The sequence below is a fragment of the Equus przewalskii genome, chromosome 21 (genome assembly GCF_037783145.1).
Source record: "Equus przewalskii isolate Varuska chromosome 21, EquPr2, whole genome shotgun sequence".
Lineage (NCBI taxonomy): Eukaryota > Metazoa > Chordata > Mammalia > Perissodactyla > Equidae > Equus > Equus przewalskii.
This window is the reverse complement of record NC_091851.1, coordinates 23,935,131-24,005,233: the sequence shown is the minus strand read 5'-3', so window position 1 is coordinate 24,005,233 and position 70,103 is coordinate 23,935,131. Positions and strand designations below refer to the sequence as shown.

At 52.3% G+C, this 70,103-nt stretch overlaps 2 protein-coding genes across 3 annotated transcripts in view; both read left to right on the top strand.

Annotated features, from left to right (window-relative positions):
• LOC103541374 (BPI fold-containing family A member 1-like) overlaps window positions 1-1,253 on the top strand; it is a 3,466-nt gene extending 2,213 nt beyond the window's left edge. Inside the window, exons 4-5 of the mRNA XM_070589631.1 lie at window positions 126-275; window positions 1,169-1,253. Of these exons, the coding sequence (XP_070445732.1) occupies window positions 126-275; window positions 1,169-1,253 (235 nt within the window). The remainder of the gene's footprint in view (window positions 1-125; window positions 276-1,168) is intronic.
• Window positions 1,254-15,347: 14,094 nt separating this feature from the next.
• On the top strand, window positions 15,348-55,376 carry LOC103545211 (BPI fold-containing family B member 1). 2 transcript variants are annotated; one of them, XM_070589125.1, is made up of 16 exons: window positions 15,348-15,475; window positions 36,159-36,310; window positions 38,833-38,974; window positions 39,663-39,770; window positions 40,622-40,768; window positions 41,532-41,613; window positions 44,533-44,596; window positions 46,281-46,366; window positions 47,363-47,542; window positions 48,481-48,534; window positions 49,019-49,177; window positions 50,510-50,577; window positions 51,456-51,501; window positions 51,958-52,021; window positions 52,985-53,061; window positions 55,211-55,376. In XM_070589125.1, exons 1-16 carry the CDS (start codon window positions 15,447-15,449, stop codon window positions 55,241-55,243), a joined length of 1,491 nt encoding a protein of 496 aa, XP_070445226.1. In that variant the 5' UTR covers window positions 15,348-15,446; the 3' UTR covers window positions 55,244-55,376. The 2 variants fall into 2 exon arrangements, with proteins under 2 accessions (XP_070445226.1, XP_070445227.1); XM_070589126.1 differs by lacking the exon at window positions 15,348-15,475 and adding an exon at window positions 33,686-33,809.
• Window positions 55,377-70,103: the final 14,727 nt, after the last annotated feature.

The following is a 70,103-nucleotide window of genomic DNA, read 5'->3' as shown; positions in this document are numbered from 1 at the left end:
TCCCTACTGGGAAATGAGAGGAGTACAGATGTGGGCTATGTGGAGTGAGGTGAGGGTGGCATTCTTAGCAAGAAGAAAAAGCCTCCTCTGCCTTGGAACGTGGTAGCAGACTGTCTCCTCTGCAGGCCCCTGGTTGGAAGTCTGTTAAAGCTGGTTGCAAAGCTAAATGTCACCGCACAACTCTTACCTTTGAAAGATGACGAGTACAACTTCTACGTGGTCCTTGGCAGCTGCACTCACTCCCCTGGCAGCCTGCACATCATCTTGCTTGAAAGGTGAGGCCAGAGAGGTGGCTTCTGCTGCCCAGAGACAATAGGATGGGATGATGGATGGATGGCTGAGAAGATGGAACAATGGGAAAATGGATGAGTGAGAGGATGGAAGAGTGGGAAGATGGATAGGAGGGAGGGAAGATGGATGGATGGGAGGATAGAGGGGTAGATGAGAAGGTAAGTGGATGGGTAAATAGTCACTTATCCCTTCTGAGGCTGGATTGACTAATTTTATGCTGGTTTAGGCAACAAGAAATCTGAGTTCAAGTTCCAGCTACCAGAGGGGCATGGAGAGAGGTGGAGGGCTTCCTGTGTGAACTTGGACACTGCTTCTCAACTTGAGTCTCAGCTTCCTCAGATAACAGTAATATGGAGCTACATCGGGGTTGCTGACAGAATGCACTAAGATAATTGGTGTGAATGTGCTTTGTCCCAGTAAGGGGTAAAATAGCTCTGGAGCTTAACTGGGTTACGGATTTCAGTAATTGTCACAAGGGACACTGAGTCTGGCACAATATGGAGGAGTCGTTCTCATCATGGCTCACATTTATTGGACACATATACTGTGCTTCACATGTATCATCTCGTTGAATCCTCATGACAACTGCATACTATTCACTGTTCAACCATCTATAGATTCTACAAAGTCTCATTGCACACCTACTGTGTACTGGAGCTATGTGTTTATTCTACACACACCTACTGTGCACACTGCTGTGTAGGGTGTCACTCCCTTTGGATAGGCCCCTTGGTGTTTGCTGGCATGTGGGTGTGGATGGACACGACCCATTCTCAGTTTCTTGGTGCTGAGACTGCCATGGGCACAGTGGCCCTTCTGAAGGCTTCTCCATACCAACCCCACGCCTCTGCATCACCCCATGGCTTTTTCCTTTCAGATGGGTCCCCGTCCCCTTTCGTTGCCTCTCCGAAAGACTCAGCAAGATCCTTCCTGGGCTGGTGCAGGACAAGGTAAGTGGGTAGAAGTGGGGGCTCCTGATCCTTGGCTCTGAGAGCTTATCAGGCTGAAAGAGGCCCCTGGGGTGAGCTTTTTGAGTCCCTCAGCTTGATAAGTAAATTCCTTCCACCAGTCTATCTCTCTATTCACCCATCTGTGCGTGTTTCTTCTTCCCATCTTTCAAAATACATTGGTTTGTGCCTGCTCTGGACCAGGCCCTGTGCTGGTCCAACTACAAGTCAACAGGACTGGCCTCTGCCCTGAGAAGCTCCCAGCGCAGCCCGCTATGGCACAGACGAGCACTCTTCCAGCCCATACTTGGGTGCCTCCTATAAGCAGAAACTCACCCCTCCCAGAGCAGTCCACCCTGTTTAGAAACAGATGTCATGTCACAGAGTGAACAATGGCTCCTTGTGTGATGGCACTTCACACACAAGCCTTCAGTCTCTCCTCTGCCCAGTGTGGATGTGGGATTGCTGAGAATCAAACACTCTCAGACACAGAGAAATGATAGAAAATCTCCCCAGATAATCCATCCTTGGGATGCTGCTGCTTCCAGGATCCACCTACAGTGCCACTTTGCCTAACTCCCCTCTCTTCCCCTGGGTCAGCTGTGCCTTAGGCTCACAGGGGCTCTCAGCAGCATGGAACTCACCCTGGTCGAGGCCACTGTGGGTAAGCCCCGGCTCCCCCTCCGCAGGAGCAATGATTTCCCCTGAGGAGATCTGTCCCTGCACACCATAGGATGCTAGCTCCCTCCAGCCTCAACTCTCCCCAGTTTGAGTTATTTTGTGCCTTGATTTATCCATATGTGTTGAGGTATAGACCCTGTCTCCCCCATCATCCCTGACACTGAGAACAGCTGGGCTGGTTGGTGGAGGAGGCGAGGCCCCCCTGCGTGGGCTTGGACGGATCGCCAGAGTCCCCATTTCCTGGCCCCAGGCCTCAGGGGCATGTGAGGTAACCCAGGACTCCTTCACACTGAGATCATCACTCTGGTCTATGGTGGTGGTGGTTTTTTAATTTTCCAGACTTGATTATCTATGGGCAGGATTTTGCCTTGAATGCCTAGGCTTCCAGAAAGGGACTGGCCTCTGCTGACCTGGTGAGTGTTGTACCCCACTCCCCAGGATTTGGGAGCTGGCTCCCAGTAGGGGGCAGCAGGGACTTTGGGACAGTGACATCCAAAGAAAGAGACAAAGAGCCACATAGAGAGAGACAGAGATGCACAGAGACCTCCACAGAAATGCTGACAGAGATGGAGAGACACAGGTGGCACTGCATCATAGCTACAAAGAGAAACACAGATGGTCGTGGATACTCACAGACACATACACACATGCCTAAACACGTGGTCACTCAGACCTATAGAAATCTATGCAGACATATAGAGGCACACTCTCACACCAGCATGCTCACACACATGTGCACACATTTGCAGACTCATGATGTGCAAGTACTCATGGATACACAGACAAACACTGAATCAAATACATGCACAAGAAGCCCTCTACTCCAGGCCTGGACTACCCTTGTGACTGAGACAAGATCTCTATCCCCAGGGTCTTAGCCTCCTCCCCTGCATCTGGAGGGTGGGTTTGATGATGGGCCAATGCCGAGAAAAGCCAGTGACCTTGAGTTTCCAATCTGATTGGGGTCTTCTCCCAACAGAACCATTTCCTGCTGTTCAATCCACTCCCTGCCCAGCTTCTGAGGGCTCACAAAAGGATGTCCCATGTTCTGGACAATGACATGGCCGCTGTTTGAACACCAGGCAGCATTCTCTCTGAGAGAACTGCTCCCCATCCTTTCCCATTAGGCATTTGTTATATTCCATATTCCTCACCAAATAAAATTGCTCTTCCCATGCACAGGGAGCCTTGTTATTCTTAAGCATAACTTGAGGCTTCATAGGTTGGAAAGAGCCCAGGCCTTGGCAGTTTGTGCCATAGAACAGAGTTCGGGCCTTACATTGGAGATCTTAATGGTCTTAAGCATGTCAGGGACATGTCCAGATGAGTGTGGATTTCTGCTGTCCTTAGGAAGTGTGGACATGGGGTTGAGGGCAGATGTAACACTCTAGGCAGAGATGAGGACACATGGGTTACTACACAAGAAGTGAAAATGACAGATTTGAGAGGTGTTCAGGAGGTGAACCTGGAATGGTGAGGGAGCAGGTGAGGCTCCTATCCATGTCTCAGGTTGGGGAGCCTGAAGGTAACTGGAAATGTGGGAGGATGAATTGATTCCAGCAGGAAGGTTATGCCTTTAGCTGTGGCCACTCTGTGTGGAATTGCCTGGGAGACCCCGAGGAAGACGTCCAGGAAGCTGATGGATACACAAGTCATCTACTGCTCTGCTTTTGCTTACAAGCATCCAGTTGTACTGACCTCTTTTCTGTTCCCAGCAAGACAATGAGAAAGATAGCAACAAGAAAGTGTAAGAGGAAGGACAAAGGGGTCCAAAGTGTTCATTACTAAAGTCTTGAGAAAGATAGGCATAGAGAGGTGTCTTTGGAATTGTAAATAAAAAGATTATCGATGTTCTGGATGAGACTCATATTTTTGGAGGAAGAAGTCTGATTTTAAGTAAGTGGGAAGAGGTAGGGATGTAAGGAAGTTGACACTGAATGCAGATAAGATTCATGAAAAATTGGAGGCAAGAAAGAAGAAGAACAGGGCTGCTCGGGCTAGGGAAGGTTGTCCCCTCAAAGAAAAAATAAATACACTGTCATTGTTTAAGGTCCTCAGAGGACCAGCCCAACCCTTTCACCCCACGGATGAGGAGACTGAGGCCTCGGTGTGTGTGAATGACTTGCACAAGGTCACAGAGTGACAAAAAGGCAAATCAAGGCCTGAAACATCCAAGACTTCACAGAAAACCATGTCAGTTTCTCTTTGGGAGACCCCACTGACCTTGTGAGAATGAGCAGATTCAGGTTGGTGATTCTCAACCCCTGCCAAACATCTGTCATCAGGCCCAGAGCCATCACTTTCCACCTACTCTTGCCAGAAACCGACATGGCATCGTAGGGAGACAGTCCCATAGTTCAGAACTGCCGGAAGGCTTATCGTAGGAAACCAGCTTGTGTCTTCTGGTGAGGATATAAGGGAGGAAGCATCATCCAGGCCCACAGAAGCACGAGATCTTTGAGCTGAGGATGAGTAGTTAAATCCCCTAAGCAGATGAATGATCATTGTGAATGTCACCTCAGCAGTGACCTGAAGGACAGAAGGAATTTGCAGACTGGAAACCAGCAGTCAACACTGATTGGGCTTAGGGAGAATTCAGGCATTAGTTACTGTCATGTCCTTTCTGGGCAGGCATTACTTCAGGACTGAGACACCCCCATGGCTGAGGCCCCAAGACGCAAAATGCTTAGGACAGGCACACACACCTGGGACCATCAGCACTGGTCCTGCTGCCCTGTGACTGTGGCACCAAACTGTATTCCTGCCTGGACACACAGCCACTGCCGACCTCTGGATACTATTTTCCCACTGTTCCCTGGACTTCTTCCTACAGCCCACAGATGGATCTTTCCCTCCCCTAACAATTTCAATTCCTAACTAACTAGTCTAAGACCCCCCTCGATACAAAAGAGTCTGGCAGGGGGCCAGGTTTATCAGAACACATTTATGACTCTTAAATAGTGACAATATTTTCACATTTTAAAATCTCTCTAGTGGGATATCAGTGACAATAGCATATTAAAGACCTTGGAAATTCTCTCCTCCATAAAAGCAGTGAGAAAACTGGCAAAAAAAAAAAAATGTCAGAGCAAACATTTTCAGAACTTGTGAAATTAACCAAAGCTTACAGCAATCTAGGGGGTGTTTATTCAATAAAAATTGCTGAATCTTGGTGAGAACAGTGAGCTTTGTGGTGTTTAGCTTTGCTTAGTCCCATCTCCCACTCTGCAGCTCCACAGTAGACTTGAAAACGAAACACCCACAATCTTGGTGAAAATCATTCTCCTGGCAGCCACTGGAGGGAGGCTGAAGGGGGTCAGGACAAATTCAAAGCCACGTTCCCAGAGAATGGTCATTATTTGACCTGCCTGATAGTTCCCTGGAAGACCCCATTCTCAAGGCTGTCTTTGCCTGATCTGACTCAGAGCTCGCCCAGTCAGTATGAATAGCCTTTCCCCAAGGATTTCTGACAAAATGGTAGACAGACCTTAAGACTGGGTCCCCAGGAGTTTTTAACTCTCTAGCTAGTCCACATTCAGTTTTCAGCAATTTGACATAACGACCTTTGAAGGGTCCCTCTTGGTTACTGGCTTCAGCAGCCTCACCTTCAGGTAAGCTGATCTTGCCTGTAATTCTATGTGTTCACCTATCTCTCCAGATTTCAGGATGGCAGCTTGCCCTAGGACCACACTTCTCTGACAAAACTGAGAGAGTTGTTGATTTTCAGTTTGTTGAGCTCTTTTCTTGCTGTGAGGATAGGAGTGACAGCTTCCAGGCTCTTTACATGTCAAAGCTGAAAGTGGAAGTCTGGAGTTTTTATAATTTTCACCAGTTACATTTGTTTCACTGGTGAATTGGCCCCCAGAGCCCCTCATACTGCCATCCTGAAAGTGAGACTTCTTTGGAGGTTGTCACCATTATTTCTTCAAATTTATTTTCTACACCACCCTTTTCTTCCTCTTGTTTCAGGACTCTGATGATATGAATGTAGACCTTTTGTCATAGTCCCACAAACTCTGAGGCTATGTTCATTTCTTTCAGCTTTTTTATCTTCGTCTTATTCAGATTAGATAATGTCTACTGATTTATCTTCAGGTTAGTTGACCACTTCCTCTTCCATTTCCATTGTGCTGTTGTGCTTATCCACTGATTTTATTTTTGCTTTTACATTCCAAAATTTCCACGTAGTTCCTTTTTAAGGTTCCATTTCTCTTCTGAGACTTTTATGTTTCGGTTTATTTAAAAAATGTTAGTACTTAGTTCTTGGAGCATGATGATACTAGCTGCTTTCAAGTCACAATCTGTTATTTTCATTATCTAGATCATCTCAGAGTTAGTACCTATGGGTTGTCTTTTCACCCGAGAATTTGCCAGACTTTCCTACCTAATTGTATTTCAAGTAATTTTGGACTGTATGCTAGACATTTTTAATATTATGTTATGGGAATCTGGATCTTGTATAAATCCTATGGAGAACATTGAGGGGGCTGGGTGTTTGTTTTATCATGGAATTGACCCTGTTAGAGTCAGGATAACCCATTAGATTCAAGTTCCAACCCACATTCTGTGGGCTGTGTTTTTCAAAGGAGATTTCTTCCACTGTCTTTACTCATGGTGGTCCCTCATTCCTACCTTTTGGATCAGAAAGAGAGGACTTCTTTTGAAGCTCTTTGTGTTCATACCTGTGTGTAGTTCCATGATTCATGCTGCCATTGAGTCCAGGATGAAAGATACAGGGGACATAAAAACCCAGGAAACTCACCTATGGATCATTCATTCTTTAGGTTATGATTTCCTTCCCCATTCACCTGCCATCAGTTATTTTTCAGAATCCTCAGAGAGCTACCTCATTCACTGTGTCCCAGGTTTTAGTTTCATTCAGTAGGAAAGAAAGAATGGATTATGCTTACTCCATCTATTTCAAGTCTCCAATCTGCCAAACCAGATGGCTTATGGCAGATGAGTATGGATTACCAGAAATTTAACCAAGTGCCCTCACAGTTGTGGTATACTTACTAGAACAGTTGACTGCAGCCCCTGGTGCTTGGTATGTAGCTATTGATCTGGAAAATGTGTTCTTTTCAATACACATCAGATGATGAGTTCAGAAGCAAATTGCATTCACTTGTGATGGACAATGGCATGCATTCAGTCTCGCCCCTGCTCTCTGTCACAAAATAGTGTGCAGGAGTCCTCCCTATTTGTGTTCTAGTTACTATTTCTGTATAATATATCATCCCAAAATTGAGTGACTTAAACAACAACACTCATTTCATGATATTCTATGGTGTCTGTGAGTCAGAAATTTAGGAAGGCTCAGGGGAAGTTGTGGTTCCTAGTCCTGCATGTGACTGCAGCTTTACTTGTAATCACTTACTTAACCCTCCACACAGCCCTTTGAGGTAGGTACTGTTATTAATCGCCTCCCTCTGCAGAGACACAGAGAGGTTGAGTAAAATCCCTAAAATCACCCAGCTGGGCCAGAGTGGGGCTGGAGCAGGAGCTAGGCAGCCAGACCCGCAGGAGGGAGATCAGAGGAGCTGTCGCTCATCCTCTGTCAACCTCCGCATACCACACCCACTCTGCTTTCCAAGGTGATCCCACACCCCCCACAGGAGTTCCAAGGAGACTTCAGACTCATTATTGAGCCCCAATTTTGTGCCAGGCTCTGCTCCAAGCATTCTTTGAGATTAATTTGACTAATCCTCCAAATAACCCTTGAAGGTTGAGTCATTATTGCCCCATTTCACAGACGGAAAGTCTGAGACAGAGAGATGGAGTCACTCGCCCAGGACACACAGCTAGTAAGTGTGGAGCCAGGATTTGAACCCAGGCTGTCTGACTCTGTAGGCTCTGTCTTGTCTCTGGATAAATTTGCTCATAGCCCTTGTCCTTCATCCCAGGCTCTGCAAGCCTACTTTTTCCAGTGGCATTGCCTCTCGTATTCTACAGAGGCCACTGAAGACTCTGACAGACAAACATGGCAAATCTCAAAGATGTGCCATGAGCTGGAGTTGATCCACTAGGGGGACTGAGGACTGCAGGGCTCATCTTAGCCAAGAACACTCTGGACCACTAGAGGGCAGGCGCTGGCCCCTCAAGCCCAGAGTCAGACCCAGCAGAGGTGTTCTCAGGAGGAAAGGAGGAAGGCAGTTCACTCACAGTGACCAGCCATTCAGAGCCACCCCTGCCTCCAGCGTCAGCCATTAGGAGGAGGGACTGTCCTTGGGATCTTGCCCTTACAACATGCTTCATGTCTCTGGTCATTAATTTCAAACTTCAACAACTTGACTTGATTTCTCTCTCTCACCCCCACCACCTTACTCCCAACAGCCTGGGTCCACTGTCACTCAGAATCCTGCTTCTTTCCCAAGTCTCACCAGAAAACCTCATCTGTTTCTGTGGCACCTGTTTCATTCTCTTTTATATTCCAAACTCCCTATTTCCTTCTTTTACTAATTATCATCAATAGTGATGTCTCCAAATTTGCTCACTTTTTAAAAATTGGAATCTAAATTTTCATGGTAATAGTTAGAACAGAGCAAGTCTGTGCTGCAGTAACAGTGGAGCCCTGAAACCTCAGTGGCCTAATGCAATAAAGTGTGATTCCTCACTCACACACTCACTGCATGTTCCATTTTCGAGTTACACCATCTGGAATGCAGATCTCCGTGGTCACCAGCTCAGGCCACTGAGGACTGGCAGATGCGTAAGAAGTCAGTAAGGGCCAGGCAGAAAGTGATGTATAATTACTTCCTCCAAACTCCACTGATCGGACATTCTGAGCCCAATTCCTCATCACTGTGATAGTGACTGACACATAGTGCCTGACACATAGTCAGGGCTCAAGAAATGTAAGCCAGTTATCATTCATGCCAGTTATTTCCCATAATAGCATCTCAAACAAATCATTTGAGCCTCATTTCATCATTGGAAAGGAAAGGGAGCATAATAGTGGCACATACAGCATGATTATGAACACAAAATAGTGTGTAGAAGCCCCAGCACATGGCAGGTGCTGAAGAAATGCTGTTGTCCTGAGTTAGCTTCCAAATCTTTCCAGAAGGAATCATTGGTTCCCATGCAGACCAACCAGAATCCAGGAGTGGGACACAAGAGAGAATCAGTATCAGTGTCAGTCAGGGTTCCATCAGTACAGAGCACCAGGAGTGATGTCTACAACAAGGGATTTCTTGAGCTGTGGGAGTTGGTTACATGGGCTCAGTTAGTCTCTTGTCTTTGCATCTGGTGTTGGAGCCTGAAGTCAGCAGGGCAGGCAGACAGGAAGGGAAGATGGATGTGAAGTGAGGGAAGAACAAAGACAAACTGGGACCTGCATCAGTGTCTCCCCACCTCCAAGCCTCCAAGTAGAAGATGGAGGGATGCAGGTGAGGGTCCCTGCTCCTCTGGTGGATGCACTTGAGAGCCTGGGCACTTGATAAGACAGTGGAGCAGGAGCCAGAGACTGGGTCTGGTCCAGACCTGCTCCTACTCCCGTGTGACCCTGAATGCAAAGGAGCCAAGACCAGTCACAGTCCCACAGCCGTCCTGAGCATTAACAGCAACGTGGCACAGAACCCACTGCATGGCATCCTCCTCTTTGGGACTCAGTCCTATAAGCTATGAAATGGTAGACATTCAGCAGTTGAGTCCTGGTTTCAGATGAAAACCCTCTCCACAGGAAGGGCATCATTTTGCTTATGCTCAAGCAACATTTATTATCTCATAGTTTCTGTGGTCAGGAATATAGGAACGAGTTAGCTGGGTGGTTCTGGCTGAGGGTCTCTCATGAAGCTGCAGTCAAGATGTTTTCAGGGCTGCATCTTCCAAACGCTTGACCGGGGCTGGAGAATCCCCTTCCAAGATGATTCACACCCATGGCCGTTGCCTGGAGGCCTTGGTTCCTTGCCACTGGATGTCTCCCTTGGGCTGCTTGACTGTCCTCCCAACATGGCAGCTGGCCTCCCCAGAGCAAGGGATCCCAGACAGAGACAGAGGGAAGCTGCAGAGACTTTAGGACCTAGTTTTGAAGGTCCCCCGCCATCACTGTCTGCCGTATTCTCCTCACTGAAGTGAATCACTAAACCCACCCCTCACCCAAGGCGGGAAGAATTCCCCCTCCTCCTGCCCCTTGAAGGAGCACCAAGGAATTTGTGGGCATGTTTCTAACTCTCTACCCCTCTCCATTCCAGATATTGCCCTGGGCATTGCCCACAAGGGCCAAAGGCCCAGGGGCACGTTTTCCTAAGCAAAGGAGACATTTCTCCCCAGGCCAATTCTTCAGCCTCCCTAGAAAGTGGAAGTGGCTGCAGTCCAGGGTTCGGGTTTTGTGTTGTTGCTGAGATTGTTTAATAGCAATTTTCCCTTCCCGCTATGTTCAAACCAGGAAAAAGCAGAAATGCTCTAATTGAAGTGGAGCTGAGGGGCACGGTTTCAACTTCCCTGCCCTCTGTCAGGGTCTCCTGCAGTGTTGACAGGTACTTCCCCTGCTGTGTGAGACGACTTTAGACAAATAACTTTGAATCATGAAAGCGAAATGCTTTCCTTCTCTCTTAAATTCTTTTCCCTTCTTCTGATCGCAGCGAGAAGAAAGTCTCTTTAATACCTTGGGTGATGCTACTGTAACCTCGCTTTAGAGAGAGAGAACAAAGAACAGAAAGAGAGACGCTCCAATTCTTTTTCTGACCACATTATCCAGGAAAACTTAACATTTTTCTGTTTCACTTGCATCTACTTTGTTGTTTCCTTCTGTTTCTGAAAGTTGATGCTGGGACTTTTAACAGAAAATTATGAGGTTTCCTATTTTAACAGATTTCTTTGAAAGGGACGATTTAAAGGAGATATGTCCTGTGACCACTAGAGGGAGCTGTTGCAAGGCAACCTTGCCCTTGTCTTGAAGATTAACGTGTTTAGCAGTAACTCTAAACCCTTCAAATGCAGGATCTTATTTAATCCTCACAGAGATGAGGACTCTAAGGCCCAAGGGCATACAGTTTGTGAGCAGTGGATCCAGGTTCTGAATCCCAGCACTGAAACTCTAGAGCACAAGCTTTTTCCCCGGGGTTGCAAACTCATGAGCCTCCAGCAAATCTTGCGCATTATCTTTCCTTTTTTCTTTAAATTACTTTGAATGCTGATTATTCTCCAATTGGATGCTGATTGTAAATGCATTCACATTTCCCCCAGTCCTCATCACACCAACTTGTCTTATGCTACCAAAAGCTTGGCTCACAAAGGAAGAGTAGCCTGATTTACCAATAAAAATACGGGACATCCAGTTAAATTTTAATTTCAGATAAATGGCAAATAATTTTTCATGTAAATATGTCCCAAATATTGCATGGGACATACTTAAACTGAAAAATTATTCCTCTTTTATCTGAAACTCAAATTTAACTGGGCTTCCTGTTTTTATCTGACAACCTCAGCCCACAGGCACTTGTATTCGTAATTCATTCTGCTCTGCACTGCATCCCCCACAGAGGGGAATGTTTGTTGAGCATCTACTCTGTGCTAGTTTTGAGTGGGGCCCAGAGCCGTGATGGGCTCTGCAGCAGCTCCAGGCTGGAGTTCAAGCAGCGCTGTTGCTTCAGCCATGTGACCAGGCCGCCTTCATGGTACTAGAAGCATCTGTGATAGAAAAAGATGCCATGTGGAGTTTCTGACAAACCCCAGTAAAGGAGTCTCAGAGAGAAGAACAGCAGAGTTCTGCCATCTTCAGCAGAGAACTACGCTGTTAGAAAAACAGCTCCTGACGTGCTCCTGGGCCCTGGTAGAGAAGGGGCACCCGACCATAGGGCATCAAGTAACCAGAACTGCCCGTCATACACTAGGCACTGTTATCCACCAAGTCATAGGTCATCAGGACCAACAGCAATCCATCATCAATCAAAAGTGGTACATTTGGCTTGGGTGCAAGATGGTCCAGGAAGCATAAGTAAAACTGCATGGTGGTCCAGACCTCCCAGGTCACCTCTGTCACCTGGTGGTGTTGTACTAACACTTCCCTCAGTTCACACCTAAGGCCACGTGAGACATTCCCCATGACCAGCTGATGGAGGAGGAAAAACCTGAGCTTGGTTCATGAATGGGTCCACTCAGTGTGTTGGTATAAGCTGAAATGGTGGCAGTTTCACTACAGCCTCACTCAGGGGTGACCCTGAAGGACAGCAATGGGGGGAAATCCTCCCAGGGAGAAAAGCTATAGGCTGCGTGCTTTGTCAACCACTTTGAGAAAAGAGAGAAATGGCCAAATATTTATAGTCTCATGGGCTGAGGCAAATGGCTTAACAGTTTAGTCAGGGACCTGGAGGGAACCAGATTTAAAGATTGGGGCTGCCAAGGCTGATCTAGTAACTGCCACTGAACGTATGACCTGTCAACACCAGGGACCAACACTGAGTTCCTTACACGGTACCATCCATTCAGATGACCAGCCAGCTGCTTGGACCAGTGGAAGTGCTGAGGATTAGGGCAATTTAGGATGGATGGTAGAGGGAGATTAGGAGACTAGGAGATGATGAGTTAAGGTCTCATGATGACCTGAAACGTCAGGGACTAAGTCTTGTAAGTTTCCCACAAATCATGACTGTCAGTCTGCTGGGGCTGCCATGACAAAGTACCACAGACTGCGTGGCTCAACAACAGAAACTGATTTTCTTACAGTCCTGGAGGCTGGAAGCCCAAGATCAAGGTGCCAGCAGGGTTGGTTTCCTCTGTGGCCTCTCATGGATGTCTGCCCTCTTGCAGCCTCTTCACATGGTCATCTTCCTGTGCACATGACTCCAGGGTCTCTCTGTACCCTAGTCACCTCTTCTTAAAAGTACGTTAGTCAGATTGGACTAGGGTCCACCCTAAGGACCTCATTTTCACCTACTCACTTATCCAAAGGCCCTATCTCCAATGCAGTCACATTCTGAGGTGCTAGGGGTTGGGGCTTCAACACAGGAATTTGGGGGGAACACAGTTCAGTCATAGCAATGATCAACCAGAATCCTGCAGCAGCTGTGCCCAGATAGAGCGAACTTCCTATGAAAAGCCAGGTGCACTGAGCAGTGCGAGGGCTGGAGTGTAGACACTGGTGCTCCCTGCCCAGATGCCCTCTGCATGGCCCTAACCCCCGGCCATAGTCAGTGTTGGCCACTAGCAACTCACAGCCTCCCCCTTCTCTTGAGAACTGCCTCACCTGACAGGAGCCGCCTCACCCTCCTGAGGGACAGCCCACAGCAGTGACTGACCCATAGGAGGGTGAAAGAGGCCAGCCCTTGTGCCTCGAGGTGGAACGTCTGTGGTGTGCTCTTATGCTCCCTTTCATTACAGGGTCATCAGAGCTGCAGAAGAAACAGCTGGAAGGCACCATCAGGGCACTGAGGAGGGAGCGATTCATGTGGGTGAGATGCCCGTTATTGGAGACGAGGGGAAAAGTTATGGCATAATTCATCCTGTGGAATGAAATATTAAAATTATATATGCTGATTTGGAAAAATCTCCAAGACATGTTAACAAGGGTTGGGGAACAAGGTGCAAAACACAGTGTAGTCTGATCCTTCTGGGATTGTTGTAAAAGGACAAGCCCTTCTGGAGGGACAGATAAGGACGTGTTCACAGAGATTAAAATTGCAGGAATAGAGTGGATTGGGGTGAAAATACTGTATGTCTGGGCTTCACTCCATATCCTGCTGTACTGGTGGAATTTTTATCCTGCACCTGTGTGACTTCCTCTCTACATTTGATTGTAAAAATGTTCTTACATACAGGAATTGTGAAATAATTGTGTAGTGAGCACCCACACACCCGCCACCTAGATTCTGTAATTAACGGTTTGCTCTGCTTGACCTCTCAGGTACCTACCTGTCTGTCCATCCTTCCATCATCCAACCATCTTCATTTTGGACACTTTTCAAAGTAAATTGTAGATCACAGTTCGCTTTATACAACTCAATGCTTTTCACTGACTAAAGTTCAATATTTGTTTGTTTTTTAACTCTAAGATAAAGTTTGTATAGAACAAAATGCAAATCTTTGTATCTACTTATCTATGTATCATTTTTATCCCTGTTTCTTAAACATTTTTTAAAACCATGTGCTACTGATGTACACCGGTCCACTTTAAGCCAGTGCTTATTGAGTCCTGACTGTGTGCCACACAGTGTGGCCATGTCCTGGGGCGACGTGGTGGACTTGACAAGTTCCAGTTCTCAAGACCTCACTGTGTGTGGGCGGGGACAGATGATAGGCACATAAACAATAAGTAAATAAGACCACTGCAGGCTGTTTGGGGGCTATGAAGGCCTGAAAGTGGGCAGGTGTAACGGAGAGAGATTGTGGGGCTGTGGATGGGGAGTGGGGGAAGAAAATGCAAGACGGATTCTGGAAGGAGGGAACATTTGAGCAGATGCCCAAATGGTAGGAAGATGTCTGGACACATCCCGGCCGTTTCCTGGGGCAGCGTCTTTACCTCTCGGAGCCTCAGTTTCCCCGTCTGTGTTATAGGGATGGTAATGTCTCTGCCTCATAGGGTTGTGCTGAGGATTAAATGAGGGAGTTGCTGTGCTTCACACAGGGCCCAGCACACACGAGCACGTGGCAGCTGTCAGTGACTATTCCGGTTGTCACTGCTGCTGCTGTCGAGGCTGTGAAATGCATCCTGAGATCCCACTATGTGCCGACCTGCCCTGGGTGCTGGGGACACAGGGGTGAGTCAGATGGGGGTCTTCCCTCCTGGAATTCACAGTCCAGAGGGTGAGGCAATTACAAACAGGGTGATCAGAGCTGCAGGAGAAATATCTGGAAAGTACCCTCATGGCACTAAGGAGGGAATGACTTCATCTGAGTGAGATGTCCAGGAAGGCTTCTGGAGGAGGTGACAGCTTAGGTGAGTGTGAAAGGACAATTGGGATGTCATCAGATGAGTGAGGGCAGGAACACATTCCAGGCTGGAAAACCAGCCCATGTAAAAGCAGCAAAAAATCCACTGACCCCATGCATGTGGGAAAAACACACTCACGTGAATACAGTAGAAAAGTTTAAAGGCAGGCAGAGAAGGTGAGGCTGGACAGAGAAGGGCTGGATCTTGGAGGGCTCAGAGCTAAGGCTAAGAGTTGGACTTTCTCCTGAGAGCCATGAGGTGCCAGGGACAAGCTTTATAAAAAGATGGCACTTGTACACCCAGGAGAAAACCTAAAATTAAAATTACCAACAACACCACGTGTTGGTGCAGGAGTGGAGCATCCAGAACTCTCATACGCTGCAGGTAGAAGTGTGTGAAATGGTCCAACTACTTTGGACAGAGTTTTGGCAGTTTCACATAAAAGTAATCACAGCCCTACCCTATGACTCAGGAATTCCACTCCAAGAGAAATGAAAACATTTTTTCACAAAAAGCTTTGTCTAGAAATGTTGAGTAGAAACTATATTCATAATATTCCCAAACTGGAAACAGCTCAAGCTTCCATCAACAGGAGGGAGAGTGAATGAACGCACTGAGAGGTATTCATACAATGAAATACTGTGTGTCCATGAAAGGGAATGACCCACCAACAGCCGCAACGACGTGGGTGAGTATCAACAGCCCCAGGCTGAGTGGAAGAAGCCAGCACAGTAGAGAACATATCGTGTGTTCCATTTACAGGACACCAAGAACAGGCAAAGCTGATCTATGGGGGAAAAAGAAAATCAGAACTGACTTCCACCCACCCCGTGGGAGCTCGGGGGCATTGGTTTGAAGGAGGCATAAGGGAACTTTCTGGGTTGGTGGAGAAATTCTGTGACTTGTTAGGGGTTTGGGTTACACAGGCGTATGTATTTGTCAAATCTCAGCAAACGGACACTTAATATCTGTGCTTTTCATTGTGTATCGAAATGTTGGCATTGCAGCCCACAGACTGGGCAGTCCCCAGGATCGCTTTAATCGTTCCACAAGTTCTCTGGCTAAAGATGGGTACCATATCTGTTGAGCAATGTTCACAGTCTTATCCGAAGGGGTATTCCCACTGTGCTTAATGTTTTTCTGCTTCTTTCAACCGTTGAGGGCTGTGATGGTCAGGGCAGAGGCAGAAGGTTCCCCTCAGTCTGGGCCTGTCAGTGCCGAATGGTCAGGTCCACGGTAATCCTCAGGCCCTTCCAGTCCCCAGTTACCTTGGTGATGTCATTACCAAACAGTTTTGGAAACAGACCCAGAAAGCCAATCTTGGGACCAGGGCAGATGTGACACCCACTTTCCCACCAGCACACGACTTTGATCTCGTTGGGTTGAACTTGGGCGTCATGGAAAGAGTAGCTAGTGTTGGATGGACCCAAAGCTGGATGACAAAAGAAAGGTGCACCTTGGCCTCCTCTGAGCCAAAAGCCCAGCTGCAAACTGATGCTGGACTCTAGGTGATGATGCATGTGCTGAAGTTCTGTGGGTCCTGGCACTCCCAACTTTGTTTGAATTGCATTAAACAGATAAGATGATGGGCGATATATGGGTGGTAGATAGACAGTGTTATTGGGAAAGCTAACCTTGCTCTGTGCTTGATGACTTTCATAAGAAAATATTAGGGGGAGGGAAGATAGCTCTGGCTACAGTGTGGACAGGAAATTTGATGGGGCCAGGCCAGACTCAGGGAGGCCAGTGAGGAGGCTGTGGCCACTGCCTCAGGCAGGAGATGATGAGGCCTGAAGCGAGGTCACACAGTGGGGGTGGAGAGGAGGGAAGCCAGAGACACCATTTGCGGGGAGAGTCAGGAGGTGAGAGGGGGAGGTGAGGAATGAGTGGAAACAGGTCAGAAGTCAGGGCTGCTGTTTGAGGAAACCCTGGAAAGACTTCTCTCAGGAGCAGCAGATGCTGAAAGTGCAGAGAAGCAAAGCTGGACGGAAGGCAGGGGAAGTCCTGAATGTCCCTTTCCAGGGGTGAAGGAAGTCATTGAAGAGAGTTCCTGCAATGCCCCAACTTCAGGCAGGTCTTGTGTTTCACCCCTGATTACCTCTTCTCTCCTGGAGGACTGAGTGACTAAGTGAGTGAATGTTAGCACAGGAACCTAATCTAGTGTGGGTGACTTTGAGGGAGGGGCCCAATGGGTCCCCTGCTCCCCTCCTGGCCCCCAGGAAGTTGAGATAAACAGAAAGCAAGACATTCACAGTCCAGGGAGGTCTCGAGTCCAGAAAATGTGCAAAGAGTTTCGAGAACTCACTTCGTTTGGGTTTCGGAGCCTTTGCTGATGACAGTGGATGAAGCCACCCATGTTCCTGCTAAAAGGGATCTTCCACTCACTACAAAGACAAGGCAACAGTCAAGTGGCAAGGTGGTAGGAGAGACAGGGTTTTTTATTACAGCTTGCTAGCAAGGGGGAAGATGGCAGACTACTGTCCCAAAGAACCATCTTAAAACTACAGTTTTGAAGCAGTTGTATAGGGTAAATGGGCTGAAAAGAGGCATCTCAGAATGTTGACCATCTGGTGTGGTGAACCTTGAGCCACCAGATCATCTCTTTCTCCTGTCACGGTGATTGATCCCAGCATAGGGCTCTTTCCTGGAAGTCGTTACACTCCTGACAAAACTTCAAGAACAAAGTTATCACCTTTTAATGATAGGGAGGTTTATGTCTAAGCCAGGGCTATGAAAATAGCAGAGCATGCATATTTCTCACAAGCAGGTGCTCACTTATCTAGGCTATGTGCAAACTAAAGCATTACTGACAAATCAGGGGGGTGTCTGGTGGATCAGGGTCATTTACAGTTCCAACATGGCCTCCTTCTACAAGATGGTTTCCCTTATGCTGACCTATGTCAACCATGGGCTGTATTTATCTCAGCTACTTAGATGGTGCTAACAATTTACCTCCTGTCAGATTATTACACCCAGCATAATCCTATGCTGGTGTTGGGAATAGAGCCGGCGTGTCCAATCTGGCTACTTCCAACTGAAGTTGGGTGATGTGAGGGAACCAAGGCATGGAAGAGATTTACTCTCTTCTTAAAACGAGCCGGGGAGTACCTAAGGGGAAACTGTCTTGCTGTTGACTTCGACCTTGGTGGTTAAGGTGGATATACATTTTATTCCAATTTTAATGGCTAGGTATATTAGTGAGCCTAAGGCCACCTTTTATGATACCCGCAAGAATGGATTGAATTCCAGCTGGCATCCAGGAGAAAAGGTTAGTAAACCAATCACCCGTTCCTAACAGGAAAGGAGTTTGATGACTTAAGCTTATCTTATCCAGGTGGCTTGTTCTCCTATTTTGTTAGTGCTGGTTTCTACTTGGGGAGAAGTGTTGACAAGCGCAGCAGGTGGAGTTAGCCACCACGCCTACACCACCTTGTTCCGCAAGGATGTAATCCAGAGCTTTTCTGTTACCCAAGACTACTTTGATTAAAAGGTCAAGAGAAGTTTGTAAATTAGCAAGAGAGTTAGCAGTTTCATTTGCTATAATTTCAAGAGTACAAGATAAGTTTCAAAGAACATGTTGGTGGGCTGCAACTCCCCACCAAGGTGGCAGAGTTTATCCAAAGAAATAAGCGTCCCCCTCAGGAATTCCACCAGATAAATCTCGGCTGACTCTACTGAGTAGTTTTAGGGAATGTGTCCAATGTTTAGTTTCTTCATTAGAATATGAGTTAAAAGGCATTATTAGGGTGCCCAACAGACATTGGCCTGAGTCTGCAGGACTCCACAGACAGTTGTGTGCCCAGGGTATTCCATTATGACTGCATATGAATATATATCCTCCAGGGGGACAGTACATATGATCAATGTCTATACTGATAGCCAGTGCAGCCTTTCCACCCAATTGCGACCTGGAAAACTTGAGTCAGTAGGTTCTCCAGGGGCGATTTGGATTACAGACGAGGATGGTTTGGTCTTTATAATAAGTTGTGCACTTGTGCCAGCTTTAATCATGATGTCTGGGTTGCCCTTTTGAAACTTGGTGCAGAAATAAAATCCAGCATCCAGGGAAGTGACGTGTTAATACAGATTGAAAGTCTAAATTATTTCTTCTAGTGGTATGTGCAACATTTGTGACCCGAGGGAAATGGCGCCCAGCAAAAAGGAAAAACAGTTCTGGGCCCATTTAAGTTTCTCTAAGGCATATCATGGGGCCCAGGGGGGAGGCAGAAGTTAAGGCACAGTGTAGGGTGACAGTGTTGTCAGGTGTTACATTGAGCTCCTTTTTTTGCTGAATTATCTGGGATCCCAAGTGTCTGGTACTTGAGTCCATGGGGGAGAGCTCTCGTTTGAAAATAACAGCAAGGAATTTCTTAATTCTTGCTGACCAAATCCTTATGCGGGGATTTCAATTGGGGAAGTTGCACATATGGGCAACATATTGCTTTCTAGAGAAGACATACATATTTGTGTTGGTTTCTTTTTAAGGATACAGCAAGGAGGGAATTGTCCCCTGTCTTCCACTGGAGACCTGGGCTATTCTAACCCAGTATATCACTCTTTTGTCTATGGGCCTTTTGGTCCAACCTGGAGGAATCTGGGAAAATTATATACAGGGTGGACCAGTGGATCCCCATGTTCGAGAATGGAAGAGGACTTGGGATGGCAAGTCCAACAATTAGTGACTTTCGTAGAGGATGCAACAGCCTGAGAGATACGGACCAAAGCATTGTCTTTCTAAGCTAAGGTGATGGTAAGGAAAGAAAACAAATAGAAAAGGCTAAGGTTTTTTCCTGAATACATATTTTAACTCTTTTAGCAGCTCAATTTGCCAAGTATCCATTTTATTATGAGCTACACTTTCCTGTGAGATAGGAGCCGCCTTTATCCGAGAGTGATGTACCCACGGTTTTATTCTGGCGACCTAACAGAGGAGTGCATGGTCAGCAGTATGTCAAAAGGGCCCGTCCATCTGGCAGCTAGCTGGTTTTCAGGTCCTTGTTCCTTCCAGGTCTTCAGCAGTACTTGGCCACCAGGATGGAAAGGATGGAGGGGCACATCAGATGGGTAAGCTGCCCTGTTAGAGGCAAACTCATGAAAAGAAGTCAGTACAGCACTTAAGGATTTGACAGAAGCTGTGAGTGCAACATCTGTTAGAGCTTCAGGTGATTCACCTGAAAAAGAAAATCCTGAGAGTGTATAAAATTTCAAAAGAACTCAATTTAAGCCCACTTCAGGGAGCCACCCTAATCCGCAGCAGGACAACAGCCATGCTCTGTCCCAGGTGAGATGAGGTTCTTGATGGATTTTAGCAATGTTCTTTTTTAGAGTTCATCTTTTCTGTTTTTCCTGTAGACTGGGGTCTCCAGGCTGAATGTAGCGTCCATCTAATATTTAATGTCTTGGAAACCTGCTGAGTGACTTGAAACACGAAAGCAGGTCCATTGTCACCCTGTGTGGTATTAGGCAGGCCAAATCTGGGAATGATCTCCTTTAACAGAACCTGGACGACTTCAGCAGCCTTCTCCGACCAGGTGGGGAAAGCCTCCACCCACCCAGAAAACGTATCCACCAGTACCAGGAAGTATCGGTAATCTCCAGCAGCGCGGGGCATTCGGGTGAAGCCCGTCTGCCAGTCTTCCGTCGGCCATTCCCCTGTGTGTCAGACTCCTCATTGTGGAGGCCCTGGAGCAGTTTTGGGGTAATTTTTTGCACAAATCATGCAACTCTTAGTTACTTGTTGCACAGTCTTTTTAAAATTAGGTCCCACAATACATTTTTGAGCCCAGTGTAAAGTATCGTCTCTCCCATAATGAGTGCTCTCATGCACCCGTTTTAGGAGCGGGTAGAGGAGAGCCTCAGGCACAAGAATTCTTCCTTGGTCGTTCATCTTCCAGCCTGTCTGCAGGTCTGAGATGAAACCTCAGTCTCTTGCACATTCTGAGTCCCTTTCTGAGTAAGTTGGCTGATACTCAGACAAGTTTATTTGAGGAAGCAAAGGGCCAGTTATGGCATAGCCTTTTGTTCTGGCTGTTTTCTTGGCTGCTTGAGCGGCCAGCCCGTTTCCTTTAGCGATAGAGGCTTTACGCTTTTGGTGACGTGGGCAGTGTATTATGGCCACTTGTGAGGGCTCATTAAAGGTCTCTAATAACTGTAATATTTCTGTAGCATGTTTAATTTCTTTTTGTCAGCAGCTAAGAGTCCCCTTTCTTTCCAGATCACCCTGTGGGCATGGACCACTGAAGATGCATAACCGGAATCTGTATAAGCAGTCACCTTTTTCCCCAAGATAGTTGTAAGGCTCGGGCTAGGGCTATGATTTCTGCCTTTTGAGTTGAGGCTCCTGGAGGCGGGGCTGCAGCTTCTAAAGTCTCTCGTAAAGTCACAGCTGCACATCTGGCGCATCTCTTACCCCGATCCAGGAAGCTGCTGCTGTCTGTGAACAGCTCCAGTTCAGGGTCCTCAAATGGTCGATCTTTTAGGTCTGGTTGGCTGGAATAAACCATTTCTATGACTTGTAAACAGTTATGGCCTGTTGCTTGTGAAGTTTCGTTGGGGAGTAAGGTGGCCGGATTCTGGATTGAAGAGACTTGCAACCTGACATTTGGGTTATCTAGCACGATGGCCTGATATTTGCCCATTCTGCCTGACGTGAGCCAATTTCCTCTCTTCTGTTCCAGTAAGGTGAGGACAGGTGGGGTACATAGACAGTGGTGGGTTGGCCTGGAGTGACCTTCTCAGCCTCTTGCAGGATGTCACAAGTAGCAGCGACGGCTCTGAGACAGGGAGGCCAGCCTTTTACCGTTTGATCTAATTGTTTGGAGAAATAGGCCACAGGTCTCAGAAGGGTCCCTAGCTGTTGGGTTAGCACCACTAGGCTTATGCCCAGCTGCCCATTTTCTTAACGATTAAAAGGTTTCTCCTGGTTTGGGAGACCCAAACCTGGGGCTATTACCAGTTTAGTTTTGATGGTGTCAAATGTCAATCGACATTCTTTAGTCCAGTCCAGAGGTTCTGAGTCTAAGCCTTTTTAGGCCTCGTATAGAGGTTTTGCTATAAGTCCGTAATTAGGGATCCATATCTGACAGAAGCCAGGCATTCCCAGAAACCCTCGCAACTGTCAGTGGGTTTGGGACGGCCCAGGCAGGAGATTGTCTTTTTCTGGTTGGGCAATAATTCTCTTTTTCCCTTAGAAATAACGAACCCCAATAAGAGACCTTATGTTTTCAGATTTGAGCTTTCTTTTGAGAGACTTTATATCTGCACTCGGTCAGGTGACTTAGAGTTTTGATGGTATTTGTTAAACATGGTTCCTAAGAGGGGCTCGCTACTAGCAGGTCATCCACACATTGTAACAGTAGTCCATCCTTTAGCTTTAAAGGACTTAAATCTCTAGCCAGAGTTTCCACAAATAAAGTGGGGAGATTTTTAAAGCCCTAGGAGGGGACAGTCCAACAATGTTGTTGTGTCCTGTATCATGCCATTCAAAAGCAAACGGCTGCTGGGCTTCCTCAGCCCGTGGTACAAAGGAGAGTGTATCTTCTAAGTCTAAAACTGGGAACCAACCAACAAATATTCTACCAGAATATTTGTCAATATAGTATAGGGACTAGGTACCACAGGGTGTAAGTCCTGAACCACTTCATTTATGACATGTAGATCCTGGACAAAGCGGTACTCATTGGCATGAGGTTTTTTCACTGGGAGAATAGGTGTATTATATGGAGACTGACAGAGCCTAATCAGTCTTGTCTCCGGGAATTTCTTAACAATGGGTTGGATGCCTCTTGGGCTCTTGTTTGAGCAGATGCTGTTTTAAATTAGGCTTGGCTGTCTTTTCCTCTAATGGTATTTGTATTGGCTGGGCATTCTTTGCTTTACCTGGGGTCCCCTTTGCCCATACATTTCAGGTGGCAATAGTTCTGGTCTGATTCAGAGATTCCCAGCAAGGCCATCTGTAATCTTAGAGATTATTCCAAAGGGACTTGCATGTCTAGCTGTCCTGGAGTAAAAATTACCTTTATGTCTAGTTTGCAAAGAAGATCCCAGCCCAAAAGTGGGATGGGACATTCTGGCATGTACATGAAACTATGTTTTAGAGTTCAGTCTCCCACTTGGCATTCTAATGGCTATAAAAATGACCAATCTGGGTTCGGCCAGGTGGCATAGTGGTTAAGCTCATGTACTCCGCTTTGGTGGCCTGGGGTTCACAGGTTTGGATCCTGGGTGTGGACCCCGCACCGCTCATCAAGCCATGCTGTGATGACACCCCACATAAAATAGCAGATGACTGGCAACAGACGTTAGCTCAGGGCCAATCTTTCTCACCAAAACAAACAAACAAACAAACAAAAAGACAGATCTCAGACTTGACCAGAAACCCCAGTTACTGGAGTTGAACTGGCTGTTTTTTGGGTCAGTTTTCTATTTAAAATAGAATAGGTGGTGCCAGTATCCACTAGAAAATCAATCCGTACCTGTCAATTGTACCTGGAGTTCCTGTGGGGAAACATAAATAGGTTGTTTTAGGTTCAAAGGAGCCCCAGGCCCCTTCAATCTTCGTCAGAACAAACACCCCTTTCCATCATCTGGGGCTGAGGTGCAGGAGAGGGTGGCAGCAGGAACCTGTGCTCATCCTGCTGGGGGAGGGTTGAGGGTTTGAATGAATGTCATATCTTCTTCTTCCTCCTGAGTTTCCTGTAAAACTGGTCCCTTTTCTCCTTCTGTTCTTTGTACCATAAGGAAATCTTTCCCTGCCTTTTCTTATCCTGATATAACAGCATAAACGCTGGGACATATGGGACCTCATCATCTTTACCAGCTTGCTTACAGGACAATTCCAGCTGTAAGATGGTCTGCCAATTCAGTGAGCCATTCATTGGCCGGTCTTCATCTGACCCTAGGGAATACTGTGTCCAGGAAGTGTTGCAATTAAAAAAATCATCTTTTTCTTAGTCAGTGGTTCATAGCTATCATCAAACCAATTATTCAAAATTTGCCCCAATGGGCATTCTCGGGGAACCAATGGTGAACTTCGCATTATTATTACACAAAATCGGACATGTCCCACACCTACACCGTAAGCACCAGGTAAACCAGACAAAAGTGAACTAGTTCCCAGATTTCAGGTAAAGTCCTACAACTATTCCCACTCCAACTGTGCACCCCGATGGCCCTACTGTAAATGGCAAGATCCAAAATGGAGGGGAAGGGAGTTCTCAGGCATCCCCGAGGCAACTTGTCCTGTTCCTGATTGAGCCTGTGGACTTGCCAGACGTAGCTGTTTCTCTCCGTGCCACAGTCAGCATAAGGAGGCAGCCGGCGTCCGTACAGGAAAGCAGGAAAGGCAAATCCCCAAGACAAAAGGGCCTCAGCAGCTGCTAGGGACTTACCCACCAGGTTGCCTGTTTGAGGTTGACTAGACATGAACAGGACTTATAGTGCCATCTGAGCTGCCAAATTTGTAACCGCCAAAGGGGTTTTCTACTCACCACAAACACAAGCCAACAGTCAAGAGGCAGGGTGGTAGGAGAGAAAGGGTCTTTTATTATAGCTTGCTAGCAAGGGGGAAGACGGTAGACTACTGTCCCAAAGAACTGTCTTAAAACCACAAAATTTTGAAGCAGTCATATAGGGCAAATGGGCTGAAAAGGGGGTTTTTGGAATGTTGACCATCTGGTGTAGCAAAACTTGAGACACCACATCATCTCCTTCTCCTGTCACTGGTGATTGATCCCAGCATAGGGCTCTTTTCTAGAGGTGGTTACACTCCTGAGAAAACTTGAAGAGCAAAGTTGTTGCCATATCACAATAGGGAGGTTAATGTGTAAGCCAGGGCTACGGACATAGCAGAGCATGCATATTTCTCACAAGCAGGTGTTTACTCATCTAGGCTATCTGGAAAGTAAGCATTACTGACAAGTCAGGGGGGTTTCTGGCGGATCAGGGTCATTTACAGTTCCAACATGGCTTCCTTCTACAAGATGGCTTTCCTTATGCTAACCTATGTTAACCATGGGCTGTATTTATCTCAGCTACTTAGGCAGCACTAACACCCACACAGTGAGAGATTTGTCATCTGGCACACACACACTTAGAAAGAGCTCCAAAGCATTTCTTGGTGCAGGATAGATAGCTTGGTGCCGGGTTTTCCAGAAGCAGGGCTGCTCCCACATCATGGGTGGGCATGAGAAAGTGATTGGCCTTCCTACTCTTTCTTCCAGCGTGAAAGGCTCGCTGGAATGCTGGCATGTCATCCACACCTCTCCAACCACTGGGGCCCTTCTCTCCAGGCACCTCAAGCAGGCAACATTGCTAGCCAGAGTCCAGCAACGTGCTTCTGTTGTTTCCACTGTGACTTTAGGAAAAGTCTTTTGCTCCTCTGAAGGGGGTCATCCAAACATCATTCTCCAGATGAGGATAAAACATCGCCCACCTCCAGGCATCGGTGTGGGGTGAAATGGGTCAATAGAAGCCAAGGGTGCTTAAGTGCTCATTAAGTCTAATTAGAGCCATTGTTATCGTCACTGTAGTTGTGAGGTCACCTCCTACTTACGGGAAGTGATGTTGTTTCTCACTTTTGGTAGTGTTATACAATTTGCTGCTGGAAATAGAAAATCAAATGTATTTAAGTTTTCAAACATGATTCCATTTACCAAAACGCATGTTGAGTAAACAGTAATCCCAGGGGTTGGCAGACATTGCAAAACGCTAAGGCAGATGTGGCAGGTGAAGGTGGGACGAAAACACATCTGGGAGACGATGGCTGAAAGATGAAGAGCGCAAGTTTCAGAGCGAGAGGGACCAGAGTTCAAATGCTGTGTGACCTCGGGCAGGTCACCCTGCCTCTCTGCACCTCCCTTTCCTTATCTGGACAATGGAGGTGACAGCAGTGAACTTGCAGGCTGGAGGTGCAGTCTGGAAGGTAGTAAGAAATCAGAAATGGTATGGCCATTCCTACTCTGTACTTCAGGCAGCCCCTCCTTCACACACAATTAATCTCTAAAACTGTGTTCCAAAGTCAAATGTGAAATGTAAAAGTCAAGCGAGGAGATATTTACGTGGAGAGCCATGGGGGAGTGCGTGTGTGTTGGGTATGTGTGTTAGGTGTTGGGGGATGGGTGTGTGTAGGTGTGTTGGGAGTGTGTGTGTGTTGGGGGTGTGTTTGTTGGGTGTGGGTGTGTGTATGTGTGTTGGATGTGCATGTCGGAGGATGTGTGGGTGGGGGACATTGGGTGTTCAAGGAGGGCATCCTGTTTCCCTTGGGCAGCCCCTCCTTTAGTATATAAAACCACTTAACCACGCTCATGAAACCCCTTCAGCCCTCCTGACGCTATGGCGGCATAGTTCCGGCATTCCAGACGTGTTCTTTATTTTTGTTCTCTATCTTCACAACTGAGACCATGGAGCCCCGTGTTTTTTATTTCTTTGCCCGTTTCTGGATCACCCTCTGTCTTCCCAGGAGAATGGGAGCCCCAGAAGGGCAAGGGGCTGTCTGTTTTCTCCTTGCTACGTCTCAAGCACCTAGAACTGTGGCTGCACACAGAGGCTGTGTCATACAATCAGCTGACTGACCAACAGACCAGCTGGCTGACTGCGTCTGTCTGTCCCAGCAGTCCTGATTTACCAGAGAGAATGAGGGAGTCAGGGAGAAGTACTGGGGACAGACCCCTAAAACTGCACAGGCCCCCACACGGCAGTCTCAGCTCAGGTGTAGGCACCTCCTCACCCTGCCCTGGGCTGCTGGTGAGGACGTCCCCACCCTCCTGACCTGGAGAGAGCCAGGCTGAGCTGTGGTGGGGCCTGCCGCTCAGAGTCTGTCTCCGCGGATGGCCATTTGTGGGGAGGCAAGGCTGAGCCTCTGAGCCCCCCAAACTGAGGCTCCCCATTTGGGGACTGAGATGCTTCCAGAGGCTTGATCTAGGGAACCCCACTTCCCAGAGGACCCACCCCTTGCATTTTCTAGCTCACACACACACACAGCCAGACCCTGTTTCCAAGGACAGGCAGAAACTCCTAAAGGACAGTTATCATCACATCCCCTGGGTTGTAAAACCTTTTAATTCTCCTTCACCCAGTCACAGCTACACAATATCAATAATAACACCTGCAATAATCATAACAGAAATCCTAACATTAGGAGCTCCCTGACTCAGTTCCAGGTCCTGCTTTAATAAGCACTTTTTGAGCACCGTCCTAGCTCATCTCCCAGCAGCACGACTGTGTTGAGGGTGAAATGAGTTAAGAGGTGCTTAGAACAGGGCCTTGGAAGGGAGTAAGTGCTCAGATGATTAGGTGGTTCTCTTCCAATGTCCACAGCTGAGCCAAAGTCAGTCACTGCTCAATGACAGGGCCCAAGTCACTTCTGGTAGGATGTTTGCCCAAGGCCACACAGCAGGGGGGTCACCTCTCAAAGTGCCAACACCTATGGTCTCCACAGGGCTCCCCAGCTCCCTCCTGGGCCTCTGAGGGGGCACCCAAGAGATGGACAGAGATGGGGACACAGAGAGACACAGAGGGAAGGGGACAGGAAGAAAGAGACAAAGACGTGGAGAAACCAGCTTGTGTGTGAGAGAGAGAGGCCCCCAAGAGAGCTGAGGCGAGAGTGTTGAGACAAGCAGGGTCCTGGAGGGCTAGTTTCGGGGCTCAGACTTGCTGGTCCCCTGCCCGAGGGAGGCTCCACTGCAGCCTGTGGCATTCTGGGGCATGCAAGGGGCCACGAGGACCCCAGCCCTGTAGGCGCTCAGTTCCCATCCCCTGTCCCCACCTCACCTCCAACCCTGGGTCTGACTTCTGCTGGAAATGGCCCCAGCAAACTTCCCTGCCACCAGCTCTGTTCCATCACAGGCTCAGATGAGCCCCCAGACTCACTCTTTCCCACCCTCCTTCCTTTGCCCCTCCACCTGGAAAGCCCCCCTCTCCTAACCCTCCCTGTCTGCCTCTTATCATCACCCCCGAAACCCAGCGCAAATGTCTCCTCTGCCATGAGGCCTGCTCTGAACTATCCCCCTCCCCAGTCAGGTGCTGCAGGGCCTCTGGGCTGTTGGCAACTGTCACACACTAGGCGGGTGTGGACCTCCATCACAGCATGGTCACACCACCTGCTCTATCATTTCACACCTTTTCCCATGTCCCACGCTCCTCCAGCATTTGTCTCACTGATCCAGCCCTGGTAAAAATCCCTGTGCGACCTCCATCAAGCACTTCCCACGTGGGGCAGGTACGGCGCCAGCACTTGGGCTGCGTCTCCCATTCCTAGAGCACTTACTGATGCCAACTGACCGCCAGCTGACGTCCACCTGATCACGCGCTGCCCAAGTCGATGGGAATCACAGCGCTTAGCCCTCTGCCTGCGTTGACCCTGATCGTGACCCAAGTCTGTTCTTTCTGTCCCTGTAGAGCCCCATACACTTCACTGAGCATATCTGGTCTTTGTCTCCTGGCAGAGCCATGAGTCTGGCTTAGCCAAGGTTGGTTTGCACTGAATCTTATCTGTTCCTGTTCCACTTGAGGGATTACGCCCACGAGCTTCCAGCACGCATTTCTTTCTCTCTTTCCCGGTGGTTCTGGGTGGTTCTGGGACTGCATGACTGGGCTTTTGTTGCGGCTGTCAGCTGTCATCACAGCGGCTCCCTGGAATCCTGAGCTGGTGGGGGCTGTGGTCCAGCTCTGGGAGAGGAATGAGGCTTCCTCCACTCCCTTGTCTCCAGCCCAAGCTTTATTTACTCATTCTCAAGCCATTTCATGGGGTTGTTTGCTGATCAAAAGATTGTATTCAGGGCAAAATTTTTTTTATTCTGAAAATACAAAGAAAATGGCAAAAGTCATATGTGATGATGTCACCAAGAAATAAGCATTGTTACCATTCTGCTACATTTTCTTGCAATGTTTTTTCTAGATTTAAAAAATTAATGAAAAATAGAAAAAACTGTTTCACTGCGAAGAACCTTCCATTGGCTTCTCTATGTTGTTTTGTGATGTCTACCTGGTGGCCCACAATTTATTTAATAAATCCCCTGTTACTGGACATTTGAGCTGGTTCCTCTTCAGGGCTGTTACAGATAAGGCTGCAGTGGGGATCCTAACAGTTCATTTTGCCTGCACCTCTGGGCAATCCCCTTGGACAGAATCTATGCACACCCCTGGTCAATGGGTATGAGCATCTCCAAGAGCAAATCTGTCCTCAGGAACAGGGCAGTCCTTGCTGCATATTTACCAAGCTCCCTCTGCTAGAAGCAGAGGTTATCAGACTCAGCCTGACCCACAGCATCACGGAGCCCAACATGCTTATCTTACAGCTGGGGAAACTGAGGCCCAGAGAGAAGAACTGACTTATCCAAAGGCATTGGCAAATTCCACGTGGTCTAGAGATTTCCTCCCCACTCTGTTATCTCTTTGATATTTTTCGAGGGAATCCAAATCTTCAACGCGGATGCCGGGGTGGGATGGAGCAAGGAGGCAGCATCTATACCGCTCACAGCAGACATTGCTAATCGATCATCACATGCTCTTCTGCTGAGTCCAGACGCTTGAGCACTTCTCCAACAGCCATTACCAAGCAACTGGAATTGGCACAAGAGGGGAAGTGTTTCTGCCATTCTGGTGGCATCTTTCATGCCAACAAAGAGCCTTTTTAAATTGAAGACTTGAGCCCACCCAAGAGTGGCTTCCTTCTTGCCGTCTGAGACACTAATGGTCGGCGAGTCCTCCTGATTTCTATCTGTCTGACCCTGCCGTGTCCTCAGAGACCCTTCCTGGTTTTCCGCAGGATCACAGACTTCCCAGGAGAGGATGTCCCTCTTCCCAGCTGGAGGCGATGGGACAGAGGGGACAGAGTGTGGGCTCCAGACTCAGACAGATCCGAGTCCACATCCTTGCTCCACATTTTACAGCTGTGGGACCTTGGACAAGTCACTTCCCTTCTTCAGGAACCATTTTCATCTGGAAAATGGGGGTGATGACACCCTATTTTCTCCTCTCTGAGCCTCATTTTAGTGACCTGTAAAATGGAGATGGTCTTTTCCACTCTGCCACTTTGCGGTGTTGGAGCGCCCAGCTTTGATTTAACATCAGACTCTCTCCCCACCCCTAACCGAGGCTTCTACAGACCAGCTTAAGAGGAACAGAGGAGAGGAGGCGCTCTCTCTCTCTCACTCTCTCTCTCCCCCCCACACACCCCTTTTCCCTCTCTCTGACTCCATGCAGGGTTGGAGCACAGGCAGACGGCTCCCTACTCCCTGGGGAGCCAAAAATGTTTAGAGCTGAGTCTCGTGGGCACCTTCACGGGGGTATTTTCAAACCTCCTGCCTGACCTCTCGAGCTGCAACCCCAGACGCCGGCAGAGCTTCTCCAGCGGCTGAGCGCCCTGCATGCCACCCCTCGTTCTAGGGCACCCTTTCCTCATCCGCCCATCTGCCCAGGGGATGGTACTAGGAAGGACAGACGGATCTCTCTCCTGCAGGACCCACACTAGGCCCTTGGAAAACACACACACACACAAGCTTCGACCCCGTCCAAAGGGAGCAGAGAGCAATGATTTTCCACGCACAGAGCCACTCTGCCCACCGTGACTTCAGCTCGTCGGCCTGCTTCCCTCAGGCAAGAGACAGAATTCAGTCCATTGCACTTCCCAACTCCAGGGGATACACTCCTCAAGCCTCTAAATTGTCCCTGGAAAGCCCCCTCCGTCTGGGCCTGCACTGGGTGCGGACACTCGCTGCTCTCCTCACCGGGAGACTGGAGAGGGGACCGCAGCTGCCTCCTGTCTTCACAGGTCTTCTTCCTTTGCCCCCTTGACCCTTTCATTGCCTGGATCTGGGTCAGGAGCCCCCACATGAGGGACCCACGAGCTCTGCAATCAGTTCTTGACCACCTGCTTGCACCGTGTCTGGCCCCTCTTCTTGGTGTACAGCATCTGTGGTATTGTGGTGCCTCGGACGACACGAGTATTCAGATTCGAGTAAGTGCTGGTGAGGACAGCACCAGGGGGCAGCGAGAGAAGAGCAAGAAGAGCCCTGCTTTAGACAGAGCGGCCAGGGAAGGCCTCTCCAGAGAAGGGACACGGAGCTGAGACTTGGTGAATGTGGAGCCAGCCGGGGGAAGAGCAGGGAGAAGAGCAATCCTGGGGGAAGGCTCAGCACATGCAAAGGCCCCGAGGTAGGAATGAGAACAGAGTGGGGCACAACGGTGAGAGATGAGGGCTGAGAGGTGGACAGCAGCCAACCATGCAGGGCCTCGTAGGGCCTGGATTTTCATGCAAGAGCTGCAGAGGCCTTTGGAGGGTTTTAATAAGCAGAAGAATGACAAGATCTGAGCAATGTTTTTAAAAGTTGACTCGGGCTGTTGGGTGGAAATTGAATTTTGGTAGAAGGGACTAGGGTGGAAAGGAGACTAGAATGAGTAATGAATGAATGAACAATGATTGCATGCATGCATGGATGGATGGAAGGATAAAATGGATATCCCTCAAGACAGAGGGGATCTGAGCCCCAAGAGAGTAAGTGGTTAGCGCTTTGGGGGCTCCCAGGAGGGCAAGAAGATAGGAGGGCCGGGGGCCAGCAATCAGGCAGCTTTCTGCAGATGCTCCTCCGAACTGGGCCTTGAAGGTCAGGGATGCTACTATTCCAATAATAATAGTAGCATTTATCATTTACTAAATTGTCTGATGCTCCAAGCATTTCATATCATCTTATGTGATGCTCAAAACAGCCCCGTTTTACCACTGAGGACAGAGAAGCTTCCAGAGAGAAGGCGGTGTCCCACAGCCGCAGACCTGACAAGATGAGAGCAGGGACTGTGCCACATCTGCTGGACTCCAGCCGCCTCCCCACTCCTGCCGCCCTCACAGGAAGATGGCGTTTGCAGGGGGCAGATGAGGTGCTCCAGGAGGAGGACAGAGTGAAGGCAAAGGCCTGGGAGCCAGAGGGGCGAGGCCAGGACACAGAGGCCCTGAGCAGCCTGAGGGGCCGAGCGGCATTGAGGGCAGGGCTCCCATGAGACACGGCTCCACGGTCTGCTGGGCCACAGAGGCGCAGTCACGCTTGCTGCCCTGGCGAGTGTGCCGGGGCCGAGAGGGAGGAAGCAGGAGCTGATGCAGGTCCAGGCCCTGGCGCTGGGCGGAGGCATCGTACAGAGAGGCATTGTCCACGGGTGGCAGGCGCGGCCAGCTGGAGAGCCCAGGAGGGGACGTTCGTCTCTCTGGAGAGGTGCCCAGAGGACTGGCAGGGTCCCTCCTGGAGGCCTCCCTGGCCCCCGAAGCATCGGTGTTTCGGTGTTCCGGGCCTTTGGCGCATTCACAAACACGGCAGAGTGGCAGATGCTCTTGCCTTAGTCCCTTGACAACTCCAGGAAGGAGAGACCAGCCAGGGCCCCGCCACACACTGTGCGGCCTCGTGGCACTCACTGCCCCCACTTGTCCCCCTGCACATGGAGACAGGATTCAGCAGTGGCCCTCCCAGGTCTGAACCACAGTCCTGGCTTCTAGACTGAGTGGGGCTACAAGGACGATTCCCCAGACTGTGCCGAAAGGCCACATTTGGATCCCACCGTCAACAGTAACCCAGAGTCGCAGGGGAAGGACAGCATGGTGGTAAAGAGCACGTGGTCAGGACTAGACAGGTGGGCTCAAGTCCAGCTCTGGCACCCCTGGCTGCAGGACCTGGAGCAAGTCACTCAACTCTCTGAGCCGCAGGTGCCCTCAGTAAACCCAGGGCTGCAGACCAACCTCTGGGGAGGGTGCGGATTAAGTGAGCCCAGTCCTGCACCGGGCAGTGGGTGACAGGGCCCCTGCAGGGCTGTTCATTTGCCCCCTTTATCACGGTCCTGCCTCCTTATTCATCCACTCCACAAATCGTCACCAGGATTCCTGAAGACGCAGGAAAGGCAAAGCAGGTGCTAGTTGCTGCCGAATGAACGAAGAAAAGCTTGTGCTAAGTGCTGTGAGCACCTCAGCAGCCTGGGGCTGGGGGGCACTATTATCCCCATTTTACAGATGAGGACACTGAAGGCCCAGAGAGGTGAATTATCTTGCCCACAGTTACACAGCAAAGAAGTGGCAAAAATGGGATTCAAACCTATTCCCTTCAGTGAATTAATTCCTGGAGATGTGCATTCCTAAGTCCTTGGATGTATTTAGGAATAAGGGGTGGACAGGCAATTCTTGCCTTCCCCCAAGTTAATCATTTGGACTAACCTATGATGATAACCTCTCAACAAAGGCTTGTCCTATTATATGCACTAACAGCAACAACTGCTCACGTTTTCCAGTACTTACTTTGTGCCAAGACCCATGCTCTAAGCCATATCCACTATGTTCCTCTCAGCACCACGGGAGGTAGGTGCAACCATCATTCCCATTTCACAGATGAAAAACTGAGACTCAGAGAGGTTAGGGAACGTGCCCCAGGTCACACAGCATGGACATGGTGGAGCAAGGACTTGAACCCAGTCTGTCCCCAGAAGCCCCCTGTGTCCAGCAAGCTGTGGAGTCACCCCTAGATGGGTTTTGAAGTCAGAGGTCTTGTTTGAATCCTGGCTCTGCCGCTGGCTGACTGTGTGAGGCTAGTTCCTCTCGCAAAGCTGGGATAACAGCGCTGACCCTGGTGAGAATGAGGCTCCACCGACAGGACTGATGTAAAGCCTGGGGTAGCACCTGCCACATCCTAGGCGTTAACGCATCGTCACTGCTACTGTTCTCATCGTTGACCCCTTGGGAGTGACTGTCCAGAAGGCAGGGAGCCCCTTGTACAGGCCTCACCGTGTCTGGTCCAGCTCCCCTGACACATGCCCTGCACCCCGCCCACCTCTCAAGTCAGCCAGACCCTCCTTTCTCCAACCTCAGGAAGCTGGAGCCCCAAGGCTGCCTCCGGACAGGGCTGTGGTTCATTGGAAGCCACAAATATTTACCTTGGAGACCTCAGCCCAAGTGCAGGGGGTGGCTGCCCAGTCAGCGTGTGCAGGACATAAGACGACTTCCAGACCCGCTGTCCAGGTGGGAGAGGAGCAGCCGAGGACTCCAGCGTGTCCAGGTGAAAGTGCGGGGAAGGGGCTGAGGCCTAGTCTCCAGGGAGGTTCTGGGCTGGAGACACCTGCTGGGGTCCCGTCAGGGGTAGGAGGGAGGCTTGGCCCCAGGGTGAGGTCCCTGGGTCTACTACGACCCTCTTGAGGGTCAGAGCCGGCGGGTAGAGAGGTGCCCAGCTCCCTCGCCCACAAGACCAAAGGGTGGTAATGAAGGACTCGGACCAGATGAGTCTTTCTCTGACCTCATCTCGATGACAAGATCCCACTCTGCACTGGCCAACTGCCCTGCGCCAGCCCTGTGATTGGGTGACTCTGGGGACAAGCATCAGACAGTCATGGCCCTGGAGGAACTCCCCATGTGGGCGAATGTGGCACATGCTGTGCTCAAGGAAAGCCCAGGGTCATGGTGGTGAAGGGCAGTCAGGGGAGGTTTCCTGGAGGAAGTGACATATCGGTTGAGAAGCTGAGTAAGAGTTGGCTGGACAAAGGAAGAGAGAAAGGCATCCCATGCATAGGGAACAGCATAAGCAAAGGCCAGAAAGTGAGGTCCCGTGTGGTGGGTGTGTGCACGGTGCTTGGACTCGGGGAGGAGATGCCTTCCCACAGGAGGGAACGCCACTGTCCTCCTGGTTCCCTGAGCACCTCTGAGCAGAGGACAGAGTGGTGGGTGAAGGTAACGGAGGGAAAAGAGGGTCATGGTGCTTGAAAGAAAAAGACTATGGAGTGGGGGGCGGGGGCTCCCAGGACAAAAGAGCCGAGTGCCGGGCGTCAGTTCTTTCTCCAGCTTTGACTGCAAGGTGGTTCCTTCTGGCCCAGCATCAGCAGTAAGAGCTGCCATAATTGTAATACCAGCTGATAGTCATTGAGCACTTGTGGATCGCTGGGCCACAAACGGACTGTCTCACTTAATTCTCGAACAGCCCTGTGATGTAAGTGTTATTACTACTCCTTATTTTAAAGCTGAGAAACTGAGACTCAGAGAGAGTAAGTTACTTGTCTGAGATCACACAGCAAGTGGTAGAGGCCTCCACTCGAGTCTGTCTGACTCCCAGGCCCACGATGTTTCTCCTGCACCCTCAGGCCTCCTGACACTCAGGGATGGGGGTCCTGTGACTTGACAGGGTCCCCACGACCCAGACCTCCCCCATGTAGCAGACTCAGATCCCCCTTTTTCAGGGCTCCTGGAGGCCGTTCAGTCATTCAGCAACCATTCGTTTATCAAACATCCACTGTGTACCAGGCCCCATGCCGGGAGCTGGCGACACAGTGGCGGCAAGTGGACCCACCCGCCCTTCTGGAGTTCAAGGCCTGGTCAGGAGGCCAATGTGGAGTCATTATGCAGGTGTCTCACAGGGCCCCCACTGCTCCAGCTCACGGAGACATGTGTCATCGGGACACCACGTCGTCTTTAGCAACAAGAACCACGTGGGAGCCGAGCAAGTCAGCATCTTCCCTCCCCCAAGCAGGACAGTCCACAGAGGGCAGAGCTCCCATGGGGGCTTGGAGGCAGAGCCAGGGCGCAAGGTGGGAGCTCAGGACCAGGTTGCAGTTGCTGCCACTCCGCCCTGTGGAGGGGACAGAGCAGCCAGGGGCCAGAACAGCCCAGCTCCCCTCCCAGCAGATGCCCAGGCCTCTCCCTCTCTCTGCCTTTCTCTCCCTGCCTCCAGACAGCCGCCTGCTCCCTCTTCAGGCCTCTTAGGATTGCAGATTAAGCAAACAGCCGTCCTACACCTGAATTCTCATATCCCTCCTGCCACCAAACTTCCTGTCCTGGGCACACCCCCGGCCCAGGGCAACATCTCTCCAAGTGCCGTCCAGGGTCTCAGGCGGAAGGAGAGGGAGAGCTTTCAGACAAGGGACACATGGGCAGAGTCCTGAGGGCGAATAGGAGTTCAGCAGGCAGATAAGGAAGGGGAAAAGCATTACAGGACGCAGGAAGAGCAGGCACAAAGGCACAGACACAGGAGGGAACAGGTGGGTTCTGGAAACTTCAGGCAGGTCGGAATGACGGGGACTTCAGAGAGCAAGAGGGGAATAAGCAGGAGGTGAGGTTGGCCGAGGTTGGGCCAGGGAGGGTTTACGTCCAAACGCCATGACGAAGGGCACTACTTCATTATGCCCACTTGCCAGATGAGAAAACTGAGGCACAGAGAGGTTAAGCTGATTGTCTAAGGCCACACAAAGAGCACCTGGCAGCAGAGGCAGGACACAGACCCAAAGAGTTGGGCTCCAGAGCCCATTCTCCTAACCACTTCAACAGACAGCCTCTCCTGGACTCCGTGCCCCACGTCACCAGGCGTGGTGGGCCTGCCCTTGGCCTCTGTGCTGTCCAACAGGGCCCTCTGTGCTCACCCCAGGTTCCGATGCCTGCCACCTGCTACTACTGACCCCAGGAAGATGGCCGGTCCGTGGACCTTCGCCCTCTGTGGTTTGCTGGCAGCCACCTTGGTCCGAGCCACCCTCAGCCCCGCTGCGGTTCTCAGCCTCAGCCCAGAAGTCATTGAAGGAAGTAAGTCTTGGTCACCCAGTCCTCAGCACCATAAGGCAAGGGGCAGGTGGAGCAGCCCTCCAAAGGAGGGAGGGAGTTCCCCATCACTGGGGGTATGCAAGGCACAGCTGGGTTCCCAGGTCCACAGTGAGACTCAGCGGATGAATTATAAAGGTTGGTGGTGTCTATGGTCTCAAGAGTCCACAATTCCAAGATCCCTTCTTAAATTCCATGATTCCAAACCCAGTCACTGTGAGCTTCCGTGGCCTGCAGAAGGGATGTGTGGCGCTGCGTGCGACAGTGCAGCTGTCCCCCTACTGCTGTCCTCTAAGCCCACCGCCAGCACACCCCCTCAGAGGGGGACCCAGTGTGCAAGCAGTCCCGGAGCGCAGACCCTCAGCTAGGACTCTGGTGGTCTGCAGCTCAGGCGCAGCTCTGCCGCCCTCCAGCTCTGTGGCCCTGGGCAACTCCCTGAACCTCGGTTTCCTCCTCTGGAAACAAATAAGAGGGGCTGCATCACTGGTTGTTGGGATCGTCCAATAGGATAGGAAGTGACAAAAGCTTTTGTGAACTCTAAGGCTGGGCTTCTTGACCCCAGCGGTTCTGACCCTGTGGGTCAAATAGCTCTGCAGTGGGCAGGGGCTGTCCTGTGCCTTCTAGGATGTTTAGCACCATTCTTTGCCCAGTTGTGAGCACCAGAAATGTCTCCAGAGGTTGTCAAATGTCTCCTAGGGCATGGAATCGCCTCAGTTGAGAACCTCTGCTCCAGAACGTTGTCCCCCAGGAGGATGACAATCAGTCGGCCCTGGAGGTCCATGTAAAGCACTCAGAGACCAGCCCTCTGCATGCAGTGGGCCAGGCCTGGGCTGGATGGGCAGGGGCAGGGCCCGGTCCTGTAGGGCCACACAGGCGCTGCCCCCAGAGGAGGGATCCCTGAGCAGGGACGGGGAGCAGAGAGGCAGGGGTGCCCTGGGCCCATGCTGCGAATCACAAGCACAGGGAACTTCAGGCAGAAGGAGCCTGGAGATGAGCAGCCGTGGGTTAGGTTTCCCCAGCAGCAGAATCTGCATTGAGGAGCTGTGGACAAGGGGGTGGCTTGGGAGGTGACTCCAGGAAACCCTGCAGGAGAGTGGGAAGCAAGCCAGGTGAGAGCAAGACACGTGCCACCGGGAGCTGGAAGTCTGGGCGATGAGTGAGTTGGGGTCGTCAGGAGGCAGGACCCACACAGTAAGCCCAGCATATAAGTTTGTACAAAGAATTATGAGCAGGGGATGGAGTAATGGGGAATTGGCTGAGAAGGAAAAAAGGGTCCAAAGGATACCCTAGGGATGGGGGATGGGGTCTAATCCAAGGACAGAAGAAAGCTGGAGGGCAGAACCCTCCCCAGCCTCAGGGGGAGAGTGTGGTTGAAGCCCACTGACGGTGGAGAAACGCCCTGAGCCGTCCCAGGTCAGAGCTGGCCCACAGGGGGCGGGCTGAGGCTAGCGGGCAAACTGCCTACCAGGGCGCTGACCGGCTTCTCTGGGAAGCTGCCCCGAGGAAAGGGGCTGCCGTCGGCTCCCTGGGAAGCTCTCTGTGAAGCTGCCTGGGGGAGCTGGGTGCCCGCAGGAGTCACAAGCTGCCCTCAGGAGAGCTGCAGAGCACGCAGCCCTGGGCAGTGACACCACAGCAGCCTGGGGACAGGAGCACCCAGGGCCAGGAGGGCAAGCTCCTTCCTCCTTCCTGTCCTTCCAGAGCCTCTAGTGACACAGCTTAACACTGTGCCAGCTGGCCAAGGAGGACTATTGACAGGGCCCAGTGTCATTGTCACAAGGCAGGCAAAAAGTGTGGCTTTGTTGCTGAGAAGTAAAAACACACAGGGACTCTGGGCACAGCGGGGCACACACATCTGAGTCATCCTGCCCGAGAGCTCGGAGAGCTGGGTGTTTATGACCAGTTCCCATCAGTCAGTGGCTGAAGGCTGTTTCGGAGCATCACCTCTCCAGGCTTCTGACCTGCTTTGCGCACAAGCCAAATGGGGTCTGGCTGCCAGGGGAAAAGCCCCGAAGGGATCAGACCCCAGGGCTCTTATTTCGACATCTCTCTGCTCAGCACCTGAGGCTCTTTGGCCAACGGGCCCATAGGATGTGGATGCAGAGTATTGTTAGCAAGCGTGTTTTGGTGGCAAAACGGTCCCCAAAAGGGCTTCATGGATCCTCCACCTCTTGACTCCGGAAGTGTTTGCCGCTGGCAGGTGGGAGGGATGCAGGTCCGTGTCCTGGGTGTACCGGCCAATGAGCCCGCCCGAAGCTTGCAATGCTCAGGGGCATGAACGGTCCCCCCAGTGCCCCAGCCTCAGTCCTCACGTGAAAATGACCCATCTGGGCCATCATCCTAGAGGCCACAGGTACACAGTGGAGATGGTCAGGATGGAGCCATCCATACCCTCGCCTTCTGCCCAAGTCTGAGTAGCCCTGAGTGATGCCCCCTCCCAGCCTGAGCCCCTGCCAAGCCATCCTTCCTGCCCCACCTGCTGGGCCCTAATCCCTGGGCTCTGCCTCCAGAGCTGACACAGAAGCTGGAGGACCACGATGCTGTCGACATCCTCTGGCGGCTGCCGCTGCTCAGCACCATGCGGGAGAAGCCGGCCGGGGGCAACCCCATTCTAGGCAGCCTGGTGACCTTCCTCATGAAGTATATCATCTGGTAGGTGGAGCGGAACCACGTTGGGAGCTGGCTCCTTCCCCACACCCCTGCCCAGGACACGCTTTGCCTGCTCAATCGATCAGTCCACAAGCATCAACTAGTGTCAGCCCTGTGCCTGACCGTGAGGAACGGAGCAACGAAGTCCCTCCCTGAGAAGCTCCCAGAGGAGTTAACAAACCATTAGAGACTGACACAGGAACCCTAACGGGGGACCCCAGATGAGGGTCGCCTGGGGTGGGAGGGTGAAGAGATAAGGTGACACTTCCTAGTGGATGGAGGTCACAGGTGAGCCAATGACTCCATGCTCACCAGGAGACAACAAGACAATGGCGCTCCAGGCAGAGGGACCAGCCTGGGCAAAGGGAGAGGGGGAGAGTTGGTCAGATGGCTGGAGCTCCAACCCCAAGGTGAGGACTGAGAGGTCAGCAGGGCCAGATCCCAGAGGGTCTTACAGGTCAGCCCAAGGAGCAGGGATTCCTCTCCTAAGTGGAGTGGAGGGAGCCAAGGGGTGCTGTGAGCAGGAGTGGAGGGGAGGGATGGAAAGACCATGCTGGGGAGGAGTCAGTGGACAGGACTTGGGTCCAGCTACTGACTGGGCACCAGGCAGACAGGAAAGATGGAGGAGAGCAGGTTTGGGGGTGATAATTGAGCGTGAGGGGTGAATCTCATCTCTCTGCATCCCATCCAGGCTGAAAGTCACCTCAGCCAACATCCTCCAGCTGCAGATACAACCTTCAGCCGATGGCCAGGAGCTGGTGGTCAAGGTCCCCCTGGACATGGTAGCTGGATTCAACACGTGAGTGTCCCCTCGGTCAGGCACAGTCGGCCTGGTAGGTTCATCCACTCATTCCTCCCTTTCCTCCATGGAGGTATCTGGAAAAGAGAGTTCCAAGCAGAGGGAAGAGCAAGTGCAAAGGCCTTGAGGCAAGAATGAGCTTGTATTTTTCAAAGAATGGCAAAGCAGGGGGGAGGGGGAGAGAGGTGGGAGGTGAGGCCAGCAGGCAGCCAGGGCCAAATCTTACAGGGCCTTGGGGGCCGAGGTGAGGAGTGGTTTTACCAAGTAGGATGGGAGCCATGGAGGGTTTTCAGCAGAGGAAAGACATGATGTGATGTAAGATTTTTAAAGAATCCACAATAATTCAGGGGGAGACAGTGACAGGTCGGCCCAGGGTTTGGGGGCAGGAAGGTGGTGAGAAGTGGTCAGATTCTGGTTTGGAGGTAGGTAAAGACAACAGGATTCAAGATGATTGAATGAGGGGGGAGAGAGAGAAAGACTGGGGAGCCAAGGCTGACGCCAAGGCTTTTGCCTGTGCAGCTGGCAGGACGGAGTGGCCAGCTACCGAGATGGGGAAGGCCGTGAGAGGAGCCGTTTGGGAAGGATCGCGGTTCCGTTTTGTACACGTTAAATTTGAGACGCCTGAGTAAGGAGTAGGGTATAAGTTTGGAATCTGTTGGAAAATGCAGAGGATTTAAACCAGGAGAAGAGTGAAAAACAGCCTGGGATAAAAAAAATTGGGGAGATGAGGAGAACCCAGCAAAGGAGCTTGAGAAGGACGGTGAGAGAGCTGGAAGACAGAGATGGACACCAGCTTTGCTCCAGCCTGGCGCTGGGATGGTGCTCACGGCATCGGGCACCTCCACCCCCAGGCCCCTGGTCAAGAGTATTGTGGAGATGCACATGGAGACGGAGGCCCAGGCCATCATCCGAGTGGAGACCAGCGAGAGGGGCGGCACTCTCGTCCTCCGCAACTGCTCCAACAGTCCGGGGAGCCTGCGCCTCAGCCTGCTCCGTCGGTGAGTGCCGGCACCTCCCGCCCGGCTCCCTCCACGCCTGGGAGGGAAGCCAGGTGGTGGCCATACCCATTTTACAGATGGAGAACACTGAGGCCTAGAGAAAGAAAGGGCCTCCCGACTCTTGATCTGGGGCTCCTTCCAGGGAATGTGTGATGCCAAAGAAAGTTCAAGACATCAAGGATGAAAGTCATAATGGTGGGACTTCAGGCATCATGCGGGGAAGTGGGGCAAACATTTAAACGTGGAGAGGACGTGGAGAGGGGCTTCCTAGGGCCCCTCAAAGCACCGCAGGGCAGCTTGGGTGGGGCCACGGGAAAAAACATGCCTAGGGGTCAGGCAGACGCATCTCCTTCATGTCCTGTCTGGTTGACGCTGGGCAAGCCGCCTCCCTGTGCCTCCCCGTCCAGAGCAGAGGCAGAGGATCAGATCAGGCCACAGCCGTGAAGCACTCAGCACAGGCGGGGCACACGGCAGGTGCTTTCCCCTCCTCCTTAGCAGGAGCATGGGGAGAACACCGCTGCCAGCATCCCAGTGTGCGGCACAAACTTCTAGAGACAACGCCCAGCCCCTGCTCCCTGAGAACGCTGCCACCGTCTACACCTGGCCCAGGGTGTAGACTCTACTCCCAGCCCGTCTCTGACAGGTCGTGTGACCTTGGGCAGGTTCCTTCCTGCCCTGGACTCTGTCTCCCCTTCTGTGAAACGGGGGAGAGGTGACCATCTCTGACCCTTCCTAATCTCTCTCCCCTTCTCCCCTCCGGAAGCTTCTCCTTCCTGGTCAACTCCTTAGCCGACAAGGTCATGAGCTTCCTGCTGCCAACCCTGCCCACGCTGGTGAAAAGCCAGGTGAGTGGAGTCAGGGCCCCTCTGGCCCGCAAAGATTGCTCCCCCTGCGGGGCTGGGGTGGAACTGCAAGCTGGTGCTTAGGGACCTGTGTCTCCTGGAGGGGGGACTTCTGCGCCTGGATCATTCTTTCAGCAATGGATCATTGAGGTCGAGCTAACAGAGCTGCCAGAAGTCCACCAGGAGACCTTGATCAGTGATGTGCTGACAAATTGTTAACAGCTGACTCTGGAGGGCAGGGAGCCCTGATGGTAGCATTTGAGGATTTCTCTGGTATAAACCTCCACGGCCAGTTCAAGCTACTAGCATGATGCCATTGAGCAGAGTTGGGAAGAAGTGCGTAGCAGCACGCTACTTTATGGTATTTCCACCATACAGATGCGATAGACATAAATATCCTCAAGAGCAATAGATAATAGGAAAATGTAACAAAAATTAGGAACGAATAAGTTTTGAGTTTTCATTAACTCTACTTTTAGCATAATTAATTTAGTTGTAAGTTTACATAATTTAATTTTTAGTAATGTCTGGATTTAGCACCCAGCTCAGAAATTCCCCAAAAGGTAGCCATTGGCCCTTGCAAACTGGTACAAGCTGGTTTGAGCATACCAGTCAGTGTCTCGCACCAATCTGTGGTCTTCAGGGGTCTGTCGCCCACCAAGTCCTGCTGGGTTTATTTTTCTGAGTCAGTAAACACAAGTCAGTCTCACTTCACATGGCCCTTCTATGTCACAGGTGAACTAAAACTCTTTAAGTTGGATTCACCCACTTTGACCATTGATTCCCACTGTAAATTCCAAGATGCAGTCACAGCAGTGGGCCTCCTGGGGTTCAAAACACCTTCTCAGATAATTGATAAGTTTATTACACTAAGACTATTTTGAATTGAAAAGACAATGTGATAACTAAAACAACTTTGGGGGGAAAGTACGTGGAATTCTTCCACTGTAACTTGGCTGCTATTTTCCCTTTTGCATTTTGCCTTCCGATCCTCATCCACAAGCACGCAGACTTTTACGTGGCTGCACTTGGGATCAATACTATTGGGTATTCCTTAAGTCATATCTAGTTTCTATGCCATTGTACGACAGTCATAATATTGTCATAACTGTAGCATGTTTAATACGTTACTAAGCCATTCTAGAGAGCCTTTATAATAGCATCTGAAAGTAAGTAACTTTGTAAAATTGGACTTCTGTTATGTGAGGTATTTTCCCTTTTAACAAATCACTTTTTCTATTTAACGGTGGGAGATTCTTAAAGTAGGGCCCAGCAGGAAATTTTTTCCCAGCCTCCAGCAAAATTATAGTTTAACTGGCATCATACTTTAATAGCTAAAAATGTATTTCCTACTAGAAAAGATGGCAAGAACTTGGGATTATAAAATGTTCTTTGCCTAATATCTGTTTTCAAGGGTGAAAAGCCAAATATATTGAACAACATGAGAAAACTGGCATTCCGTTAATGATCATGGTTTCCCAGCATGATTCACTGGATTTGATATGACGGTCATATGAATATTTCATCTGGCATGAAGGGAACAGGCGCCCCATGTTTAAATCTGGCAGGAGCCCATCTAGAAAATGCTGAAGCCCCTTTCAGTGCAATTATGTGGGTCCCAACTCCAGGTGCACATCAGAACCTCCTGGGAAGGCTTTTAAAAATGCAGATATCTGGGCTACACCCCAGAGACGCCTATGTAAGTGGTCTGGGTGAGGCCCTAGTGTCCCGCAGGGTTCTAGCTCCCTGGAGATCCTGATGTGCAGGAGAGCTGAGACCCGCTGGTGCAAGTGAGGGACGGGGAATTGTGGGAGAAGGTGCTGAGATGGCCAGGGACGACTTTCCCCCGGGGAACAGGCGGTCCCTCAGCAGTGGATGCGGGGAGCCTCTGAGCCCAACTCCTCCACCCTCCCTGGGTTCTGGGTGGCAGAGCAGCCTGGAGCAGGGAACGGGTTCTCAGAGAAAAAGTTAACATTTCTCAAAGGGCATTGTCCTTTCCTGAGAGTAAGTTCTTCCACTAGGGAAATTGTACCCAAGACAAAATGACAAAGTCTCAGAGCACTGCCCTGGAAAATGGGCTGCCTAGACCAGAGGACGAGGCCCTTGGGCCCCAAGGGCAAGTGAGTCAAATGCGCAAGCCCTCCTTAAGCAGAACAGGTGCGACCAGAGTTAGGTTAGGCCAGCGTTTCTCACCCTCGGCACTGCTGACATTTGGGCGGGATAATTCTTTGTTGGGGGGTGCTGTCCTGTGCGTTGTGGGATGTTTAGCAGCATCCCTGGCCTCTCCCCACCAGATGCCAGTAACACACCCTCTCCCTCCAGTTGTGACAACTTTTAGTTCTGTCTCCAGAAACTTCCAACTGTCTTCTGGGGAGCAAAACCCTCCCCTGCTGAGAACCGCTGGCAGTTTTGAGGGGAGAAGAGTTCAGTGGGCAAAGGGACGTGTTGGGGCTCGAAACCCTCAATGGGCACAAAGAGGTAGTCCGTGAGTCTGGCTGGGTGTGTCTTGCTGGCTTCTGTGCTAGAGTCTAACATGCAGAAAGAACTCAGCAACGATTTGTTGAATGAGTAAGTGAATGAAGGAATGAATTCTCCATTTTCCTCTCACGGAAAACACGGGATCTCATGAACAAGACAAGGAGTCTGATGTCAAGGGCAGCTGGCGAGCCGGGTACACCCTGGACATAGGGCAAGGGACAAACCATTGCAAAAAGTCCCAGGTGACACTGGGGGCCAGGGTGGGCTCTGAGCAGCAGGGATGGCTCTGGGGGATGAACCACTGACTCCTCAACCCCAAGGATGAAAACTTGGCTGGCCATGGGCACAATGGCGGGACTCAGGCCTGGTGGGCTGGGCACGGGTCACTGTGGGGCTGTGTTCTGGCCCCTTGCTGATGGAGGCCCTGCGTTTGTGCTGTTGCAGCTGTGTCCCGTGATCGAGGCAGCCTTTGAGGACATGCGTGAGGACCTCCTGCGCCTGGTGAGGGGTGAGTGCACCACTCTCTCCCGTCTCTTTTACGTTGCTGCTGAGCCGGCCCCCCGGCCCTGCCTCTGCCCAGGGCGGGCCTCCCCAGGCAGGCCTGAGCAGCAGGTTGGAGGAGCAGACGGGAATTCACGACTGTGGCTTCATGAGCGCCTACTATGTGCAGGTTTCTATATGAGCCAGCGGGGGCAGCAGCTGAACCCAAGCTCAAATGCAAACTCTGCCATGGACGCGCTCCGTGACTTTGGGAAAGCCAGCTCCACTTCCTTATCCTCAGTTCCCTCATCCATAAAATGGGCCTAAACTCTCTACCTCACAAGATTGTTAGCGAGGATGAAAAGATTACGGGAAAGTTCCAGGCACACAGCAGGTGCTCTGCCGGGCATGGAGAAGTGCTTACAAGTGTGTGCTGAGTGGATGAATGAATGAATGAGTGAATGAGTGAATGATACAGCCAGCACTGTAGAAGGAACCAGGGAGGAGACAAGATGTGTGCTCAGGAAGGAGGTCACTTCTCCATCCCCAAGAGTAGCAGAGATGGGACGACGCAGGCTTCTGCCCCCACCTCGGAATTCTGCCGTGCTCGGACTCCTCAGAGAGAATTGGTGGGAAGAAGACAATTCTACCGTCTCCTCTTGGGATCTGAAGAAGCTCATGTAAAGGGCGACGGAGAGGAGGGGCAGAGGAGACAGAATCGATATGCATGGAGCCCCCGCGGAGCCCCGCTGGGCTGGGTATCTCATGGACACTGGCTGACTCTGCAGACAGCTCCAAGAGCTCGTGATCACGACCCACGTCACAGAGAAGGAAATGGAGGCTCAGGGAAATTAAGTCATTTGTCCAGGTTCACAGAGGAAATTAGTGACAGGAGAAAGCTTAAACTCAACTCTTTTAGTTCCAAGTCTGGTGTCATTCCGATCTGAGCCGCTTTACTGGGCACCAGTCCTGCACAACCTGAGGCGGGTTTTATTATTTTACCCCCATTGTAAGATGAGGAAACAGTTTCAGGGGCGAGAAGAGACTAGCCAAGGCCACTGGGGTCAAACGGAAGTCTATCTGGCTCCTCTGTCCCCCAGGGGCAGGGCTGGAGTTCTGGGGAGGGAGAGGAGGTGTTGGGGGCCATGGGCCCCTCAGTGGACTTCTGGGTTCCCCGCAGAACAGCCGGGCAGATGAGATGCTGCCGCCACCTGGAGCCTGAGGAGGGAATGCCAAGGCCACCGCAAGGGATGTGATGGACAGACCCAGACCCCGCCCGGGTTGGGGTGCAAATCAGTCTGATGGGGGAGGAGGAGAGTTATAAGCAACAGGTCAGTTTGTTCCAAACCATGACTTCGGCGTAGGACCGACGAGGTTGAGATCCTTTCACAGTGTGACGTGGAGCAAGTCATTTCACTTTCCTGAGCCTCGGTTTCCGCATCTGTGAAATGGGGGTAATGATGAGACCCACTTCCTGAGGTTACTGTGAGGGTTACGAGCTAACACGTGTAGAGCTTCAGCCCGGTACCTGGCACTCCACGTCTGCTCCATGAATGTCATCGTGATCATCATCAGTGTCATCATTCCCCCTGCGTCTCCCTACTTACCCCCCACCCCCGGGACAATGATGCAGCCCAGTCGAAAGCAGCCCCCAAACAGCCCTGTCTGACAGTGCCCTCTGCCCTAATGGAACTTTCTCCTGTCCCGAGCAGTGCCCGTTTCCCTCAGCTCTGGCCACTTGCAGTTTGACCTTCTGTCTCCTGCCATCAAGCATGATGTCATCCAGCTCCACCTGCAGGTGAGTGTCATGGGACCTCGAGGGTAAAGTGGGGACCTCACTGCCCTTCTCTGAGCGCCAAGGGTCAGACGCCATGGGTCTGTTTCAGGGGCGAAAACGCCACTCACAGTAAGGACACACAGGCTGATTTAGAAAATCTCACAGGCTGAACGTGTGCCGTGTAAACCATTCTGACGGAGGAAGCGGCAGGTGGAATCCAAGGGCCACACACAGATCTCGACCCCGATGATCTGTCCCCCACCCTGATTTTCCCAGGCAGGGGCCGGAGTGTGTGCTCTGGGCTCTTGGTCTTTCTCCTGGGCGAGCCCCTTGCCAATCCCCAAATATCTGGTCACCTTGAACCAAGAGCCCAGGATCGAGACAGATCACTCAAGACATTGTGGATCACGCAGACCTAAGTTCTCTCCCAGCTCCACAGCTCCCTGGCTGTGTGGCTTTGGGCAACTTTCGTCACCTTTCTGAGCCTCAGTTTCCTCATCTGTAAAATGTAGATAATAATAGTGACCAAGGAGAGGATGAAATGAGACTGCACGGGAGCCTGGTAACTCAGCTCCCTGCAAACTGTGGGGCTGCACCCTCACTGGAGCTGGCCTCCCTGAGGGACCAGGCCAACCTGGGCAGCGAGAATCCCAGACCAGCTTCCGTGGACCCCTTGGAAAACTGCAGCATCAAACACTTCCATCCATTTTGTTGCAAGTTTGAGTTTTCCCTTCATCCAAAGGGTTTGTGCGGTATCTAAGTTGAAATCTAAATGCCAAATAAGACATCTAGGCTTAAAAAAGTCAGAGGTTATCTGAGGGGTCAGGTGGAGTAGATGTTGCTTGGCACCTGAGATAACTCATCACCTATGGCAAGGCGTTGAATTCCAGGCTAAGCTTCCTGGCAGCAAACGCAAAAAGGGAAACAGACTGAATGGTGTCTTTTCCTTCTAGGTTGTTACTGGGTAAGTTGTGGAGTTAAAGTTCCCAGCCAACTCTCTGCTCTGTGTCTCCTTAGGCCAAGTTGTCGGACTCACAGGGAAAAGTGACCAAGTGGTTCAATGAGTCTGCAGTCTCCCTGACGATGCCCACCCTGGAAGGCGAACCTTTCAGCCTCACCATAAGGCAGGATGTGGTGAATGCTGCAGTCGCTGCCTTGGTCCCTCCGGAAGAACTCATGGTCCTGTTGGACTATGTGGTAAGCCTCAGCATGGACAGAGGATGGGGCCACCTCTGCTGTATCATGGGAATATCCTGAATCAGTCAGGGCACAGGAACCCCCTAAGCCCCTGAGCAGGAATCCCCTGTCAGGCTCAGTTTAAACACCTCCAGTAATGGAGAGCTCACCCCCTCCTCTAACAGACCTTGCCTCTGACATAGACATCTAAAGCTGAAAATTTCCCTGGGGACATCCATCCCCCATCCCAGTTCTGCCCCCTGGAACCTGATACACCTGCTTTCTCTACCAAGTACAGTCCTGTCAAGCCAAAGGCGTCAGATACTGAGTGGTCCAGGCATGGCAGTTGTGCCCCTGCCCTTCACTATGGGGCCCACGGCAGAAATCGCTAATAGATCAGGGCCCTCCTTTCCACGGAGCCTAGATGCCAGCACAGCCTTAGAATCCTTATCAACACAGCACAGCAGGCAGTACCTCATGTCAACCAGAGTGTGCCACTCCTCCAGGGTGACTGATGAGGAAACTGAGGCCCAGAGGGGGAAGGGTTGGCCCAAAGTTATGTGAGGGCATCAGGACTTCAGGTCAACTGATAGACAACAGGTGACCAAGCTCTTGAGGATTAGAAGTCAGGGTAGGGGGCTGGGGTGATGAGAAAGGAGGAGTGGTCACCAGCAACCACCTTCATGAGCACAGTAAGATCTGGGTCACTTCTCTATGTCCTCTGTGAGCAGAGAGCTGCCCACAGACCCCAACCACCACCAACCCACAGTGAAAGTCCAGGCCAGCGGGGACCCCATGCCCCACAGCAGCTGACACAGGGCTGTTTTCCACCAGTGACAGACAGGTGGCCTGGACCACCAGGCCCACCCAGCTTTTCCAGGGCTCCCAGCAGTGGGGCTGCTGGAGGTGTGTCTCGCCTCTCTGCCCGCTGACCTGCTCTGGCCTCCTCTCATCCGCAGCTTCCTGAGCTGGCCCTCCGGCTAAAGTCGAGCATGAAGGTGATCAGTGAAACGGTAGGTCTGTTCCCATCTGCAGCTTGATGGGTGTTTGCTGGGGTCTGTCCACTGGCCTCTGGGGAATAAAATATGTGTAGGTCCACCCTCCTTCCTTCCAGTACTGGTGACTTTGACAGACTAAGTCCCTGTCCTCACGGAGATTTCAGTCTAACAGAACAGTTTGACCCGAATCAAATAATCGGACAGATAATAGTTCGGTTGCAAGTGTGGTGAAAACAGGGCAGCTTCTAGGGGTTATGAGAGCGTTACTGGGGCGCCTGACACAGTCTCGAAGACTAGAGAGGGCCTCCCTGGAGGGAAGGGTATTCCAGACAGAGAGGGCAGCAACAATCCCTTCCAGGATCTGAGAGAAGGACAGTCTGGCTGGAGAGCAGAGAAGTAGCAGGAAGCCCAGGAAGGTGGGCGCAGGTCGGGCCCCCCGGGGCCTGTGAGCCACGGTGAGGCATGTGGGAGGCCACAGATGGGTGTGATGTCCTTCCAGGCTGCAGATCAGCTTGGACCCACACAGATCGTGAAGATCGTAACTCAGGAGACCCCAGAGCTCCTTCTGGACCAGGGCAGAGCCAAGGTGGTCCAGTTGATTGTGCTGGAAGTGTTTGCCACCAGTGAAGTCCGCCGCCCCTTCTTCACCCTGGGCATTGTGAGTTCAGTCGTCTGAGACGTCGGGAGCATCCTGGGGAGCCTCCTGTCCACTACTCCTCTCCAGCCCTCTTGCTTTGCTAAACGTTTCCAGCACTCTTGTCACCCAGCAGAGAGGGAGTGGGGGAGCTCTCAACCAAGAATCAGGAGCTTTGGGGGCCCGACTCTGACCCTGTGACTTATTAGCTGGGCCTTGTGTACCCACCTTCTGAGTCAGTCATTGGCCACCAACAGCCCCGGGGTAGGAGGAACTTGACCTCCCAGCAGGGCAGCTCCATGTAGTGAGGGCCGCTCTCCAGGGAAGGGACAGCAGTGAGCTGTTAGCAGCAGCACTCAGCAGCTGAGCAATGGATGCCCCGTCCTATGGAGGGGGTCTGAGCGGGGCACCCACTGTATCCACTACTGAGAGCGAAGGGGAGAGAGAGACGAGGCAGGGTTCATGGCTGGGTGCCAGAACTGTGCCTAACCAAGGAGTCTGGGTGGCACCTGGTGGGCAGAAGGAGGCTCATGTTGACACTCTCCTTACAGCAGGGTTACCATGTACAGCTGTGCGGGTTGTCCACACACAATTTCAGGGGTGCCACTCACCAAGACTACAGGATGCTCGATGCCCTGGCTTCCTGCTTTGAAGGATACTCCTATCGCTGGACCAGCAGTGGGAGTGGACTGCCGGGCCAGCCCCACTCCCTGGTGACCTGGCCCTTCTGTGGCCACCGGCAGGCACTTTTCAAAAGGCCACCCAGGGCAACCTGCAGAAGTTTGTTCTCTGCGTGCAGCTGGCCTGGAGCTGGAGCCTGGCCCTCTGCCCTCAGGCTCACCGCAGCCCGAGGTCAAGTTGATGTCTATCTTTGGCACCCGCATTTGAGACCTGGCTTAGCTTCTGACCTTTCCCATGATAATAATGGTTAACATTTACTAGAGGCTTACTGATCTTTGTCCCTCAGTTTCCCCACCTCTACAATGGGGTAATAATAGGAGCCTCTGCATAGGTTGTGAGGATCAAAGGAGATGACCATATAAAGCTCTTAAAACCCTGCCCGACACACAGTGAGGGCTCCATGCATATTGCCTGCTGTCGTCATCATCTTCATCCTCGTTCCTCACAACAGTCCTATGCGGTCATCTGTCAATGGGGAGAGGGTGGAGGTACTGTCCCATTTAACAGATGAGGAGAGTGAGGCCCAGAGAGGTCCAGCCCTTTCCCAAGGGCACAGAGCCAGTAGCTGAGATTCAGACGTGCCAGCTTGACCCCAGAGCCTCCTTGCAGAACCCTGCACCCCACACCTGCTGCATATTCCTAAAAGAAACGGGGCCTGGGCTTCTCTTGTTGCAGGAAGCCAGCTCGGAAGCATGGTTTTACACCAAAGGTGACCGACTTATGCTCAACCTTAATCAAATCAGGTAAACAGGTGAATCATTATGAAGATTCTGGGGATGAGAACGAGTCTCGCCTCATGACCATCAGGTTCTTTAAATGCCCAGTGCTTCCAGCCTCTGGCTTGTGGGCCTCCAGGGAAAGTTGCTCCAGGATGCGCAGGGAGGCGGCCCCTCCTGGACTGTCCTGCTGTTGGGCACTGAATGAGAGAAAGGGAAGGAAAGGGAGGTGGCCTTGCAGCAGCCATGGGGCAGGCTGACCCCGACCATGGGAACGGCCTGCCCAGCACCATCTTCTTGGACTTGGGCGCCCATTCTGGATGCCTCCAAGACAGAGGCAGCTACAGCCATGCTCAGACGCTGAGCCCCATGGAGCCCAGGCCAGCAGCGCAGGCTCCAGCTGCCTGCCCACCTTCTCCCCTGCCCCACTGTCCCCCTGCCACCCCAGAGGGAGTTCAGGGGCTGCGAACTGGAGCCTCCTGGGACCAGTCGAGCCCACAGATATGTTTTGATCAGCCCGCATAGGGTTAGGTTTTTTTAAATATAAGCTAGTTATCAACTTATAAAAATCAGAATATCTAGCCACCGTGGGTCTGCATTCCTACCTGGCAGCAAACAGCTGAACTGGGAACAAGGTGCCCCTTAGAAGGAGCCTGAGCTCCCCAGTTCACCTTGGTCCTCACTCCCGGGGGTGATTTTTCTGTTCTTTTAGCCACTATTTGTTTCCTCTCTTTGCCCTGCCACCCCACTACAATGTAAGCTCCATGAGGCAAGGATTTTATTTGGTCCACGGCCATATTTCCAGAGCCTGCACCATGCCTGGGGTAGGTTCCTGATACATAGTTGTGAAGTGAATAAACGAATGGACTCTGAGGGGCCATTCTCACAGGCGTCTTCTGTTGCAGCACCGATCGAATCCACCTGATGAACTCCGGCATTGGCCTGTTCAACGTGAGTATTAACAGACGGTCCCTGGAGACACGGAGGATAGCCCAGGATGGGCCATTTCAAAAAGATATATTGCTCAGGATCTGCTTTGAACGAGGCCCCCACAGGCAGCCCCGTGATGGGCTTGCTGGCTTCCCCATTATCAGCCACAAAGTCCAGCCTCCTGGCTCAGGCATTCACTGAGAGCCTAACAGAGCAGTGGAACAGAACAGAGCAGAGCCATGGAGCCCCTGAGTGTGGGACAGTGGGGGCATCTCTCTAATGTGCCCCAATCCCCCACCCCCAGGCCCAGGGCCTGCTGAGTTTGTGCCACCCCCAGCCTCTCCAGTCCCCTGGGAGCCCTCGCAGCTCTGACCAGCAGGGGATCTGGGTCCCAGCATCTCCCCCGGCTGCCCTCGATATGGAATGGCTGGGAAGACTCCAGATTCAGTCAGGGTGATGGTGCTCTTTCTCTCACAGCCTGAACTTCTGAAAGACATCACCGCTGAGATGCTCACCTCTGCCATGCTGCCGAATGAAAATGGTGCGTCCTTTACTGTCCCACCACATGCTCCCCAGGGCTTCTCGGGCAATGCTTTCCTTCTGCTGCCCTCCTCTCCATGTGGGGTCCCTCGCATTCATTTCTGTCCAGCCTCAGAGCCTGGTTCAAATCCCGTCTCCTCCAGGAAGCCTTCCCAGTCATCCAGCTGGAAATGACCTCTCCCATCTCCAACTCCCCAGCCCCACTCCTTTACTCATGGCAGAGCCCAGGCATGCCACGATGCATCAGGCAATGCCTGGCCTCACAGGCCAACAGTAGGAGAAGACAGAGTGTCAACAGCCAACCAGGGCACATTCCACGTGCCTCAGGCAGGCCTGGGTTCAAGTCCTGACGCCCCTCCTGCTGGCTGCCTGGCCTTAGACAAGCTGCCTTGTCATCCTGAGCCTCACTTGCTCCATCTGTAAAATGAGAAATAAGAGTACCTTCCTCAGAGGCATAAAGAAGATGATTTTGCAGGGAGCAGAAAGGGGTGCCAGGCAGTCGGTGCTCAATGTTTCTTAGCCACAGCTGATGTTGACATTGTTATCTGTGTCACTAGGGTAGAAGCCAAGAGAAAAGGTGGGATTACTCTCATCAAGCCCCCGGTCATGGGGATGGGGAGAACTGGGAACCTAGGCCAACCCTGCCTTTTTCATTTCTTTATTTGATTTGAGTGGGAAATGTCAAAACATAGATCCCTCTGCTGTGGATAATGGGAGCTCCTGACGGCTCTGGAGCAGAAGTGTGAGAGGATGTGAGGAGTCAGCCAGAAGCCAGTGCTGGAGGCAAAGGGTGGGGAGATGAGGCTGGGGGATGCTGGGGCCAGAGAATGTGTGAGCAGAGGCAGAAGGGACGGTCTGAATCAGGCGTGCCAGGTCCCAAACCTCCTCTCGGAACTGTGAGCCTGCCCGCAGCTGCCCAATGCCACCGCCGGCCACCAGTGTCTGACCACATTTGTTATTTCAGGCAAATTAAGTTCCGGGATCTCAATGTCAATGGTGAAGGCCTTGGGATTCGAGGCAGCCTCATGTTCTCTGACCAACGTGAGTAGAGCCATGTCCTGCCCCAGGGAGGGCAGAGTTGCTGGGAGAGACCTGGGCAGGGAGGTGGGGCCTGTGTTCCAATCCTCGCCCCACTGATCACTCCTGGGGGACCTTGGGCAAGTCCCTTTCTCCTCTCAGGGCCTCACTTCCTCATCTGGAAGTGTAAGGGTGCGACTGTCCTAGCCTGGGGTAAATACACCTCCAGCTGTTTCCACCCTACCTGTCATTCATTCATTCATTTGTTCATTCATTCAGTAAGGCCTGGCATGCAGTAGATGCTCAATAAATGCTTGCTGAGCAAATGACTCTCCGTGGCAGCTGCTGGGAGGGGAGCTGTAGCTGCATCACCCCTACCCCCAAGTATTATCATGAATAATATTAACAGCCCGTAACTTTGTACCAGGCACTGGGGTATAGGCAGCATCTCGCACAGTCTTCACACCCACCCTATGCGGTAGATCCCGTTACAATCCCCATTTTACAGATGGGCAAACTGGGGCTCAAGGATGGCAAGTCCATCTCCAAGGTCACACCCCCAGTAGGTGGCAGAGTGGGACAGGCACCTAGCACCTGTCCTGAGAACCCCCTGCTTTGAGCCCCAACCTCTGCAAGAGCCAATGACGGTGAGATGGGCCATCTCAGTCAGCCAGCCAGCAGGCAGTTACTAAGCACCTACTGTGTGCCAGGCAGTGATCACAGCAGCGAACAAAACAGACGAAACCCCAGCCCTCTTGGAGTTTGTATTCATCAACAAGTACGAAAATCCACAGGTGACTGCCCACCCTTCCATGGTCAAGGTGTCCAACCCAAGGCCAAGGGGGACTTGGGACCAAACCTTTAACTCTCATTAGTCCTGATTTTCCCAAAGCTGTGGATTGGTACCACTGAATCCCTGAGCTGTTTAGTTCTGGAGAAATCCACAGAGGAAAGGAAGTCTCAAAAATGCCCCCAATGGGGTCACATTTGGGGGGAGGGTAGGAAGTTTTGTTAACTAGCTTCAAAGGCAAATTAATATTTGACTTATTATCAGCTGCCCACCCTCAAAAACCGTGTCCACCATTCAGCTGGCTGTGATGGAGAATAATGAGAACGGTACTGTGGATGGTACAGAGGCCGAGAGTCTAGACTCAGGGACCAGAGGGCTGGTTCAAATCCCAGCCTTGCCTCTCTCTAGCCATGGACCTCAGGCTGGTCCTTTGGCCTCTCTGAGCCCAGTTTCCTCATCCATAAGACCCAGCAGATGTCCGAAAATACAGGTCATGCACTAATGGATGACATTACAATAGTCCCATTATAACGTAAGCAGTTTATCTCAGACTCGTACTGCACTGGATTCCTGTTGGATGGACAAGTGGCGTCCACAAAACTGGATGGCTGGAGCTTGGTTCATTTCTTGTAGCTCTCCTTGGGGGGCATTTCGCAACTTTCCTCTTTTTAAAATCAACCTGCGTAACAAAATCCATTACGTGCAGTTTGTGTTGGGAAGGTATCATTTCACTCTTTGGATCTGTTTCCAAATTTCCTGTTTTGCTCTCTTCATTTGTTTTGGGCTATCAGCATATTGATTTCCTTTCTATAGTTTAAATAATGTGATATTTTAAAATTGAGTCAAAGGGCTGAATAAATGGATAGACAGGAGATAAGGCAAGCATGGTTTAAAAAGTTAATAGAATCTAGGCGGTGGGTATGCAAGTGTTCACTGCAAATTCTTTCAGCTATACTGTATGTTTGGAAATTATAATAAAACGTGGGGGAAATCTAATAGATTAAGTTCCTTGTATAACACTCAGTTTCAAAAAAAAAAAGAGGCAGAGCGTTGTCAACATTTTAGCTGCTGGGTCCCAGTGGATCCGCCAGGAGTCTGCGTTCTACACAACTTCTCGAGGAGTTTGGGGGTCAGCCGGGCTTGGGGACAACAGCCCTGCACAATCCCGCTCTCTGCGTGCAGGCGCTCTGCCTGTGCCCCGACCCGGGCAGAGTGTCACTGCTCACGCGCAGACCCTGCTCCTCTGACCCTTCCCAGAGTTCTGTGTGCGGGAGTTCAGGATCATGACCCCCAGTGCCGGCGGTCACCTTGTGGAAGACCAACGGGCATAAACCATAAGGCAGGAGGAAAAATCCCCAAATGACTTCTCTCCTCCGATTCCAGGATGCCCTCGTGGTCACCCCAGCCTCCTCGTAGAACCCCGGACCACTCTCCTCTCTCCCAGTGAAGACTTGGACGGTGGCCATCCAGGGCGGGCTGGGTCCCAGTGGGAGTGTGGGAGCCAACTCTGTAGACTGCCCCTCTGCGGAAAATAAACACTTGCCTGTGACTCCTGTAGTCTGGAGTGCATCCTTGTCCCAGCTCAGGAGTCTTTTTGCCCCCAGCAGGCTTGGGGACTGGACATCCAAGCCACATCTGGGTCATTCAGGCCCCTCTGAGCCAGTCGGAGCCATGTCTGAGCTCTGTGTGGGCCACATCAGACCACATGTGGATAATGTCCAGGGTCTCGGCCACCTCCCTGGGCTTCAGGAATAAGAAAGCCTGTGGTGCCCTCTGTGTTGGCCTCAAGACCACGTATGGTGGGACAACCTCGTTGGCGGGGGATGCACGTTGTGTTGATCTTGGCGGTGTCGGGGGTCGAGGGCTCTGAACAGCGTGACTCTGGAGGCAGGCTTGGAGTTCTGGCCTGGCCCCTCAATGCCTGGTTGACCCTGGGATGTGGCTTCCCCTCTGTGGGCCTCAGTTTCCTTCTCTATAAATGGAGAGAATCATGTCCCCACCTTGGACAGCTGCAGTGAAGATGAAATGAGAGAGAAGGGCTCCCGGCACATGGAAGGTGCTCAGACAACGTCCTCTGTGGGTGACGTCATCGTCACTGCTGTTACCTGGCCTCCGGGATGCTGGGCCTTATCACTGAAGGCCCTTCCCACTTGGACAGTGTGTGACTGCTATTGTCTCTCTGGCCTCTCTGATGCCAGCAGGTTCAGGACAGACAACAGGGCCCCTGTTCTCCAGCCTCTGGGCCGACCCAGCACACAGAGCCCTTCAGTCACACGAGGGGCGCTGCAGGAAGAGGTGGGTGGGCATTTCAGGAAAAGGTATTCCCCAACTTCAGGGCAAAAACAGGCGTCAGAACGGCTGGCGGCCTGGGAAGGCAGTGGGATGAGCTTCCCCAATCTATAGGACACGGGCTGGGATGAGAGGGACACGGAGGGGCCAGGACAGGACCCTGAGTGAGGCACCTACACCAGGGCCCGCGAACACTTGCTGGGCAGTTGCTCAGTGCAGGCCACGTATCCTCGACTCCCAGCCACACTCTGTGGGCTGCGTCCCACACATCACAGTCCTTGACTTTTCTAAATCATATTAAATCTGAGTTTGACCCCCACTCACAAGGGAGATGAGAACGTCGAGCTCCATCTTGTCTGGGGAGGTCTCTTCTGGCTCCCTAGGGTCATATAGGGTCTGCTGGGGGCTGAGGGGCTTCCAAGGAGCCTGGAGGATGGGGCAGGGGCTCTGGTCTTGGGTCCCACCTGCCCGAGTGAAGGGATCTCTGTCCCAGCCCACACGATGCTGTCAGAGGTAAGTGGCTCCGACACCAGCCAAGCTGGGCTCTTCTCCAAAACAGCTATGGCCACGGCTTCCAGGTCCTGGGGCTTCCTGGAGGTTGCTGAATAAACAACCCCGCCTTCTCCCCCCTCGGGGACAGGAAACAGCACCACACTGGCTCCCACAGCGCCCCAGCGGGCCTGAGCCCCAGGTGCCTGTGGGACCACTTGCTTGATGACACACCTTTATGGGCTCCTCCTTCCCCGCCTCACTTTCCCTCCCTTACCAGCGTCTCCTGGGATCAGCTCCCCAGTCAGCTCCCCGCTCTCAGATCCTGGTCTCAGGGTCTGCTTCTGGGGACCCAAACCTAGACAAGCATTTGCTCCGAGCAGGTGCCGGGCTGAGACTGAGCCTGTGGCCCATCTCGAGGTCACCGTCAGCCCCAGGTGATTGCCACCTGTGAGGACACTGGCCCGGTGTTGTCAGATGGTTCAGGTTTTCCACAGTGCGAACTCTACTTTTAGTGAACTCTCCTAGTTTCTCACTTGAGCCCTCCATGCCACCACAGGCCACCGGCCTGTGACTTCTGGCCTCGCCCTTGGGCTGTGACTTGGAGCGGCCTAGCAGGATCCTGCGGTTCAGCGTCATCAAGAACATTCGCATCGGGGTACGGCTGGAACAGACAGGGAACAAGACCCGCGTGGCCTTCAACGACTGCCACACCCCACCAGGGAACCTGAGCATCGAGGTCCTGGAGAAGTGAGTACCTGCCCACTCCTGTGCGCCCACTGGGCAGAGGCAGGTGCCCAGCCTTCCTGCCCCACAGCGGCTGCTCAGCCCCTCGCTGAGACGCAGGGCTGGGGCTGCCTCTCCCAGCCTCGCTGTCTACAGTCACCAAGGGCATCAGGGACAGGCTCAGGCCACAGCTGCACACACCACGCACCAGCATCTCCTGCCTCCATGCTGAATGTCACGGCTAAGAGCATGATGCGTCCACCCAGGTCAAATCTCAGCTTGACTGCTTCCCATCACTGGGGCCCTGGCCAAGCTATTTGATGTCTAGGAGCCTCAGTTTCCTTACCAGTACAATGGGATTGTTCACAGAACGCAGCCAACATGGGGTGGTTGTGGAGAAGAGATGAGCCAACCCATGTGACCCACTTAGCACAGAACCCGCTACATAAGGTGGCCACTATCTACGATGCTTATATTTACCCAGCACAAAATCTACCTCCTACAGGAAGCCTGCCATGACTTCCACTGCCAGGTGTGATCTCTCCTTCCTTGATATTCCCAGAGATCTTTATCAGAGAGAGAAATAAAGAGACAGAGGCAGAGAGGGAGAATCAAGAAGGAATAAAGAATTGTAGGAGAAAGTCAGAGAGAGAGTAAGCAAGAAGGAGGGAAAAACAGAAAAGGAAAGTGAGGAGAGAGAAGAGAGACACCAGGCGAGAAGGAAGCAGCCTCTCTGAGCTTCCAAGTTACACAGCCTGTCTGGGCCTTCCTAGCCCTGCCCGAGACCCCCTCCTCTACAATGACATCCTGTCCTGCCTCTACACCAGCAAGGAGAACCTCGTGGACCCCCAGGACTCCACAGTGAGTGCTCAAGGAAGGGGAGCGATGCAGGGAGGGGACACATAACTTTATTGCTCTATTTTCCACATGAAGAAACCAAGGCCTAGCTGGCAGACATGCTTTCTGAGTGGGCCTAGGTAAGTCACTTGCCCTCTCTGGACCTCCCCTAGAGAACTCCTAGTCAGCCTTCAGAACCCAGTGTAGAAGTCCCCCTTCTCTGGGAGGGCTTCCCTGAACACCCAGGCTCCTCAGTTATTCCTCTCTTCCTTCATTCATTCTTGCATTCATTTACCCTGCAAGTATTTACTGAAGGCCCACTGTGTGCCAGGCCCTGTGCACACAGGGTCCCTGCCCTCGCAGAGCTCAGAGTCTAGTGGGGGAATAGAATATGAACAAGAAAACAGTCAGATAAATAAGGTAATTCATCTTATAATAAGCAGAGCAATGGATCAGTAAGTGGCTGGCAGAGATGAGAGGGCTACCCTGGACGCTGCAGTCAGTCAAGACATCTCTGAGGAGGTGGCCTGACTGGTGACAAGGAGGCACACACTGAGGTCTGCAAGAAGAGGAAGTCCCAGGGTGGACGAGGGGATCAGATGAGGGAGGGACCCAGACCCATCACTGCTCAGAAGCCCCCAGCAGCTCCTCACCGCACTCGGAACAAAGTCCAGTCTCCTCTGCAGCTCCCAGGGCCCTGTGTGATCTGGCCCTGGCCGCCTCTCCAGCCGCACGTCCTCACCCACTACACTCCAGCCTCACAGGCGGGGCTGGTCCCCACCACAGGGCCTTTGCAGACGCAGGTCTCTCTGCCTGAAACGCTGCCCCTCCTCTGTTGGTCTCAGTGCAAATGTCGCCTCCTGAGAGAGCCCCTCCTTGACCACCGCATCTAAATGTCTAAAGAAAGCTCTCCTCCAACCCCCGCCTTCCCTCTCTCTCTGTTCTTTTCCTTCTGAACACTGAGCACACTGTGCGTATGTGTGTGAGTAAAGTTATATATACACATACACACACCTGTATGTATAGTGTGTGTTTGTTTATTTAACTTTGTGTGTTCCCCATCCCCCCATTTCAAGGGCAGGGACTAAGGATGGTATACTCTGTGAAAGGCACACAGTGGTGCTCAGTAAATGGTGAAGTGTGAAACCCTAAGATCCATATCTGGAGGAGATCTAATGTACTTGTTCCATTTTTCACATGAGGAAACCAAGGCCCAGACAGGGAAAGTGACTTTCCCAAGGTCCCCCAGCAGGCGGGATCAGGACTGGAGCCAGGTCTCCTGCCTCCCCCTGCCCTTCCCTCCATCCCACACAGGTTGGCAGCTCTGAGACAGCTGGAAGTAAACCCTGCAATTCTACGTCTGCAGAGATTCTTACAGCAGTGGGCAAGGATGTACGTGCAAGAGGTCTTTGCAGCCTCACTTGTTATAGAGTGAAAAATAAAAATCTAGGTGTCATCGATAAGGAATTGGGAAAATAAGTCAGCTTATGTTCGTACAATGCAGAACACTATGCAGCTGTTAAAAAGAATGGGGTTGTTCTCTGCGTGCTGACGTTGAGAGGAGCAAACAAGGTGCGGGACCGTGTGTTTAGAATGTTCCCATCTATCCATGTTTATATGTGTGTAGAAAAAGTCTGTCAGGATATGCTCCAAAATGGCAACAGTGGTTACCCTGAGAATAGGATTTAGGGGAAAAGGGGAAGAGCTGTTGGGGTGGACTTTTATTTTTTACTTTTTTGCACTGTTTTCTATAATGATTTTCGGTTATCAAAAATCAATGGAGCACAGATAGGTGGATAGAAATGTGATAAAGCAAGGATGGGAAAAGGTTAACAGAAGAATCTAGGTGATAAGTATACAAATGTTCTCTATAAAAGTCTTTCAACTTTGCCATAAGTGTGACAACTTTCACAATAAAATGTTAGGGGAGAAATCAGTGAAACAATGAAAAAGAACTTTCCAGAGAGGTCATGATGGGAAGCCTGGCGAATGGTCCTCCCACGCTGAGACTGGCAGGTGTGCAGGTGGTGCCTCCTGCTGGGGACAGTTACATCTCGTTGAACCCTATTGACGCCCCCATGGACCTGCTCAGGACGGACCTGCAGGATTCTAAAGGCCAACACGCACTTTGCCCTTTGTCAAGGCGGCCGCCCTCATTCAGCTGCTGTCACTGAGAGAGCTGGAGCCCGGGCCCGAGGTGGGTGTGTTGCAGCTGCTCCCCCAGAACCCTGGCCAGGATCTTGGGAGGGACTCTGGGAGCAGGGCAGGGTGGGGTGGGCCACAGCGCATGCTCAGTCGGCCAGGGTTTCCTGCTGGATCCAAAGATCCCTGCACGTGCTTCGCGCAATGTGAGGTTGAAGGAGGCGATTCAAGTAAGGCACTCAGCCCACGGCCCTGCCCAGGTGACCACGGCACTGGCTGTCGTTATTGTCCACGGCTGAACAAGACTCTGAGCCTGCCGAGGCAGACGATGTGCACACGGTGGATAACAGCGAGCAGTGGCTGTGCCAGGCCCCTCCCCTGGGTCAACCCAATCCTGGGCGCTCCCCGCTTCTCACACAGGAGCAAGCCAAGGCTCCGCAGGCCGAATCCACTGGCCCAGGCTCACACTGCTCAGTACGCGGCAGAACCAGGATCTGAACACGGTCCCGGACTCTGAAATCCATGCTCAATGGCCTCTTTGCAAAGGTTCTTACAATATGGCCCCTGATGGACGAACAACAATAGTAACAATAACCACAACAGCTAACAGGTGTACAGCATCACTAGGTGCCACGTTCTACTCTAAGCACTTTACACAAATTAACTCATTTAGTCTCCACAACAACCTTATGGGGTAGGTACGATTATCATCCCCATCTTACAAGATGAAAATTGAGACACAGAGAGATAGGGAAACTTGTCTCAGGCCACACAGCTTGCAAGTGGTGGAGCTGGAACTGTGGCTCCAAAATCTATGCTCTTACCTGGTATGCATGCCCAGAAGGAGGATGTCATCTCACCTCAGTGCAGCCAAGGGAGGGTGAGTGACTTTCCCAAGGTCACACAGCAAGTTGCTGCAGAGCTAGAGTGAAACTCAGACAGCCTGACTCCTAAGGTGGTCTTGTTCCCAATCCTCCAAGCTGAGGGCTAAGGAACACCTCTACTGTCCCTGCCTGCACCTTTTCTGCTTTAAGCCTATGCAGACTTCTGGCCAGTCCAGAGGGAGCGTGGGACTGACCGTCAGCACCCCTGACCCTCCCACTGTCCGCCTGGATGGCCACACGGCCATGGCCATCCAGCCAGGCTCGTTGGCACTTCGGGGGCCCAGCAATACCTCCTCTGTCTCCGTTTCCTGGGTGAGTAAAGCTCGCAGTCCTTTGTTCCCAGGGGTCCTGGGTCCACTCGAGGTCCGTCCAGGGCAGGTGGACCGAGGGCGGGCTGCACAGGGCAGCAGGAAACCTTCCACCACGCCGCGCTAACACTCCATCAGTCCACACCCAAAGAGGCGTGCCAGGCTTCAAACCGTCTACTTGGACACCCGCTCCCCCAGGTGCAGCCCCAGCCCTCCCCAAGGGGGTCTCAGCAACCAGAGGGCTTTGCGTCTGAGACCCTCTCTCAGTGGCCCTGCAGGGGGGCTGTTAAGGCTTTCGGCCGTCCCCCTGCACTGGGCTGCATTGGAAGCCCTTGTCCACAAACCCGGGAGAAAAGTCAGAGAAATGAAGCTCACGAGGGGCTGCAGGGGTGTGTGTTCTCTCTTCCCCGAGAGAGGTGACCTGGCTGGACCTGGGAGGAATTCTGGGGACATACAGCCACCCAAAGTCTCAACTTCTCTGTCCGGAGCCCCTTGGGATTCCTATTTCCCATTCCACGGACCTTGAAATTGGCCCCCTTGAAGGGGCCTCAGTTGAGGAGGCGGGAGGGTCGTCCTAGACTAGGTGAGTCCAAGAGCATCCAGTGTGTACAACAGGATCCTGGGGTCTTCGTCGCATGAGTCTGCGGCCAAGAAGGCGGTCATCTCTGGCTGCCGGTGAAGGTCCTGTTTCTGGTCTATAAGGTGACCGCGTGAAATATGGAGGCCCATAGACAAATCCCTCAAAACCAAGGGGTCCTCTGGCTTCCACAACAGTGATTCCACAGCCAAGTGACTCGATGCAGAAGGCCTTCCCGCCCCCGAGCTGCGCCCCCTCCCCTTGTGTCCAGCCCCAGCCTCCCCTGCCCCCAGGAGCTCCAGCACCCACCGTGCCCTCTCCTGTGGCAACACCAGACTTTCATGGTCTGAGCACCCGTGGACCAGCAGCTGGGGCGGGGAGAGGACCAGTGGGGGGGCCGCGCTGGACAAGGACTCAGGGGGCTGGGGCGAAGGGAGTCCCTCTGCTGGAACGCCGATTCCTCTCCTCTTCTGACCTAATTTCAATTCCTCATAGAAACTCCTTTCAAAGACTATGTTTTCCTCAAAAAATCAGGAATTAAAACTCCAGTTCACTCCAAACAGGTGATATTTTTTGGTTTTGGATGTTCAGCAAAACAAGGCGGCTCACAGAGAAAGAGATGGGGGGAGAGAGTGTGGTTCAGGGGCGCAGGTTTCCATGCCTGCTGTCAGCTGAACGCAGTGGTTACAGGAAGGAGGGGGGAGAGGGAAGGAGGGAGGAAGGAGGGAGGGAAGACTGGCAGCCCCTGAGCGCTGCACCCCCCAAGCAGCGGCCACGACCTGAAAGGGTGACCTCTTTTCTCTGGCAGCAGCACGGTCGCCCTGGGTCCCCACCCCGCTGGCCTTGCAGGTCAGGTGAGTCTGTTTCGTTAGCCTCGCTCCCCGGTCCTGAAGGACCCCCAGCAGGCCCTGGGTCATTGCTGTAGGGGTTGAAAGACTCCCTCGCTTTCTATCACGGATCTCATCCTGCCCTGGAGCCCCGTGCCCGCCGTGGGGGGTAGCGGGAGCCCCCAGCACTTAAACACATCCATGTCATTCTTTTGTACACTTAGCCTCGTCTTAGGTACTGGGATGTGTCAGTGAACAAAACAAAGGTCTCTGCCATTAGGGAACCCATGGTCTAGCTTGGTGAGGCCAGATAATAAACATAAGCACAGAAAGGTTAATCACACAGTAAGCAGGCAGGGGATAAGGCTACGGAAAAAGCAGAGGAGGGGCTGGGGGATGGGGAGGGTGGGAGGGGGAAATATTAATAAAGGAAGGTCGAGGAAGGCCTCAGAGAAACAGGGCAATTGAGCAAAGACTGGAGGGGGCGGGAGGGAGCTGTAGGGTGTGGGGAAGAGGGGACCCAGGACCCCAAGGCAGGGGAGTGCAGGAGGTTCAGGGCCAGGGCCTGGGGCAGAGGGGCCGAGGCAGGGCCTCCTAGAGGGGGCTGGTTTTTCCAAGTGAGATGGAAGCGATGATGGGTTCTGGGCCGAGGAGCAGCAGACCAGAGGCGCGGTACTGGGGGCAGGGAGCCACTGGGCAGCTGGCAGAGTGATGCAGAGGGTCATGAGGCTTGACAGGTGGTGGCAGGCGGCCAAGGGGGGAGTGGCCCCGGGGGGAGTGGCCGTGGGGATTGGATGTGTTCTGGAAGTGGAGCTGGCAGGATCTCCTAGACATGCAGAGCAGTGAGAGACGTCCAGGAAGATGCCAGGCTTTGGAAGGCGCCTCCCCCTCTGCAGGCTGGAAAGGGCCTCGTCGGCCTCTTCCGGGAGAGCGCCCAGTGTGCACCCCCTGCAGGGCCCTGCATCCCCACTCTGGGTTTCCTCCCCCCTCAGCTTCCCAGCATGGTGTCCTGAGCCACCTGTGGCCCTGCGCAGGACTCTGCTGCGGTGTGACTGGTCTGGCCCTCCCTGCCCCGCTGTGAACGAGTCACCAGACCAGCACGAGGTCTCTTCCCCAGGGGCTGATCTCACTCCTACCCCGGAAGAGCTTTCACTGTGCCTGCTTGACTGAGGGAGCCCCATAAAGTAACTGCCCTTTGTCCCCACCCTGGGACATCCCACAATCCTCCACATCCACAGGACTGTGAGCCTCATGCCTCAGCCCTAATGGGGGAAGGCTGCAAGATGGAAAAACCACAGAACAAAAGGGTCAGATGAGAACATGTACTGGGAAACGCTTCAAAATTATCCTCCCTGTTACCTCAGGCCTTGCTCCAGCCTTACTTGCATAGAATGTCAGGGTCAAGAGGTCCTAAAGATCGTCTTCGCAGGTCAGGGATCCTTTCTGTGACATTCGTCAGAGGGCCGTCATCCAGACCAGGGCTATCGTGTATGGTTGGAGAGGTCGTGCACTGTACAAGCCACCCACATCACAGACAATACAGATACGAATGTGCTTATGACAGTCTCCCAACAGATGGGAAAACAGTGTCTTGAAGAAAGGGAGTCCTTTTCCAGTCTGTCCAAATGGGTTGGAGCAGCCCCGATCAAGACCTCTTGAACACCCTCAGTGACAGGAGGCTTGCTATGGCAATGAGAAGATTCCTGCCCCATTAGCAGGCAACTCTCAGCATTGGAAGCTCCTCCCTGGACTGACCCAAAGTTGGTGCTGTGAGGCTCTGGCCCCAGGTTCCTCGTGCCCACCTATTTCCCCTCTGGGCTGCCCTGCAGAGACATGAAGATAGTCAGAGACCCGGGGTGAGGGTGGCTCTTTCTCAGGCCCCTCAACTTTCCCCAGGCCCCTCACTAACTGGTCATCCAGCTCCACTGCCCTTTAAAAGTGGAGTCCCCAGGACACTCCTGACCTCCTGTGGGCACCTATACACTGGAGCCCCCCATTCCCGTGGTCAGAATCTGCCGACCCAGCTGGGGCAACCTTCCTGTTCTTCTTTCATTGTTGTAGGAAGAACGTCTGGAGGCCTTGGTCTTGGAGCTTCGGAAGAGGACGTTTCTGCCCCATCACAACGGTGAGCTGTTTCTCCTCATGCCACTTTCCGTGCAGCTTGGAGCAGCATCGTCCATGTCCAGGGCTTTGCACAGATGGCTGGCTTCTGCCTTGTCCCCCGGGGTTGGTTAGGGATGGCCCACGGGCAAGGCAGGAGGAGGCAGGGTGGAGGCTGAAGTCTGAGGTGTGAGGGGGTGGGGAAGGGGCCACGGGGGCCCTCCTGTCCTTCGCCCAGGCAGCTAGTGGTGATGGGAGCTCGGAGGCGGGGCCAGTGGGCACGCAGGGCTTCTGGGGGGAGGCAGGGAGCAGCGTGGAAAGTGAGGACAGGAAGGGCCCCTGGAGTGATGGAGCCACCGCTGCCACTCCAGGCTTGCAGGGCCTGGCAGGGCACAGCCCAAAGGAAGGCGCCCGGGGTGGCCTGGCCAGCGCGCCCGCCTGCAGTGGGTGCCACACAGCTCAGTTGATGTTGCCAGCGGGGCAGCTATGTTTCCTCTGTGAGGGATGCAGGACGCTGAACGTTTTGAGGCCCCGCCTCCATCTTTAGACATCAGCGACAAATCAAACTTTTCCTGACACCACCGTCCTAGTTGGGCTCCCTCAGAAGCAGACCTGAGACAAGGGGGTGCAGGGGTTTGGGGAGGTGGTCCCAGAAAGCTGGAGGGGCGTCGACGTGAGCTCCACGGGAGTGAGGAGCCTGGACAGGCTCCTCTCCCCCAGAACTCACCGCCTCCTGACCTTACACCTCCACTGAGGTGGGCTGAGTGACAACCGCCCACCCACCCACGTGATTATTGGGTCAGCACCTGTGTCCCCAACCAGAAGGTAAGCTGCCTGAGGGGAGGGACCCCTGTCTTTGTTTTCCCTCATGTTCCCTTCACCCAGCAGACACTCAGGAAGTACATGTAGGATAAACAGCTCAGACCTTACTCACCTCTGAGAAATCACCTGGCTCAGCCTCCTTGTCTTTCCGATGGGCCCAGAGAAGTTAAGTGACTTACCCAGGGTCACACAGCAAGTCTCTGGCAGAGCTGAGTCCAGAACTCTGGCTTCTTGGTTCCTCAAAAGGGGCTTTTCTCTGTTCTCCAACTCTAGGACTCGTGTTAGGAGTGCAGAGTGAGGCCAGAAGGGCAGGCTAGGATTCAAATGCTGGCCAGGCTGAAGGGTTTGGCTCATGGAAACCAGGGAAGGTTCTGGGCACGAAGTGAGCAGATTTGTGTTCGAGAAGGGGGACCAGTTGGCAGTGGGGGACAGTGGTGATGGAAGGTCCAGCAAGGCAGCCAGATTGAGAGGCCAGGTGGGCAAGGATGCAAAGTGACCTGGCAGGGGGCAAAGAACCAGGGAGAAAGGGCCCCACCCATGCCAGTGCCTCCCATGGGCAGCTCACACAACAAGTGCATCTTAGATCCTGGACCACAGAGAGCCATGGCGAGGGTCAAGAGATGACCCAGGGGCTAGGCCTGACCCGGGAAGCCTATATGGTCCTGCAGGTTGTGAACACAGGCCAGTGGGATGCACAGCACCAGGGGTGCTGTTCACATTAGAGTCCTGTCCAAAGCTCCCCCACAAGGAGAAAAAGAGCAGGGCCGAAGCCACTGAGGAAATGCGGGAGGACTGCCTGCAAGAAGCGGCCTGAGGGTGAGAGAATTGGCAGGGGAGAGACTGACGAAAGCCTGTGCCACACGCAGGGTCATCTGGGTTCAACACAGAGAGAGGAGTGAGACGAGGGGGTGCCGAGGCTGGGAGCTGGCAGGCTGGTGAGGAGGCCTCTGAAGATCAGAGGACAGACAGGACCAGAGACACCTGTCCCTCTTCTCTGTCCACCCCCACCTCACTGGGCGGGACAACGCATCAGACCAGCAGGGGTGGCAGACCTCCCCCTGAGCCCAGAGCGATGACGGGCATGGGGAGAGGGCCGGCCAGTGCGGAGGAGGGAGCAGGAGGGCCCAGGCCAGGCCTCAAGGTCGAATCTCAGAAACTCAGTTTGCCAAAAATCAACTGGTCAAACGGTTAACTCTTTGAAACCTAATTTGCAAAATTACCAATTTTCCAAGTTTAGTACATTTACCAATTTACCAAAAACTTACTTGAAGGACTATTTTTCATATATCTGATAAATGAGTATGTTCATGAATATTTTTTCTTTGATATATTTAATGGATATTTTCTTATGAATATAACCAAATTTCTAGTGTTAAGGGTAATTTTCAGTTTATGCTGACTTCTTTCCAATCCTTTTCCGAGACATTTTCTGTTTCTGCCACCATTTTAGTATTTTGAGGAACGCACAGCGTTTTCAGTCATTTCCCACAATTCAGCACGAAGAATAAAATTCATTAATAGATTCCTAAGAAGCCTTCAACAAATCGAACATTCCTTAAAATGCTGCCAGGAAGAGCATCTCCATGAGAATGTGTCCATGGTTACTGAAATTCCCTTCAGATACGTTCTTAGTAAATGGGCAGAGCAGCTGTTCAGAGACCCGGCTGTCTGGAGTGGGGCTGCCCAATGCGGGATGGAGATAGCGCCCCCCCAGGAAGGGGAGGCGGGAGGGGGCACCCCCGGTCCCTTCCCTGATGTGGGCAGTGAAGCAGCCGGGGCTCAGCTGGCCTGGCCCTCGCTGCCCCTGCCCTGCACCACAGATGCCTCCGCCCACCCGGGCACTGAGCTCCCCGACCTGCCCCTCTCGCAGAGCTGCTCAGAGAGCAAGGCCTCCCGCTGCCCAGCGTCAAGGGCATCTCCTTCGACCAGGCCCGAATGGAGCCCTCCGAGGTAAGCGCTGAGAAAGGAGCTTCCTGAGACACACGTGGGAGGGCAGAGCTGGGAGGGCCTTGGGGCCCAAGGTGCCTTGTCCCCACCCTGCAGGGCAGAGGCTGAGGCTCGGGCAGAGGAGGCCCTCCACGTGGCAAGCCCTTTACCACCCCTATCTCACAGCCATCCTGGACGTGATGCCCCTTTACAATGAGAAAACTGAGGCTCCAAGGGCCTCCATGAATCCCTCAGGGCGCCACAGCCGAGGCTCGCCCAGAGCGTGGGTGCCTTACACAGGTGATCTTCACAATTAGCCCCAGGAAGTGGATGCTATTATTTCTCCCATTTTACGCAAGAGAGAACTAAGGCTCAGAGAGGCAGAGAAACTTGCCCAGGGCAGGCGAGACAGGATTCCAACTGGGGTTCATCTGACTTCCACCCCCCACTCTAGAATCTGGTGTCCCGATCCCCAGAACAGGGCTGTTGCCTCCGGCGCCTGCTGTCTATGAACCGCCAGAGGGTGGGAACCAGGGCCAGCCCTAGGCTGGGTAAAGCCAGGGAGGAAAGATGCAGCAGAGACCAGAGAGCAGAGAAGACTCGCAGAGGGGCTTCCAGGGGAATCTGCCAGCTCTGCCTCCTTGGCGCTCTCCCTCCCCTCTGTGGGGTGGACCTGAGAAGAGGCTGACGGGAGGGGAGTCGGTGGGAAGGGGCGGAGCTGAGAGAGGCCCTTCATTTCTTCGTGCCCTGCCTTCAAAAGAGCCCCACTCCTAAGCAGCAGCTCAGAAGGGACTTCAGGGGCGAGGCGGGGAGAGAGCATCACACAGAAGCTCCTGACTGGGTGACCTCGGGCAAGCCACTGCCCCTCTCTCAGCCTGTTGTCTCTGTCTGTAAAATGGATGTAAAGACAGTTCTCCCCACGAGCTGGAAGTGGGGGTTCCCCTCACCAACACAAGGGACTGTTAGGAACGCTGGTTCCACCAGCCCCACGCCAGCATTTGACAGAATGTGACCCGCCACCCCGGACACAAAGTGTGAACTTCAGGACCCTCAGCCTACGCCCAGCCCTGGACCCAGGACTCCCAGTTCCCAGTTCCCAGTCCTGACATTCAGGAGACACTAGACATCTGCTTCCGGGAACCGGGAGTTTCTGTGCAGAAGGTCTGGCCTGTGCTCCTCCCCCACCCCCAGCCTCAGGCCTCCCCTAGATTCAGCCCAGGGTGACCCCAGCAGGTCAGGGCTGGGAGAGCCACTGTGGGTGGTACAGGGGCTGGGGCTGCTCCAGAAATGATGCCACAGACCCTGGCGAGGTGGGCCTGAGAGGGCAGGGGCCCCCATAGCTCTGAATGCCAAAAAGAGCAAAGTCAGGGCCCAGCCCCCCCAGTGTCTCATAACTAGACCTACAGTGGCAAGGGGAGGGAGGGTGGGTGGGCTCGCCGGCTCACTCGCTGACTCACTTCTAGGTGCCTGACTGCTGTGCCGGTTACATCTTACACCACTCCAGGTGCACCACTATACTGTAGTTTACATGAATGACACCACCTAGAGTTGGGCAGTGCACAGTCTGCACATCCTTACATGCCTGCCCTGATCACTCACTCACTATCACTCATTCATTCAGTCAGTATATGTCACTGGCTGCTCTGTGCCTGGCCCTGTGCTGGGTGATGCTGAGACAGAGATGAGTTAGACCCAGTCCCTAACCCTCCAGGAGGTCCCATTTTGGTGGGGAAAACAGGTGCAGGAGCAGATGGATTCCAGGGGTGTAGCTGGGTCTGGCAGAGGTTGGGGCATCGTGGGTGGGAGCAACCCCAGCAGGAGGAACCCCAATGCGGCAGAAACATTAGCAGCCCCTTGATACACAGGCTTTGGGGGAGGGCCCTAAAGACTGGTCTGTTCCTTCCCTCACAAACATTCCCGAGGCCCCCCTCCCCCTCCATTCTATTCCCTTGTCCAGTGGGTCCCCCACCCTTCCTTCTTGCCACGGGGAAGGTGTGTCCTCAGGACACACGGTCCCTCTCAGGTGTGGCCAGGCAGCTCAGGGAGAGCCGGTTTGGTGAGCGCGGATGGATGGGGCGCGCTTCTATCCACAGGATTACATGCTGCTGACCGTCCCGGAGGAATAGCTGCTTCTCACCACGGGCCAGCCCCTCCCCTCAGCCCCAAGCGCTCCAGACCCTCGGGGTCCAGGAATGGCTGCAGCCACAGTGGAAAATCTCAGCGGCGATAAAGATGATTCTTGCTGGAGAGGGAGTCTGGTTCTGAGTCTGCTGGGGGGTTCTGGGGGTGGCGGGGCCATCTGGGAGTGTCTAAAGGGAGAGTTTTCTCCCCGGGAGTCCCTGTTCTCCC

What these genes read in the sequence shown, in the direction of transcription:
- LOC103545211 (XM_070589125.1), top strand. Translation starts at nt 15,447, where the DNA reads ATGACCCACCAACAGCCGCAACGACGTGG. An exon ending in ATGGTAGCTGGATTCAACAC is followed by an intron (nt 39,771 to 40,621) that starts GTGAGTGTCCCC and finishes CTCCACCCCCAG; the next exon opens with GCCCCTGGTCAAGAGTATTG. An exon ending in CCTCATGTTCTCTGACCAAC is followed by an intron (nt 53,062 to 55,210) that starts GTGAGTAGAGCC and finishes CTCCGATTCCAG; the next exon opens with GATGCCCTCGTGGTCACCCC.